Source organism: Lepeophtheirus salmonis, chromosome 1 (assembly GCF_016086655.4).
Source record: "Lepeophtheirus salmonis chromosome 1, UVic_Lsal_1.4, whole genome shotgun sequence".
Lineage (NCBI taxonomy): Eukaryota > Metazoa > Arthropoda > Copepoda > Siphonostomatoida > Caligidae > Lepeophtheirus > Lepeophtheirus salmonis.
Genome location: NC_052131.2, coordinates 32,160,115 through 32,232,203, shown reverse-complemented (window position 1 = coordinate 32,232,203; position 72,089 = coordinate 32,160,115). Strand labels below are relative to the sequence as shown.

The window sequence follows — 72,089 nt, the reverse complement described above, 5'->3', positions numbered from 1 at the left end:
TTTTTGTCTCCATCCTACTTTTTTTGTTGTATGATTTTAATCATTTTTATTCATTTGTTTTCAACCAGATCATTTTACTAATTTTATTGATGATTTTTATGAAATGTGATAAACGACTACGGAGTATTTTAATTATCTTTTGACTCACCGTGCCAATCCTTTGTTGTATTGACTTTAGTTTAAGGATTTAATTATAAACTAAAATGTTTATTTAGAAATGTTTTTACATATGTGACTTCTCTAAACGAATAAAGTCTTTATATGAGAAAAAAAATATATATGTAACAAAATTATGTTCTCCTCTGATTATCCTTGAATTGTATAAATGAATGGGTGGTCCAATAGTAAAGAAATTTCTTCTTTAAGGATATTAAAGAATCTTATTTCATCTAAGGAATTAATCATTTCGATTCTTGAAGATTATTTCTTTGAAGAATCTCTTTTAATAGAAGAAAGGAAAGAATAGTAAAAAAGAAATATAACTTTTTTAATCAATTGCAAAACCAATATGAAAAAAATTTCTGAAGGGACTATTAGAGCCCTCAAAAAACCCTCTTCCTGCATCAATCTTGTCTACCTTTAATCTGTTTCCTAACTCGAGCATTAATCCTACTTTAATTCAATTGCCTACCTCAAACTTTTCTACTTTAAATCCATTTTCTACATCTAGCCCTCTTTCTACTCCAATCTTTAATATACTTCCAGGCCTCAAGTTTTCTTACTGCTCCTAGCTTACCTTCTACTTTATGTATGTTTCCTGCCTTAAGTTCCTTTCTACCATAAATCCATTTCTTACGTAGAACCCTCTTTCAATATTAAGCCCGTTTCTTACCTCAAGCCCTCCTATATTCAAATAGCTTCCTTTAAGTCTTTGCCCTACCTCATCATCGGTAGGAGATAAAGAAAGGTGCTTTGATTCTATTGGGTGTTCTTTATAGAAAATAAATATAAATAAAAAAGAGCAAAAATATAGATGGTGTAAATTTTGCATCAACAAAGATTTAAAAACAGTCAGGTAAATAATTTATATTCAAAAACATTAATAAATAGTTGAATCACTATTATCTCAATCTTGATATTTTTTTTTCAAAAAATGTATTATAAGTTTAAAAATTAAAACCTGTGTATAGCATACTCAGATGAAAGTTATGGACACAAAATAAAAATATATGAATAATATATCCAATTGCACAGGTATATTCAATCACTTTGAACATTTGGCATACATAGGACAATCTGAATGCTCAATAATCATAAACTATATTCCGTATTAATTTTCTTCTTTGATTAAGCAAAGATCGATGACTAATAAGTAATGTAAATTTAATTGAGTTTATAGTAAAGAACGCATTACATCAAAGGGATTTGTGCATCAAATTTGCCCAATGAAATTACTCAAATAAAGGAACTAAACAGTCAATTTCTGAACGTCCCATCTATTTTCTTCCTCTCCGTATCTCAAATCATTATTTCCTTAATGTTTACAGTTATATGTAATTCATATTACACAAGAGTGACAAAGAAATATTCTGTCAAAAATAAAAATCTAATATAATGCATAATCCACATTGAGGGCATCAAGAAAATGAAGGATACCAAAGGAAAAGTTGTCACTACTAAAGATGTCTACTCATATATTATCATGGAACAAAGTTACGATAAACATATTCTCAAATTCCGTCACCTTTTTAATCAGTTCTTGGTGGTCATGTATGTTAAAATTGAAACAGATAAATTGAGGGACCTTATTAGAAACCAAAATCTTTTACGTGTAGATTTATATGAACATGTTTGTAATTCCCTAGACGGAAATGAATCAGATGCAAAAAAATCGGTAGGGTAGTCATCCTACGACCTTCTTCATTGGTGGCTCACGAAACACGCATGAATATGTTCAAGATGCTATGACCTACTTTTGCCTATATGGGTGCCCATGATTTAGTCATTTAAGTTTTCAGACGGAAGGGCATTGTGTTTTAGACCTTATCAACAAAGAAAACATCTTTGGTAGCGTTAGATGCTTTCTCTACTGTGTTGAGTGGCAGAAACAAGGCTACCATATCTACATCTGCATCTATGGGGCAAGGATAAGATTACGCCAACTCAGTCTAATCTCTGCTGAGATTCCTAACATGCATGAAGATCCAGTTCTACACGAAGTTGTTGTTTCGAACATGCTGCAGGTGCTCTGTGGAGTTTTTCATTCAAAAAGTATCTGCATGAAGGACAAAAAGTACAATAATCCGTATCCCCGAAATGAGGCGAATGTAGGACACATGACCATTCTTCATAAGAAACTTAACCCAACTCCAAATTGACAACCGCTGGATCGTACCATATTGTCCTTTTCTTTCGAGAAAGGTAATATCAACTTTGAGTACTGCAACTCTGTCAAGTCTATCAAATACGTCCTGAAGTATATTAACAAAAGAAATGGCCTGGCCATCTTATATGTTCAGGGAAATAATTTGATGAACTCAGGACTTATTAGGAAGGGTGATATATTTGCACCAGTGAAGCTGTCTGGTGTATCTTGGGTTTCCCCATTCATGAGCATCTCCAGCTGTGACTCTCCCCCCTAGATGTTCACTGATTATAATCCCTTGGTACTACACCTGGGATACAAGGAGCAAGTAATTTAATACGAGAAAACAGGGTGTGCCATTGGCAAATGACGCCATGTCAAAGAGAGCCCAGCAATTGGCCCAAGCCAAGACCAATGCTTCTATGTTCGCCTTCTTCTTCACTTTGATGCAGATCCTACTTCGTTCGTGTACTTCAGGTCTTTACCCGAAGGAAATGTTTGTGAGATATTCCGAGAGGCATACCAAAAGAGAGAAATACTAGAAAAGGACTCACACTGGCACCACACTATACAAGAGGCGTCAATATCTGAATCAGTTCCTAAGTTAAGACACCTATAGGAAATGATCATGTCAGGAGACATCCTACAATAAGCATTGAGTCGTGTTCTGCAGCAAAATTTGTCATTCACAAATTAGATGAACTACAAGGTTCAAATTCAGATTGAGGACATGGTTATGTCTATGTGTGGCAAATACATTAATAAGATTGACTGTAAAGACATTAACCCAATTGAGGTATAGAAAATTTCATCTCAAGGGATATATATGACGTGGTTCTTGTCAATTTTTGTGTTGCTCAAAAACAGGTTCTTCTAAATCAAAAGTAACTTTATGCTTATCATCCGATCAATTAATCCATTAAAGATTTGGAAAAAGATACTAGGAACTGGCAACCCCTTCGTTTTTCATCTGATCCTGGCCACGATTAGGTCATATAATAATGCTATTGGTGTAGCCACATGTGGTAAAGATGCTACCCTGCTGCATGGTTTTTGCACTGCCAACTCAACTTTTAAGCTTCAATAAATATTACTGGACAAAATGAGACAGTTCGTAATATTAACAATTTACTTTTGCCAAATCCATTGATACAATCCCGACCAGGCAGTGCACAACCCCGTTGAATTCCTACATGCCAAACAGCCAGCTGGATTTCTCACTGCAATCTAATTCTGAAAGAACAGGCATCAATTATATTGCTTTGGAATTTGGTTGCACTAATTGCACATGATTGGTGATAAAGCGACTTTTGGAATATGTGATTGATGTAACAATTATGACGTGATGTACCTAGCGATAAGATGTATTAATTCTCCAGTTTAAAAGGCTTCAATTCCCAGTCAGATTGGCTTTTTCCATGACATTCCACTAGGTGCAAGGCCAGACTCTAAAAGTTGTCGGGGTTGATGTCACACATAACTGTTTCTCTCATGCTTAGTTTTACGTAGCTTACTCATGAGTAGGTACAATCAAAAATCTTCATCTTTCAGTATCGAACGGGAAATCAAACTAAATAGTTAACCCCTCGCCTCTGAGGTAACAATGGCAATCAACCATCAACGAATAAAGAGGAAAACTTAATACAATAACGTTTTATTAAAAAAAATTCAAAGTTGATAGATGAAGAAGAACTTATAAAAAAATTACAAAACAAATACTTTTTTTAAGTCAAAAATATATAATACAAAATATGTATTTTTTTAAAGTAAACTACTCTAACTATCGGTTAAACATGAAATGATCATGTGAAAAATCTAACAAAACCAATATTAGTAATACAACTAATAATACAAATGATTTTACAATTACAAAATTCCACTGGTATTTCCAAAATAAAGCCAAATGGATAAAAAAGATACAATAATATAATAGTGATGTACTCATAAATAATTAACTTTAATTTTGGAAAATATCATTGATTTTCTATTTTATTATTATTATTATTAGTTCTTCAAATAATCTAACTAAAACCATTATATCTTTATTTTGTTACCTTTTATGAATTGTCTTAATAAAACTTAGTATTAGTTCCAAGATCTTCGCGAAATCAATATTCTAATATGATCACAATTAATTCAGTTGTTTAGAACATGATTTCATATTCAATATATTTGAGGAGTTCCAACCACATTAATATATTCCAATAGAAGTATACAGTGCTCCATGTTATAAAAAAGCATAGCAACGCTCACTAAGTAATAAACATTTTTTTTTTAATTTGGATATTTGTTATAAATTATTCAAAAACTGAGAATAAAGACACTATTAGAAAAATGTATTAGACATAACTTAAATTAGATTAAAAACATTTCTTATATACTTTTTCATTTTGTCATGTTTCTTAGATAAACAAACAATCTTTCTTATGAATTTTTCGTATATTGGTTATTACATTGCCAATCAGTATCCCTTTTTTCCTTTACAAATTGTATCATGAATACAGAGTGCATTTTCCGAGCAATAGTGTTTGCTTCGTTACAAGAAAGAACTATGCAATTGTAACAATTGTCTTCATAAAAATTGTGTACAAATAATATGTGTCTCTCTGTAAGATTCCTAATGGAACAGAGAGTCCACTCATCTCCATATTTGGTAATTCAACATAAGAGTTTTTTTAAGTATTTAAAGGATAGGTCAAACTTTCTCTATTTTTTTTAATGACCTATATCTATTTTTCTCTCCTAGATATTTGATGGGAACTTATGAACATAACATAACTATGTGTTTTTTTCATAATCCAGATTATCTGTTTTTTCATAATCCAGATTATTTGTTTTTTCATAATCCATATTATTTGTTTTTTCATAATCCAGATGACCTGTTTACATACAGAAGGAATACAATTATCTAGTATTATAATATAATCTAAAGTTTAATCTATTGAAGGAGTGAAGCAATACTTAAAAATGATCTATTAACTTATTCTTTCATAGTAACTTCGAGGGAGTAAGCTATAGACGATGTTATGACGACTAATGTATGCTCTGCAGAAAAATATTTTCTCTTGTTCCTATCTTTGGCTTTCTTTTTCTTTTTTTATTTAAGAAAAATAAAAAAATCCATCGCAAGCTTTGCATTCTTTATAATCACTCAACCTATTTCATAAGAAAATAATAATTACACATTTCTTGTTTTGAAAGTCATTCATAATTATATATTAATATTCTTTAATATTTTCACTCTTTCTTAGTATTAGCCACTACGGTGAAAGGCTACCTATTGAACTATAATTATATCTGGATTAATTAATTCTATATTTAAAAATATCTCCTAGGATAATATCATTGACATATTTTGTACCAATAAAAATTGGACTGGACCAAAAAATGGAGAAATTGAGCGATCTTGAATGATGCATCTACTTTACTACAATCATTTTTGTCTACTCGCCTATACAACTTCCAAAAAGAAAAGAAAATTTCCACTAAAAGAAATTTTGAAATTTTAACATCAGAGGCGTCCGCAGGATTACATATTTGGGAGTTGGTTTTTTTTTAATTTGAAATTATTGTTTTAGAAAAAATTTGAAGACCCCATAGCTTTTCAATAAAACATTGCAAAAATTTACTTTTAAATATTAAATTTGTAGGAAACAAAATGATATTCATAAAAAATTTAATTTTTTTGTCAAGTAAAAATTAATTCATTTGGGGGCGGGGGACTACAGCCTGTATATTTTGAGAAATATTAATGATGTGATCTTTGTTTTGTCACTTGTTATATGGATTTGCTTCGAGCCCGCGAAGATGTATTAATGTTCTTCTGAATTAATCAATACGTAGATCCCAGCTCTTTAAAATGGGAAAGAGTCAACTGACAAAAACAGCCGAAGAGAATCCAATATTTTCTTATGTTCTGATCCTTGGCCTTCTTATATGACTTTGAATTTAGTTAGAAATTAAAAGTTAAGTCGTAATTTTTACATTCTTTTAAAACATTCAACCTTTTAATATCATAATTACTTATTAGCAATGATGTACATATGTGCGGTGTATTTTTTACTGATCTGTTAATTTTGTAATTGGTAGTATAAAAAGAAATTTTATTTTTCTTAGTACTTTCTTAGTACTATTATATTTGAAACCTATTTAAATTCGTGTGACCTCATAAAATACCTTAATGATTTGTTGCGGAGTTATAATTAATTGTAAGTTCTTGTAGGAATCCGACTAGAATTTGTGATCGACATCAGTGTAATTCTAGCAAATGTCCTTGTCTATATCCTTTTCTCCTTCCTCTCTTGTCAAAATTGATTGTAACTGATCTAAAGAAACGTCCTGAACATTATTTTTTATCACCTCCAAAACATTCTTCAAATTGTTAGTGTGGCCATGTTTTTTTTCAGTTTTGTTTTTTTTACGTGCCCATTCCACACTGGTTTATCAGCTTTGCTTATTAGGGACTTTTAATCTTGAAAGTCATAAGTTATCTCAAAAAACAAGTTGTGTTACATGACTGAGTAAAAAAATCTTAAACTTTTTCAAAATTTTCTTAGGAGACACCTTCCCAATCTCAAAAAATAGGAAAGAATGCTAAATGTTCACATCTCTATTGCATTTAGACCATTACAAAATTGAATATATTTAATTATTGATATTTAATTTTTTTCTTATTCTCGACATGGCAAGCACAAAGGTTATACTTAGTTATACTTATTGCTTTACTTTATTCTGTGATAATATTTTAATGTTATAATCTCTCAAGTTTTCCATGTATTTTTTTTATTTTAAATTCCCATTGTTTCCAAAATTATCACTTATTTATATTGTTAATATTTCATGTTTGAGGAATAAATCATAATTTTAGAAAAGGATTACTCTAAGCCCTTAATGAAAAAAAAAGAATAAATATAAAAGTTTTTTTAATTTTTTTATATTAAAAATTCTTTGTCGCTATGTTTACAAACTAATATAAGTAAACAAAGCTAATTCCCTATTTTACACAATAGTTCATGTTACTTTAGTTATAATATTTATTTATATGTTTCTACATTGATGAGGAAATTTTGATTAAAAATTAAAGTGACTGTCCCCCATTAGTGTTTAGCTTCAAACACTAATATATTTTAATACTTGAATAATTCCATTTAAAGAACAGCATCAAGGAACAATCTGCTGACTCCTCCGATATCCAAATACAGGAATTTAGGGGGTCCACAAATTTATTTATTTTTCTTAAGGCTTGATTTTTTTAATTTCCTCTCCAAAAAGTTTAAGATTTTTTTTTTTAAAGTCAATAGCTATTCGGAAAGAATTTCAAAAAATTAAATTTTTTAAATAAAATTTCAAAATTTTTCATCAGTGCATTAAATAAATTTTCAAACATTAATTTTTTGATAAAAATTTATTAAATTTTCATTCATTTGGAAAAAAAAACTTGAAATCCACAGCTATAAGCGAAAAGCTTAATTTAAATAAAAAAATAACTTTCAAAAAGTATATTTTTTAGAAAAACCTTTCAAAAAGTATATTTTTTGGAAAAACCTTTCAAGAATTAAATTTTAAATAAAATATTTTGTTAAAAAAATTTCAAATATTACATATATTGGAAAAAATTTCACATAATAAATTTTTTGAAAAAAACTTAAATGTGATACATTTTTTGGATTTTTTTTTCAAAGCCTATAATTATTTACTAAAAATTAAATTTGTAAGAAAAAAATTTCAAAATTAAGACTAAAAATATTGAAATTTTTTCCAAAGAAAATAATTAATCTACAACTATTCACACAAAAATTAATTTTATGAAATAATTTCAACTAGCAAATTTTTTGTAAAAGAATCAAAAATCCAGTACTTAAAAAAATAAATTTTTTGCTCTGCTGCATAATTTGCACGAATTACTATTTTTTAATAAAAAAATTTTACAAAAAAAACAAATTTTACTACTATATTTTTTCGTCATTTTTTCCATCCTGAGCAAAAAAAATCATGAGTTTACAAGCCCTCCAGCCCACCCCTTGTGTAAGCAAATGACTGTATATAGAAAATATCTCCTTTTATATATATATAAATATATTTAACAGATAAATGTACAAGTCAGACAATGAATTCTACTAAAAGGATTGGTGATGGCCAAAAATTCCCAACCCAATTTCATGTGATTAGAGACTGCATTATTTTCAACATTTATTGCGAAGACGTAGTAAGATCTTCAAATAACATAAAAAAGTTTGTTTCAAAGAACATAGAACAAAAAATGAAAAGGTACATCGAAGGAAATATTTTTTACCGAAGGCAAAATAAATGAGGTTTGGCATTCTGAACTCTAAGCCTTACTTTGGCATAAAAAGTCGACTTTATATAAATCAATTGTTTAATCTAGTTACAGTGCGTAACAACGAAATTTTGCACTTTTGCTTTTCAGATATTATTGATTTTAAAGCAAATTTATCTAATATAGCTCTAAAATTTAGATTAGTTTAATATTTTTTAATCAATTTCATCAACTGAGTGATTTTTGTACATAATCCATAAATCTATGGTAATAAGCTTTTCCTCCATAGTTTAACCTAGCAATATTTTCTCATTTTGATCTTTTAGGCATTCATTTTTTGATGCATCTTATCTCAGAAGGTGGGAATTTGTTGTTTGATCTAAATATATTTCCTAGTAAGAATATACGTCCATATTATAGTGAAAGTTGCTATTAACCAAATTATTTAGTTTAATGTTGCTCATATGGGAAATGTTTATGGAGTTAAACATTGTGTCGGTTTTGGAAAAGTTACTCTAACACAAATTTTGTTAGTATTTGTATCAACAAGAATTAATATTATATCGAATACGAAAGTAACCCACCCTGCAATATTGGTAGAAGATGGATCTTTCCATCCAAAAATACATTCGAAAGTTCTATACATATAAATCATATTTTATATACATATATTTATGTAAATATACAAATATACATCTAATTGAATTTCTTTAGACTTAAATAAATTTCACTATCGAACTAATACACAGTAACTGAAGGGAGTATTTTCCCATGACGTCAGCATTGGTAATGTCAGCCATTTTAGGGGATTAAATAACTCAGTTCTATCATTTGTAATTAGAATAATAAATTCAATAATTCAAGTACCACCGTTGATCATTGGTATTAAGTAGTATTCAATGCAGATTTTTAGTGTCGTTGTTTTTAAAGCCATCTGATGGAGTTTCATCAGGATTTATTAGAATTTGTATTTTATAGAAATATCAATTTTGAGTCCCCCAAATGACGTCAAATTATGAAGTCAGTGAAAATCCTTTATAAAAGTTGATATCGAAGATGATTTTTTTTTATTCCAAATGATATTACATTTGATGTAGTGGTACTTAAAAACATTTTTAAATTTACTACCTACGTACTCAGGGTTTGTGGTTTCTGATAAGGCAGAAAAAATTGCTTGATTTTTGTAGTGAGGGTGATGTATCTTGGATATAGCAAACTCCAAGATAGAGACATTAAACTGCAAACTCATCCTATTCACCAAAGCCAAATATGTTACCTTTCTCCTTTTAATTTCCTTGGGCCAATTCAGGAAGTATCATCTAAAGTAGTTTGAATATTCTAGTTACATCAAGTACTATTGCAACCTTCTTCTTAATACTTTTAGTTATGGAAACTCTACTTGGAAAATTTTGAAATGTTGGCTCCTCAGATTGTAATAAAAATAAAGGTTCTTTATCAAATGATGCCTTGTATAAGTTTAGGAACGCTGAAATATTTTGGCTGTAAGATGTTTTGGACGATATAGTTAATGAAAGTAAATACTCCAATAGATATAGTCCAATAAGGGTATCTGCACAAAAAATAATTTCAGGAATTACAAATCGATAAAACATCTTACTATAGAAGCTAGCTGATTAGTCAAATATATGCTAAGGAGCAATAGTACATGTTAAATTGAAACGATTGAATTATTCATCCTTGAGACTGACTAACCTTTTTAATTTTGGTAAAATGTGGATATCAATGCCATGAGACTTATAATCAATTCTATTGTTCATTAAGCACGTCAAATAGTCTAAGGCTTCTTCACTGACACCTGATGTTGTTACATTGAAAAATACAATAAAATAAATAGTTAACCCCTACCAAGTGTTCTACTTCCGACCATTGACTTTTGATAACACGATTGTGTATAAATGTTAAAAGAATATTACAGAAAAGTTGAACAGGGTTGTGTTCAGAATTTAAACAATCGACGACTACCAATTCATCCACATTCAAATTGTGAGCTGTTTGATCTGTAAAGACATATTCAACTTTCCCAAAGAGTAATTTGAATAATCCTATTTAATAACTAAATGTACATAAGTGGTTGCAGGGTTGTTCTCAAGGAGGGCGCTCTAGACCCCCCAAATATAATCCTGGGGACGCGCCTGGGTTGAGAGAGGGAAATATATGAAAAGGAAAGGTTTATCCGAGAAATTAAATGTAATAGAAAGGGTCTTGGGAGAGGCAAAACTTCAGAGGGGATATCTATAAGGACAGAGGGGTGGGGTAGGGGGTAATGTTGACTATTAAAAAAAAAAACATTTTTGAAAATCACAAAACCTCAGTACATATTTTAAGGGGCTCCAGCTGTCTAAGTCTAATTTTATAAAATAATATTTCATAAGCTCTACGTGCTACAAAAACAATATAAAAAATCAGATTTGTAATCAGCGCAAAAAATGCCTTTAGAAAAATGCTATAAAATTTGTGATGCAAAAAAAGATTTTACTTTTGTTGACATGTGTAATGAACAAAATACATATAGTTAAAAAAAAAAGGGAGTAAAAAAACTAATTCAAAATTGTTTTTTCTCAGTAAATATTTTAAGGGGGCTCCAGCTGTCAAAATCAAATTGTGTAAAATAGTTCCCCTCCCCATACTCAAATGATTTATATATAGTTACTGACAGATACATATTAGGTTGGGAAAAACATTTTCGTATTTATTTTCTAGATTTTCATACTTAGATCTATTAACCCTTTGTTTAGTCCCACTTGGCAACAAGAACAGTAAATAATATCTCTCCACATATACGAGTTGATTTCAGAAAAAATAAGGTAACTTTGTATTTTTATGAAAAAAATATTTATTTATATATGGTCTCCCCTTCAAGTAATCCCCCTCAGATACAATAACCTTGTGCCAATGGTTTTTCCTATCCCCAAAGCACTGCTCATAATCACTTTACCAGTGATGTAGAACGTTACTTGCTCGAGAGTGTATTTATTTATGCTCCTTTCATTTAGTTTCATGTGACCTTTTATAGCTGTTTTTATTGGATACACAGTACTTTATATCATCCTCCAGTCTGAATAATAAAAGGGTTAACGTTAATCAATAAAAAAAGAAGACAATAATGAGTGATACAACTTGTTCCCTACAAGCTTTTCCAGCAATGCAGCCTTCATCTCCTCAATTGTTGCAAATCACCGTCCTTCCATAGGTTTCTTCAGTTTTGGCGCCTAGAAAAAGGAACATGGGGTCACATATGACGAATATGGTGGCTAAGCCATAATTGTTCTATTTTATTTTTTTTTGGCCAAAAAATCTCTCACACGGAAGATGAGTGATCAGGGACATTATCGTGATGCAAAAGCCATGCATTGTTTTTCCACTATTCCGGACGTTTTCTTGGAATTGTTTCTCACAAAGGACGCATACCTTCAAGATAATACTCTGTATTGACCGTACGGTAGTCGAAAAAAATAGTGATCAAAATTTTGGTATCTGCCCGAGTATCTTGGAAGAGTTTATACCCCTTGTAAATTTTTATTTTTTTACTCAGAAAAGTTTCACAGTATCCCACTGTCAATATTTTAAAGTATTATGGAGCACTTAATAACATTTTTTACACTAAATTTGATACAAATTCTTTGATTCATGTTTTTCAATAGCAAGAAATTGTCGGACACGCAAAATACTTATAATTGTAATGCCTCTCACAAACAAACCAAACATATAATATAGCATGTAATCATATGTAACATGAGCGGAACTTTGGAAAGTAGTATGACTTTGTTAACACCTTGTATTGTCCAACAATTTAGCCATGATTAGCAATAAAGGAGAGTCCACATCGACTGAGCACAAATTAGGGACCAGGAAGTCTTGTTGCTCATTTACCCATGGTCGAAGTGGATTGAGATACACCGTTGAACAGGTCATCAGCCCTACAAACCCTAGATAATTATTTTTATGATTTTCGCGTTACGGATTCCCTTACTAAGTTAATTCGCACAACAACATAGAATTCGCAAGTGAACTATTAAAAAAAAAAGATGATAGATTGGGGAATCCAAATCTTTTATTTCCACCCTCATCACACCCAGACCAACCAATTGGCAGAAAGAGCTGTTAGAATACCAAAAAAACATTTGTGTCTAGAATCATAAGGCAAGTCTGGATGAATACTTGTTTGCATATAGAGCTTTGTTTTGTATATATTTGCACTATCACTTAAGGGAAGCAAATCTTATTAAGTATGAAGAGAAGAATAGTCAGATTGATCCCATAACCAAATGGTGAGATCATTAAAAAGTATTAAAAAGTGCATTACTACTGATTTAGAATCATGAAATTGTTGTTTTGTTAAGTATATTAATATTTCTGTTAGGGTAGATAGCCGCGCAGGGTGGGTTCGTAAGAAAACATCTTAACTAAATAAGAGTGAATAAGGAAAAAACTAATTTACGATTTAATTATGGGCTATACTTTTTATCATATCAATAGTTTAGGTATCTTCAATATATTAAAAAGGGACTCTGAAATTCATTTCATGTAGAACATTACACGTGTAAACCAATTAACCATTTTCCAATATTTCCCAGGACGTATTAAGCCTTTGTACAATCCTACTTGGCAACAAGCATAGGATATACTATATTTTTGCATGGGTAACTAGCCTATTTTCCAAACAGTTATTATTATTTTTTCATTCATAAAAGGAAAAAATTATCAATATAAAGTAACCATAAGTGTACGTGCTCATAAGAGACGGGCAGTAACTCTGTGGACGTAATGAAAGTTTCAGACGGGGATTTAAACTGGGTGGCTAGAATTTTTTTCCAGTTAAGTAGTTAGCTTTTTGCACCTAAAATGAAGGATACTTTCTAAAGTCCGATCACGTCATTGAAATGTTTGGATTTTTTTATCTTTTTAAATAAGTGCGACACCTGGCAGTTGCTTCATATATGTCAGAGCAACAACACCAAAGGCTATTGATAGCCTCTAGTGGATTTATCTTAAATAAAAATAACAGGAATAGTCGGAATTACCAAAATGACTATCCAAAATGTCTGCGAACGGATAAAAAACCCGGTTAGAGCCGTAGTACGAACCAAGTTTCCACAAAATTGCACAGGTCATAGAAACTTAATACAAATTAAATTGTGTCGAGTTATCCGCGTCTCAACTATTTCCTCTCTCTTCCTAACTACAAAATATAAGTTTTGAATTTATATAAGATCAAAGGTAAAGTTTGTGTGTGTTTATAATATAAGAATACATATTTAATTTTATTAATATCTTTATAAATATTGGATATATCGATAACAAATTCAAAATGATTTATTTTTGCATGTTACAATCAGCTTAAGTTTTGTAATTATGTTGTTTTATAATGGATGGTATTGCACAAACTTGAATTATATTTAATCTAGTTTAATTTAATGCACTTCAGTCGAGTTGATTCACTCGGGCATAATTACATTTGTAATCGAAATTTGAAACTTTAACCCTTCACATTTTTAGAGATATTGTACCAAATGAAATGTTTTGTTGACAATAAGCTTTATATTGTATGCCTGCTCGTAGCAATAGTATATATATAAGTGCTGCATCTCTTCCAAGAGAAATTTTTTGGTTAATATAAGTTGGTGGCATTGTATTGGAAGTAAGAAATGAGATATCAAAAATGTTTGTGATTGATTTCAATGAAATGATCGGGACGGTGGATTTAGGAGCGATACTCACATTGATAGATTCGGAAAAAAAAATTTAATTTGGATATGGAAAATAAATGACAGTGATGGTGTATTTAGAAGAGACAAAAGTATTGATGGATTTAGAAAAAATGATCGAGATGTTGGATTTAGAGGAGGCGACTGTGATGGATGTCGAAGGAGACTTGGAATGAGACTTTTGTATAGAGTCCCTGGAGGTTGCAATGGAGATGACAACTTCAATTGCTGTGGTCCATCTCGTAATGATAAGAAGGACAAATTTATTTGATCTGGCTATCGTTATAAGGCTTATATCATTAAAGTTGGTAGTAATGATTTTAGCCGTGTCTCTGCAGACAACTGCAAATATAAGAATTATAGTCAATATGATGGTGGTACAAGAATGAAGCATTTTATATATTTGTATATATTACTTAGAATGGAAGTAGAACATTGGCTGAAAAGTCCAAGATTATAAATAGATAGCGATCTCATTTCTTTCTTTTTTTAATTTTTATCATTTTTTGTTAGTAGCAACCTTCAAAATTTCATAGCAATCTATTCTTTAGTTTGTAAGTCATTGTGCTAGGTGAGACGCTACTTTTGTTATTTTCAATACAGTGCATCATTTTTTTTGTGTGTGTTTTAACGTTACACTACTTCTTGTTGGGAAAAAATATCGTTCTAGGTAAGCAATTGCATGAAAAGTGTTATGGGGACTTAACTTCATCATTGACAACAATTAAATCTTGCCTAGGTGACTTTAAACGTGGTTCTAGATACACAAATGATTCAGAAAGCAGTGGACGTCGAAATGAGGTGGTAGTTACCGAAAAATAAATCGTTTTGAATGAGCAGAACGGGTAGTTATGTGAGTAAGATGACTTGCTATCAATAGAACGTATTGCTTTTATATTACATAGGCATTTGTCCATGACAGACCTCTGTTGAAAGTGAGTGTTGCGTTTTCTTACTTTTGACATAAAACAAAACGTCTTGATGATTCTGAGCAGTGTTTGGCGATGTGTAAACGTAATAAAATGGATTTTTTGCGTCTTTATGTGAAGTTGAAGGAAACAACTTGCTATTTTTCAAGTTGTTAAGATATACCTACCTTAATTTATACAGAATGTGCCAAACTTCCCAATGAGATGATGTTATTATGGAATAATCGGATTAATACACATTTTCTACCTAATACTGAAAATAAGTGAAGAATACATACAAACAAAAAGGCAAATATGTAAATATATCTTATCTTGATAATTTGGACATCACCACTTATGACTTATGAAGTTTTGAACATTATCTCCATTAACTGTTGGGTTTCATCTCGAGTTTGTTTTTGTTCTTCCATCATGAATGTCATTATTGACATTTTAGATACTTGATTTGTTACTTCAACATTTTTTCTTCACATTTTGAATCTGCTTTATAAGTATTTGATTTTCTATATCCAATTCGCTCTACCCTTCAATATTTAATTTTCTCACTTATTTTCTAGAACATTTTTAATGTAAGGAGGGCCTTGCTTATTGCCACAATATTCCTGACTTGTTAAAGGAATTAGGACTTCTAGTTTATATACCCGATGAATGAAGGTTATTTATAGATAGCTAAAAGAATACCTTGAAATAGCTTCTACACAATGAAAATATTTTTGGTACAATTCCAATAAGACATTCTGTTATTCTTTCTGAAGTGTATGAGGACATTAAGAAAGTTCTTTGAACTAATTCAATATGATAAACACCAGTTTTTTCAATGTTTAAGGGGACAACAGAGCTAGAGACCAGCATTGGATTAAAACTGATTGGTATTTGAGACTAAATTTAACGCCTGGAAATAAAAATATTACTAATGGGCTCTAGTTGAAAGTGATTAAATTATTTGTTCAACTCTCCAATACAGCTAGGATCCATTAAACAATTTATTAAAGCTCTACTTTACGATGGAGAATGCTTCAAATACGTTGTATCAAAATTTCCAAAACTTTCAAATGAGAAAATAAAAGCCGGTGTATTTGATGCACCAAAAATACGAAAACTCATGAGGAATGAGGAGTTTGCTCATAAAATGACGAATAAGGAAAAAAATGTTTCTTGGGTTTCTTTCAAAGATGTGGTGGATAATTGTCTGGCGAACTGCAAAGCCGCAAACTACAAAGAGTTAGTGAAAAGACTGATGAAGGACACCAAAGTCATAAGATGTAAAGTGAGTATAAAAATCTATTTCCTTTACAGTCATCTTGAAAGCTTTCTAGTTCATCACTTGGTGATGCAAGTGATGAACAAGGAGAAAGATTTTATCAAGATTTAATGTTAATGGAAAGACGCTATGGAGGAAGATGGGATGTGCATATTCTAGCAGACTATTACTGGAACATAAAAAGAGATTGGTGTGAGATTGAACAAACAAAAAAATGTAATAAAAGAAAATTTTTAAATTAAATTATGAAATAAAAATATATATCTACCTTTTATAAAATTATATTTCGTATTGTTATTAGTATATCTGAGATATCCTTGTCTTCATTTTATAAATTTTTCTTACCTATATACTCAAAATAAAAAGATTATTTAAAAAGTTTAAAGTTACGTTTATAAGGATGTATGATATGTATGCTGAATTGGTTAATGTCAAGTCATAAATCCTCTTCGAGATACTACAATTATAATTGAATAAAAAAAAAAGGACTTGATATGGACATATGTAATTATAATTTATCAAAATATTAGGTGTTATCCGACCAAGAATATTATACATAAGGTACAATTATCAAATTTAAATATATAGAAAATAACATGCAAGAATATTTGAGTTAATGAGGGACAAATTATCAATATTAAAGCGTTTTTCATTTGCTTAGATTGATTTGCATTAATTAAAAACGAAAATTTCTTTATGAATTATGACAACAAAAGAGACCCAAGATACTTTATCATCAAAAAAGATGGTCCAATTCCAATATTTAGGGGAGTGTAACAGGATGAAAATTTAGCTGAAGAAGAAAACTGAACAAAACTAAGCTTCATATTAAAGTAAAGCCGACTCTTTCCTTTGGTGGGAATCTCTCCTTCCATATCGAACAATGAATACATTTAACGGTTGACACTATGACGCGATCCTTTTATTTTCAGATTCTGATAAAATACTCAAGATGTGAAATATATCATTAATAATTTGTTAATTAGGTATTACAACAATGAGAAGTTATAGCCATAAAACTAAAATATACTCCAATTTGAAAGTAAAATGTAATTTTACTTCGACAATTTTTAAAGCCTAAGATCATTCTGCATTCATGAATACATGAAAAAATGGACTTTTTTGTTCTCCAAGAATTACGACCAGAGGAGGATACTTCTAACTTGATCAACCATCTCAAAAAATTATGCTCTTAGTTTGTTTCAGAACTCCGTATTTTACAAGGGACGACAGGATGAAAATTCATCCGAAAGAACTTCAAGGCTTCATAAGAGAGTAAAGTGGACTCCTTCATTCGGAAAGGAGATTCTGGGACAGAAAAAATGAAGAAATCCATGCATTATGAGTAGATAATTTTAATATTCTAAATTTACCTAAAAGTAATTACAAACAAAAAATTATTTTATTTGAATTCGTGCGAAACGCGGTATTATTTATGTTATGATTTTATTTATTACAGGGTATGACGTCATTAGGAGGACATTGGAATCGTACACAATATAAGATAATGTTGCATATTTGCTTGTAAACCCCCTTAAAAAATGGGATAACTAAAAAATATCATATCAAACTAAAGTCCCTGGATATCTTTTTTTTTTAAGGAATTTTTTTAAACTAAAGATATAATTTTTTTCAATAATATGAGGTATTTTATTCCTTATCACTATGTATGATGAATAAGTTCTAATAGTCTCAGGAAGAGTGTCGTTAGTCATCATTTTTTAGCTTAAAAATGGAAATATGTAGAGTTCAGAAGAGACTACAAAATCAATAAAAACAGTTTTATAATCATAAAAGACATTTTTATATGAATTTTATTCGTTGTACTTCAATTTCGTCATTGTTTTAACAATGAAAAATGTCTCTGACCGATAATATTCTCAAATTACTATAATCTTAAATATTTCTTAAGCCTGACGATCCAGAGAAAAACTGAGATCATGTTTGGATTTTGTGCTCAAAGATAAATTATATTCTTGTCTTAATTTCATTGGTGAACATTTTGTATTCCCCTGTGTTATTAAATTAAAATTCGTCTTTTACCCGACGCCTAATTACTTCTGCAATATTTGGAACTACCGGTTGTAAGAAATAAAAAACTATACACACACCGTTATAAACTTTTTATTTATATGTTGATATTCATACTTGATATCAAGTCCCAGTTGGACACAGAGTAGAATTGAGAAAAAATAAACGTAGTAGTTCTACCTATGTCTTTGATAGAGGGACATTGGTTAATTTTCTTCTTCTTGTAGTTATAGCTTCTTGCAGAAGATCTAGGAAGCGTTAAGATGCCAAAGCTGGTCTTAAACAAAGCACCTTTGCGATTGTTAAAGTAAATATGTTAATTTTCCGGGTTTTTTTTTGGTTTTTTTACATACGAAAAATGCTTTCGATGAAAAGCCTAAAAAGGTGCATTCCTAATTAAGTGTTAGGCAGTGTTCAGAAATGAGATATCAGGAAAGAAGATTGATGCTTGACTTGATTTTTTGGTAAATAAATATTTAACATATTTATTTCTTTACATTGATAGTGTATACATATTATTACATTTGTTTAATTTCTTCACACATTTGACACTTTATGAACATAATTTGATTTTTCATATTATTGTAAAAAGTTTTTTTGAATCATCTTAATACATTTTTGGGTTCACAGATATATTTATAATTCAATTAGACCTTTAGGTATTGGCGTAACTAATGTCGTTATTTTCCTAGGAGAAATAATTAGGAACAGTACCCACGTTATTTTTAGTGGTCTTTGTTTTACCTTAAGTAATTATGCTATAGAAATATCTTATGTACGGAAAATATGAGTTTCCATTTCAATCATACATATTCTGTAAATATATATCTGAAACATCGTTGGAAATGGACACTCGCCGTCTAATAACTCTGTATTAATTAATTAAGTGCTCAAAAAAATGTTCATTGTGTGTTACAGAAATACGTTAATTGATCGTGATATTTTTTTCTCCTAAAAATGAAAGCGTTTTAAATCAGATAACTTCTTTATTTTGATACAAATAATTGTTGAGGTTCAGCTATTATGATAGATATAGGGAACAAAAGCTTTTGCATTTCTAATACAAGTGTATTTGTGTGGCAAATTGAAAGCCAATTTATTTTTTAAAACTCATTATATAACCTTCTTTAAATCTTTGTAATTTATCTTTGTCAAAGTAAATAGGTTTTTATAATTTAAAACGTTCTTTGAATGTAGAAGAGAATACATCATAGTTAATTCAATGTTAGAAGCACGATGGCAATTACCATTGTTACAATTATATATTTCGAGATGGCATTTTGTTAATGTTCCTTTAATTTTCAGATTGAGTTGCACTGATGAAGTATCAGTAAACATTATAGTATAGGGTGTTTTTAAGTGAAAAAAACAACACCATATTTATTTTTTCACATAAAAAAAGAAAATTGTCGAGGTTTGGAGATTTATAGATAAAACTAGATATTTCATATAAATAAGAGAAGCAGTAACAGAGAGACGGAAAAGGTACTCTTATGTATAGGAAACATTTGTTACAAATCTAGTGCCATGTAGGCTTTCTAATATATTATTAAGCTTATTTCAAACTCGAATCACAATACAAATAAGATTTACATTATTCTAAGAAGAAATATGTATATTAAAAATGTTCAACAAGAATCAAATATATACATCATGTAATTTAAAACGTACTGTGATAGCTTTCTATCACAATGTCTTGATATGACTGATATTTAAAATCTGTAAATATATTAAGATACAGGGTAAGGCAGCAAAATGTGGGCTCGAGGGATAGATTTAGAACTACATCAATAATTTTATATTTCCAATAATAGGCTAAAAAATAATGTTAACAAAATTTGTAGAAACGGTTTTTGCAAAACTTTTTTTTATAGGCAGGTTCATTCTATATCACAGGCCCTATACGTCACCTGAAGGCCATGTAGGAGTTGATGACAAACTCTTCTGACAATTTGTCCAATGCAGTCATTGAGTCTACATTGGGGTGTGAAGTCATTTTGCTTTCCATCTCCAAAGTGCTCCATAGAGAAAAGTCCAGTGGGTTCAAATCTGGTGAGGAAGGTAGCAATTTATTTTTGGACCCGAATCAAGCCATGTTATTTGTGCAGAACTTTTGGTACTTGGCAGACGTACTAGAGGGAGCGCCGTCCCGGATACATACATAGTTACACTCCGGGTAGTTGGTGTTCAGCTATATCAAGATGGTGTACTTAAGCACCTTATAGTAGGCTTCCTGGTCGATTTTCTATGCATCCATGAAAAATAACAGAGGCATCTTCTTTCCATCAGAGGCCACAACGCCGAGGACCATTGTTTTACCAGATATTCGGTGCAGTAACCCTTTGGACCTCTTCTTTTTTTCTGTAAGCCAGCGGTCGGTCCAACGGCTGTGACATTGATCAACTATGAAAATCTTCTTGTCCGAGACAATTTTCGCTATTGCCCATTTGCCTTTACCCATGTGAGCATTTTCCTGCACCTATCGAGCTTACTGGCTTTCATGCCCTCTGTCAAAAGGTGGTGTAAGGTAATTGTGAAAGAAACTAATCTCAAGTTGTGCTTTATAACCTCCTGATGTTCCTAAGAGCCACGGAGAATCGTTGACGGTTCGATTCTTGGACTTTGTGGAATCCTCCTTTATATTTTTCTTCGAAGTTAACAAGAACTTCGTGTCCCTCTTTACATTATGTCCTCAATTCCTGACATCCTAGAAAGGTCTTCTCCATTTTTTTCATCTTAGCCAGCTTAAAAACCAGGCTCCTAGAACACTTAACAATTTCCGTAATCTCCGTCAAATCAACTCCAGCATCTAGGAGATCTGAAATGTGCTGCCTTTTTGCTTGTTGCTCGCTCACGATGATGAAATGACTAAATGATTCGAAAACTTTGTTTTTGTAAAAAAACGGCGAAAACAGAATATCCAAAAATAATAACTTCAGCTTATCATAGTAATGAGAAAATAAAGATTAGTTAAAATTCTAAGTTTTGCTGCACTAACCTGCAAATAGACAATTTACATTGTTTCCTCCCTTTTGGCTTGAATAGAATTTGGTGAGTCAAAATTTGAAAAATCAGAAAAAAAAGAAAAATCAGATCTGTGATTTAATTCAGTTTTGAGTTCTGAACTCCTTTTCATGATTTATAAAAATCCAAAATCTTCTTAAATATCAATGGGTTTTGTATTGTGGTTTGTAAATCTTTCCTCTGATGGGCCCATATAATACATCAATTGATAGCTATTGAGTTACGCAACATGTACTTTTCAGAGTTCTTTTGATGACAAGAACCATATTTTTTTACTTTAAATATCTTAAACATTATATGTTCTAATTTTGATGAACTAAAATTCAAAAGAGGATCAAATCCTTATTTAACTTTTTTTTAATTTAAAGTGGTAGGTATATATGCTTGGGAGATAATATAAGTTTAATTAGTTCATATACAGGGTTGGGTATTAAATTGTGGACTTTTAAACAATGTTTGTTTTCTCAAAAATATAGGAGATTTTAGTGATTATTTTTAGAAATTCTGCTTCATCCATCTTTTACGCGAACATTAATAAATATTTTGTCATCTTGTTATTATGAGGGAGCCAAAAGCCAACAAGCAGGGTATCTCAGATCTCCTAGATGCTGATATTGAGGATTATAGAATTTGTGAACTGCTTTAGAAGCCTGTTTTTCAAGATGGCCAAGATGAAGAATGATAGAGAATACCTCTCCAAGAAAGAAAGAAATGGAGAGAAATTTTTTAAAAGGGATCCAGAATTCCTTTCCAGCTTGGAGAAGAAGATCCATGAGGCCTGTACCAATCGCCTCACCAACGACTTCTTTGTGGATGTTAGAACCATCAAGAGGGCCATGAAGGGCGACTAATGACTGTCTTCACACATGAAGGCCCCATTGCACCTTTTGACAGAGATCATGAAAGGAATGCGTTTTCCTGCCCAACCCTGTATATAAAATTATATGACATAATTTCCCATTTAATGATTTTAGAGGTGTGATTCTAATAAAATTAAGCAAATCATATGATCTGAAACCAGTTTGTATGTAATATTCGTTCTTATAAATGGTTATTGTCATAATTTATTTAACAACCAATACCAATGGTTTAACCAAAAAAAAAAAAAAAACTGATTACCATCTTAAAAAATAACAAATTTATGGCAAATAGTTTGAAGATTGGAGGCATTTTATAACCGTTATGAAAGTTTTAATTTGTAAACTTAATTTTTTTTGCTCAAACATTATAGTTTTCTTTTGAAAAAAAGTAATGTTTGTATAATATTGTCAATCTTTAAATTTTACTTTCTGAATTTTTTAGTCATTAAAATGGTATCTTATTTTATTATTTATTTGTGTTGTAATATTAATAGAAGCAATGGTTGCATTGACTTCCTAAAACCATTAAATATTAAATTATATTTTACAATTTTATTTTTAAGCTGTAGTAAAAAGTAATTAAATACAAATTCTTTTTTTTTTCATTAATTTTTTGTCTCTTTAACCATCAAAACTGTAGTTACATCACCATCGGACTCAATCTACATTTTAAAACTTAGTGAAACAGTCGCCGAGCTGTTTAGTCTTTTTTTAGTACGAAATCTTATATTTTGAACACTATTTAGCGTAAATCAATTGCACAAATAAAACGCGAGATACACATTACTGAATCCAAAGCAATGGAAAAAATAATTAATTTCTATTGACTAAATCTTTACTACATATGAACAAATTAAATTTTTCCTATTAACAGTATAGTTTTTTAAAAATAAATTTAACATTTTTGCAGAATTGAATTTTAAATGATTATTAAAATCATGACTATTATAGCATTTTGTGCAGATAATCCATTCACGTTTTCTTGACTCATTAGAATATTCTCAAGTCCGACTATGAATACAATCTAGAATGTTAAAAGTATAAAAACTTTTTCTTGTAACATGAGTATCAAATATTATTTTAGTACATTTTATATGTTCACAACTGTGAGGTACATAAAATCACTGAGTCCTACAAATCCACCTAAATTAACTTAATTCAAAAACAAATAAATCTTATGATGATTTTCAATTTAGTCTATTCAAATAATTAAATCATTTAATGAGGTGACCCATAGAATTCTAATTCTGTACTGAGCATACTCCTGCAACAATCTTTGGTTCCTTCTTTGAAAATATAATAGGATATGTACATATCCATCAATAAAATCAATAGAAATTTTCTACGCATGAAACTTAATTACAATCTGAGACATGAAAATGAGGTATCGTCGAAAGAATATATCTTTAATGAAGAATAACTGAATTTATAAAAAGTGAAAATGGAGCGAAAAACATTTAACAGAATTATGATAAAGAACTACAAATTCTGTAACTAAAATAAACAACTCAGTCCTCCATATCTAGTACTCCCGTAGTAGATTATTCACTTCCAAAGACGTCGTGGTATCATAGACTTGAAAACTCACCTTACTTTTAACTCTGTTGTCGATTTTCTTACTATCCTTAGTTGTGGCTTAAGTTTTTATGAATTAAGCACTGAGGTCAATTGTATAAATTTAAATGATGAATAGTTGTTTATTTATTTTTTTTTTTTTTTAATATATATATTTGCTACAGCAAAATGCCACACTTTATGAATTTACAAAACACTTTATCATACTCCAAAGCAACAACAACTCAATTGTATAATTTTAAATTTTTTTAACTTATTGTTTTTGAGGAGCTTCAGATGAATTGGTATCATCGGGTTTCATAGCAGGGAAGAAGAGAACTTCTTTAATATTGTTAGAATATGTAAAGAACATTGCTAACCGATCGATTCCCATGCCTAACCTGTAGTAAGATGTAATCGCTATTCTAAGGCAGTGCAAAAAATTTCATCCAAAATCATGGTTTCATCATCAGCAGATGACTTATCCTTAGCTTGTTGCTCAAAGCGTTCTCTTTGAACGAAGGGATCGTTCAACTCAGTATAGGCATTGTAGAATTATTTCTTTAAAGAGAACAATTCAAAACGTTCAGTCAATCATTTCTCAGTGCGATGCCATTCAGCCAATAGAGACATGATTACACTGTTGCATGTCACTTCCAAAAAATTTCCAACTAACTTTTATTCAAAAGACGTCCAACCGCCCTTGGAGAGGCACATTCAACATTGTGTACAATACAGAGACTATCCAGTTTCATACACAACCTCATCAGTATGAAGTTGATCTGGAGAGGGTAGTTTAGTATTTATAATTGCTTCCAGACTGGGAGGCATGGGAGCACAGTTAAATAGAGTAGTAAAATCAATTTCCCAAACATTAATTGAATTTTCAGTGCCCTTTTCAGTAATTTCGATTAAATCGTTGTAGTCGGCATACGCCATATAGAATTCACAAGTAGTGAATTCTAGATTATGTGTCATATCGATACTTCCATTCCTAAATTGACGCCGATTTCATAAATACAGTAGTCAATACCACCGACAAGAAGCATTTTCTGATACAACTCTGGAGCAACTTGCATATATGTTTGCAACTCAAATCATTGTGATGAGTTATCAAGGGGTTAGCTGTTGCTCTACCAGGGATCAAATACATCATGGGTGTTTCCATCTCCAAAAATCCCACTGAACTAACGTGAGAAATAATACTTGAACGAGTATGAAAATTTTGTATAACTTCCGAGCTGATGGTAAGATCCAAGTAACGTTGATAGAATCGTATCTCCTTGTTTTTTACACCAAAATGTAAATGACGAAACGTGTGGTGGCATAGATTGAGAAAAATTAATTTTATTGGCATCCCAGAAAGTTCTCCTTTTTTTGGTCTTTCCAGGTTTTCCAATTATTCCAACAAAACGGCGTAATCGTCCAGTATATGGGACAAAAAATTTCTTCTTTTCAATAGTTATTCAAACTAGGTATTACTTAAACCTTTACACCCCCTCCACGGACATCAAAAAATATCAGTTTATCCCCGGATTCTTGAATGACATTAACCCCAGCAGGAACTTCTACCTCATCTAAACATGTTCCCTCAGTTAAATCCGAATATTTCTTGGAATAATCCAACAAAGAAATGGAGACGTCAAACTTATCAGGATAGGATTTTACCCATTGGATTACATCGTTTAAATTTCATTGGAACGGAACTTCAAGTATTCGTTCGGACTAATATTTTCCGATGCTATCCTTAGATAGGTACAAGAGGAAATTAACTAAAGATCTATTAATACAATAACAAAGTCAGAAACGTTTGCAACGTAACTGATGAATAGCTCAACTTGAGTAAAATAAAGTTACCTCTTGTTAATAACTTAGAAAAGAAATAAATAAAATAGGTAATGTGGAGCAGTCATCCGATCATGCACATATACTACCAAATAAATAGTTGGAAAGCAATATAAATATTTAATGGATGGAAGACTTACAATATTTTACAAGTAGCATTCAAATAAAAACATATACTTTGTAGATGTGTTCAAAAAATAGCAAAAACATAAGTTAGTATGTCTGTTATAATTTGATATATCACAGTCTACCCATCTCGGAGTAATAGTACAAATAACAAAAAAATGGTATCACATAAAATCCTACTTGTGATGAAGATTATGAAATAGTTGAATGATATAGTAGTGGTTTTATATTTGACTTTTTTATTGACAACTACTCCTTTAAAAGCAAACTGTGACACACTAAATAATACAAGGGTCCATATTTACATCACTTAAGCAGGTTTTTACTTTTTTTTTTTTTTTCCTTACCTGTCCAATAGGAATATTCTGATATTTTAAATGAGTGTAGTCAGGGAATATGTTTCCAAAATTTGAGACTTATCAGAAGGAACAAATGGCTTTCGATATAAATTGGCTCCACTTGTCCGTTCAGTGACCATATATGATGCATTAAATCGTCTGACAGAACAATTTGCGAGTCCTGGACAATGGGACAAGTGTTAATATAAAGCCCTGTACTGGTAAAAAAAAAAGAAGAAAAATGCATAGTTTCAATACTTTAAAATGAAATTTTAGTATTAATTTATTGATAGTAATTAATATGACTGATGCTGTAATTAATTAAGACTTAGTAGGATGTACAAATTTCAACAAAAATAGTCTTATTATACAAGTTACAACTTGTACAAATCATTTACATATATGCATTAAAAACGATCAGCAAAAATATTGATAGGTCTTTAAAGAAAAAATTTCGGATTAAAAAATATATACATAGATATTAATATTTGTTGGGGTTGAGTCATAGCTTGAGGCTAAACAAATAGGCAATTGGAAGATTGTTCTCTTTTTGTAATTACCAACTGAACATATTTTCTTATTTACCAAAGCTGCCATCATTATTATTTTATTCTTGGAGAGAGAACAATAAAATAATCACTAGTGGATGATAGACGATGAGTAATTCTGAGGATTTGTTGTTGAGTTATAAGTATAAGTCCTGTAGGACTCGGAGTAGAATTGACGATCGGCATCGCTGTAATCCCTACCAATATCAATGTTAGATACGGAGTGAGGTTTGTTTTTATTTCATTTATCTCAGGGCTGCTCGCAGCCATGATATGCCATGACAGCTAAGCTGCCTTCCTACAAAACATTCTTTTGATTGTCAGGGTGATAATGTCTATTTTTTTATTTTTAACTTACTGCGTTTTATGTTATTTGAATTTCTGGTCATAGAGAAAGAAATACATATAGACAATAAGATAGGTGATTGTTTAAGCGAAGACATTTACTGGCACAAATACAGTAATATGACGTCACATTTGTTTGTTTCTCTTATATTAATAGCCTGCAATTCCAATTAGATAAATAATATTCTAATCTGATTTACTCTCACTTGAATATATGAACTTGACCATTAAAATAATTCTGAATCATGGAGCCGAGGTTCATCATTTGTCTGTGAATGTAAAGAAATGGGACCCTAAAAATATCGAAGCAGAGTCCACCTGGAACATCTAGTTTCCCTCTGGATAGTTTGACCTCACTATTTCTATACTACTTGCCCCCAATTTTCAGGCCCTTTGAAAACTAAACTTCCCATCTGATGCCATTATCCCCTGCATCATGGATGCATGAGGATGGATTTTTGTGCTAAAAAATATCTTTCATAGCTGAAGTTCATTGATGCAGATTGATAACTTTAGTAAACCATAGCGTATCTAATCCGTAGAGCAAATCTAAATTATTTTGTTATTTTTATTTACTTATTTTTCTATGGATTGAGTGATTAAAAATAAAACCAAACAAATAACATTAAATGGAGTAATTTTCTTTATAAAATTAAATCAGAATTGATATTGAATAGATGATTGATCTATTCGAAACAAAACAAAACATTTGTGAAAAATTTGGGATCTTTATCAATTGTTTTAGGGGACTTTTTAATACTCTTTTAAAGATGAAAGGTTGCAAGATGAATTAAAGATCACATCGTGGAGAACGTCGACGACGCCATCATCATCTTATTCCTGCTCCTACCTCGAGTAATAAAAGAAGGAAGGAAGGGGGGAGGAGAATTAAAAAAAACAAAAACGCTGAGAGTAAGAAACACATAACTAAAATATAGTTTTTAGTTCTCTTCTGTAACCTAATATCTACGTTCGTGCTTCATTTAAACATTTTTCTCATTAACGATGATGTGCTCCTGTTCATTGTGAATTGACGTGCTATTAGTTGAAAGGCATCCAGGAGGGAAGACTTCATACGTCCTACATATTATATTTACAAACCGACATATATCTTTAACATAAGGTAGCTAGTCCATTTAATATAAATTATGATTCAAATTCCCTCGTATATTAAGATGTAATCAAATGACTCAGTGAGTAGTTATGTTCACTGATTCGTCATCATCCTATGCTATGTAGCTTACTCGCATGTGTTTTTTTCAATATTATGCATCTTACTCGAGAAAAAAGCTATAACTAAGTACATATAAAGTTTTATCCAAGATTTACAGGCTGTAGTAGGGAATTTCCCAGATATTTAATAATTTTAAAAACAGTGTAGAATATATCAATAAAAGTACTTTTTGTTGAATAACTCTTTTAACCTTCAATTAGTAAACCGGGATATTGTATACCCTGAGATTTCCAGAAATGATTCTTATTCCCTTGAATCTACATTTTCGCAAATACTTTTTAGTAGGTTCCTGAAATATTTAATCAAAATATATGCAATTATTTATTTATCTTGATAGTGTATTGTCTATAGTTTTTTGTACATTAAGCTATTTTGTATCGAGTCTTAGATAATTTAAGTAATTGGAGGGCTTCAAAGTTGTTCTTTTGGTTTTCCTATTGATTTTTGGAAACTTATTTTTTTCAATTTATTCGCTCAACCTCATCAAAAACTGATGGGTACAAATTTAAATCCAAATATTTGCATCAATAAATTTTTAAACTTAATGTTTCTACTATAAGAATGACAATTTATATCCTCTGGAAACCCCACAAAAATCATCTTGTTCGGATTATTTTTGAAAAATGACTCTTTTTTATTGATGTCTGATATTCATAGGAGTTAATTAACAATTTTAATTGATATTGGTGAGTGAAAAATGGATGGAATAGATAAACAAATAATAAAAAATTTAATTTACGTAATTATTTTAATAGTTGAACAACCGTTTATCAAAGTTTATCTAAATACATTAGATTTTTGGGCTCATTCTTATCCAGTTCATTGACTTAAATAAAAAGGATGTTCCCTAACGGAGGTTAACATATATTGTTCCTCTATGTAATAAATATCATCACTCATGGAACCCTAGATACATGGAAGACTATAAACTTAATTTTATTTGCCCAATTGAGTCATATATCTTTCTTTATCAGGAGTGGAGTGTATAAGGCAAAACTTTATTTTAATTAATATTGGTTGTTTGTTTTTTTAATTCCAAGAATAACCGATAATTTGGGTGCAAAGATTTTCACCTCTAGTAATTTTGTGTGGTTTACAGTTGTTAGTTTTTCAAGATAGGCAGGTGTGAGAGGTTCTTTCTTTTCTTAAAAGTTTTTGAAGAGCTTGGATGTATGCTGTGGGTCGTTGTCTTGTTGAAAAAAAAGTTTGGAACTTTTTGAAAAGTGCTTGGAATGATAACACAACTGCCTAACTTGAAAAGCTTACAGCAAGAATGCCAAAAAAATTTGTAAAGCAGTTATGGCATCAAAGAGAGGATTTTTTGATGAAGATAAAATTTAAAAAAAAACAACTATGATTTCTTAACAAATAAATGTTTATACAAATATTGGACCTCAATTATTCTATATTTTAATAGCCTAGTTACTGTGCTACCGGAAGATAAAATCATACGTAGTTTGAAATATTAGTAAAATTCCCTTTTTTCCAAACTTTTTCTGGACAGTGTTTCTCTCAGCTACTATAATTGGTTTCTGGTAGATTTTTAGACGTAGAATTATGTACCCAATCGAATTTGGAATGCCTAAAATCGATTATAGTTAATAGTATGGCAAAACTAGTCATTTTATTGCTACTGCATCTATTATTTTACCAAATTCATGAAAAATTAGAATAATACGTTCAATAAGCATAATTTTAAAATAGTACCAGTGTCAGACGACGTCAATTACCTTTTATAAGAGAATAGAGTTCACAAGTTGTTCAGGCTTGGGAAAGAAAAGTGATTCACTGAACTTGGTTTACCAGTTTAAAGTTGTATATGACTATCTTTCATATTCCAATGAGCTCTACGAGAAGACACATCTAACCAATCTTCTTGTCCGTGCATGCAGAATACACCTCGAGAATGATTTCATAATTTAAGACTTTCGCCATTTTCACATTACAAGTGTATAAAGTATACCGGGTTTGGCGAAAAAATCTTTACACTTTCAATCTAGAAATTTATCATGATCTATTTCAGTAACTAGTTGTAATAAGGTATATCAATACAATAAAAATAACTAATAACTTGGATACCCTAGTCATATATTTAGTCCCCCTTGGCAGCAATGATGGCTTCCAGGTGGCAAAAGAAGGTTTTGCACCCATTACAGATGTAGCCCTCAGATATTCCCTTGTAAAGGGTGATTCAAAACGAGCGGTTTTTTCCAGTAGGGATTTTATGACAGGCACGCGAGTTCTGTCTAATTCATAGGTCATTTTTACTCAGTATTGTTTTAGAATTCATCATGGAAAGATATACGCCACAACAACGTCTACAAATTGTTCAATTGTACTATGAAAATCACCGTTCTGTGAAAGAAGTTTTTCGCAAATTACGCCCAACTTATGGTCCACATAATCGACCTTCAGAATCCACAATTCGCAGAATAATCGAAAAATTTGAAAGGGTAGCAACTTGCTGGGATGTCCCGTCGTCTGGTAGGCCAAGTATAGCTCCCAGCGTAGAAAATATTGTGGCCGTAGCCAAGAGTGTAGTCGAAGATCGTGAAGAATGGATTCGCCACCTATAACAGACTTTTAACATACTTTTTAATAGCTCAAATTGAAGCACATGGTCTCCAAGATATTTGGTTCCAACAAAACGGTGCCAATTGCTACACAGCACGTAACAATGGACTTATTGGAGCATCATTTTTTTGAGCAATTAATTTCACGCTTTGGCCCGGTGAATTGGCCACCAAGATCGCATGATATCACACTTTCGGACTTTTTTCTTTGCGGCTACGTAAAAGCAAAAGTCTTTGCGGATAAACCAGTGACGATTGAAGCATTGGAAGCAAATATTGAGCGAGTTATTCGAGAGATTCCGGTTACAATGCTCGAACGCATCATAGAAAATTGGTGCGAAATAATGGACCATTTAAAGGCCAGTTGCGGCCAACATATGAAGGGGATTATTTTCTAGAAATAATTGTAAAGGACTGTTTTTTTGGTTCATAATAAAGTTTTGACCATAATATAATATTTTTTGTGTTTTATTTCTACAATCCAAAAACCGCTCGTTTTGAATCACCCTTTATGAGGACATGTCTGTTTTTTCCCAGTGTTGGCTGACGGTTTCCTTGGGGTGGTTGATATTTGGATGACGGACGGTCCAGGCCTTGGGCTTAACATGCACTCAAAAAGTGAATAACAATGGGTTGTCAACCTGTGAATAGGGGAGGCCACATTTTCTTTGGCCTAAAAGCCAAGTTGTCCACCTTCTACTTCTGGGCCTTTTTGGACATGTGTATGGCACACTATTCTTCTGGAACACCACACTCATGTCTGGGTTCATGTTGGAGATCCGTGATAGATTTCCAATCTCCGTTGGTTTTTGCCAGCGTACAAAAGTGTGCAGACCAAAATTTGTTGGTCACATTCAGATGGCACATTTTTGGCTTCTAAGACACTTAGGAATATCTATTTATTTATTTTTCTTAGTATTTGACTGGAACATTTTACTGCATTCACAAAAACCTTCATTTATGCAGCAAAACTAAAGTGTAAATATTTTTTCGCCGCACCCGATAAATAGGAATCTTATATATTATCTAGACATTTATAGTTTTTAGAGCATAATTTATGTTTAGATACATTTTTGTCACAATAATTTCTTAAGATTAAAATTTGTAATAGAAAAATGTGATGTAGTCCCGTATTTGCTAAAATTTGTCGTTTGACATTTAAAATGTTAATGACAAGATATTAGATCCGTAATTTACTCCGATATGTTAATGTATGTAATATAAGGGAAAGTGGCTTTTCGGAATAGGAAGATTACTGTTTTATTGAAGGTATCTAGAGTTTCACGTATCACTCACTGTGACCATTCATGGAAAGAATCAAAATCTCGGTACAAGAACGATATATTCCTTGGATATCTGGCTCCAGTAGAAATATGGGCCCATCTTGTTGCTTTCAGATGCTAAAACACCCATACATATGATTTCCGTAGCTGGCTGCATTGTGGTAAATGTCAATATAATCTTTTTTGATGGTCTTATAATGAATGAACTTATCATTTTAGAGGCTTAAAATATGATCTGCACTGAAAATCAAAAGAATTCTAACGTCGGCAAAATCATTAACATATCAAAATAAAGTATCCCTAGAACGACTAGTAAAGTGTATATTTGGGTATTGTATATTACCCAGGTGTCCATATTATCTGAGCTACCCCTTGACACTTTATATATAACTCCAAAATCTTTTAAGTTTAATTTAAAGTCAACTTGTCAGCAGTTTTTTTCCTTTTCCTTTCATACTTCATATAATACTATCGAGAGTTGGGAGTCACATTGTCGAAACTCAAAAATGATCAATATTAGTGTTATTGGCTATATGTTATGCTAGAAGTCCAACATGTTAATATTTAGAAACAGCGAAATCCAGACGGTTGAAATCAATTCTTAAGATTCATGTTATTTTAAGAATTGATAATGCAATAATGGAATTTCCGTGCTTAATATTTCAGTTACGATAATTTGACTCTCAACCCACAAAATATAAGAGCTGGAAAAATTTCCTTTCGTACTCAATATTTCATCACAAAGTTTTAAGTAATGTCTGATTTTTATCTGGAATCAATGGTTTTTACCGATGGATATCTTTTTACAATTAATGTTATCTTTAATTAAATTTATTTTAGCTTATTAATAAATTTGGGATATAAATATCGTACACTTAATATTATACTTCTCATTATTACAATGGCTTATAAAAACAGGAGTTTTTTTGTTATGCTTATGTAGTTATGTTCTTTGGTATACCGTGTTTTACAGCGGTACCTGAATACTGATGTATTCAAAACGTGATTATACAACACTTATATGTAAAAAAATACTTACAGCGGAATTAAATAATAAAAAATGTGCCTGTCCATGAGGTTATCACTCAAATTTCGTCCACGAAAAAAATTATATATAAAAAGCACGAACATTAATTTTCTTTCTTAAAAAAAAGTCATCAAATTTTTGAGCTAACACTTTTCCCAAACGCTAAGCCTGCATATGTTCTTTTTAAATTGCTCCTTAACAATATATGTCCAAAAAGTATCAGAATTTGGGACTGGGCCTCAGCTATTATTAGATATCATCCATCATAATCATTTAAACATTGCAGAAGATACTGAATATTTTTTTGAAAGAGCTTGGAGAAACAAGCTAATTGTTTGCCTCAATATAATTTTGCACTTATATTACATATTTATAATTTAATGGCTTTTTTTTTTTTTTTTTTTTTTTTGACTAAAATTGATATGAAAATTATTCTGTGGCCTACTGTTTTACTTTATTTATTTTATTCACTTCATATTTTATGAATATTTTGTTGTTAATATGGTTTGTTTTTACATTGGATTAATGAATATTTATTTTTGAAAAACTTAATTTAGCAAATAAATTTTAAACTATAATGTTTGCTTATATTTCTTCAAATGCATTGTCACCAGAAAATTTTAGATAATTCATAATTCTTATATGTCATTTTCTAGCTTTATAAAGATATTTAAAGTAAAAAATTACCAATACCCATATTTATGGATATTGGTACCAGGCAATCAGATCTAAATGTATTATTATTATTAAACAGTCACAGTGTTGCAAATTTTAAAAAAGTCGACACTACATTAAAATAAAACAGTCGCAAAAAAAATATTTGAAAAAACCACTTAACTTCAAAAACAGAATCAGAAATAGGATTCATCAAATAAGTTGATGTTATATAGACGATGATACAAAGTCAGTCAGGAAAGTATGGAATATAAAAGAATATGATCTAGTTGGATATACAGACAGATCAAGAATAAAGGGTCACACAGGTGCTGGATTGACCTTTACACAACATGACACGGGTATTGGGGAATGTTCATTAAGACTTGATGATAGAAACATAATGTAGCTGAAGTTGAAGCTATAAAAATTCTAGCAAGTAATTTGCTATTATAAAAAAGAAAGGTCAAAATAATATTAATGTTATCTTACAGTTGTCCACTATAGTTTAAATATAGAACCAGGGAGCATGTTAAGAGAAAGAATTTATTGGTCTAAAGATTCCCACAAGAATTCCAAGTACAATATCACATTTGGATGGATCAAGGGTAATAATTATAGTACTGGGTACAAGTTTGCTGATGCTTTGGCTAAGAAGGGTGCAAGAGGGGGTGCACCTATCTCTGTCCCCAATTCCGTTTGTCAGGCTAAGAAAGCTCTCAGAAAATCCAATTTGAATGAGTTGCAAACTATCTGGTAACAGTTCGATAGCTAACGCTAATCCAAGCAGTTTATCATTGAGCTGTGCATTAGAACAAAAGTTTACAAATACAAGAGACATCAAATCTCAAGTATAGTGCTTATGGATTTTGACCGCATACAACTTAATAGATATCTTTTTACAAAGACCTTGAGCCTGATATGTTGACTCTGTAAAGAACATGAGGAAACACCATTTCATCTTATCTATGAGTGTGACTGAGGCCGTACAATGCAAGAAATGCTTTAACTTGCTATGGAGTCTGCGGAAAAGAAAGGATTAATGGCGGAGCAAGTTTTGAGTATTTTAATATGCTGTGTAATTATAATACAGTTATTATCTCATAGATGAACATCTACCTGCTGATACTGGATTGAGTTCCAGTGCGGTGGGATGGACCTATGAACTAAATAAACAAAGACGTTGATGATTTGATTTAACAATGTAAAATGAGTGAAATATTTTTATCTAATTAAAAAATGAAAATAATTTATAAATCACCAAACGCTTGTTCAAAAACTATATTCATGTTGGTATCGTGACATCACTAATATACTGTGTACTAGTTACAGAAAAAAAATTAGATACATAACTTGAACTACTTTTGATGAGTATAATGAAATTTAGTGATGCAGGGCCAAGGAATTCATTGTCCCAATATTTATGTAGCAGTACAGGGTTTATTTTATTCAGTGATTTTCAAGAGTAAAATTTAAACAATAGATTCTGTAGGGACATTTATTTTACAAAATCATCAGAAAATAGTACTCAGCACAACTGTCATTCAATATGTGAGCTCTCAGCTCTTAGAATTGCCTCAATTTGAGGCCTAAATCCTTTAATGACCTTGATTATGTAGTCAGACTTGAGCTTGGTCTACTCCTTCTTGATTGAAGCCTCTATTAAAAAAAAAAAAAAAAAACATCGTTCTTTTTCTATCTGATCCGAATTTTAAACATTTTTTTTTTGTAAAAGGCTAGACAGGGGTCTCTCCCGTTAGGAGTAGCACACCCCTCACCTTCAAACACACTTAGATGAAATAGTCGGAGGGGTTAGTGTCTGGAGATGAGGAACCACATATTGAAGTCCCAAAAGTCCGGAAAGTTGTTCTTTAGTGGCGTGATTCATACGGAGCTTAGTCTTGAGTGAAAATAAAGTTGTTCACTAAGTTTTCACTGGCCCAAGGTAGCACATTCTTATCCAGAAGTTTGACTTATGCATTGGTATTGAGCTGCTCCTTTCTCTCCTCAAAAATGGGAGGACAGACTCTACGACGCCAAAGACCATGGTTCCGGAGGGATTTTTATTTTGAAGCCATGTCTCACTGAAGCTGAGACATTATCTGGATTTTTGGTTGTGATGTCACGGCTGTTTAGCCTATTCACAGTGGCATCAACTGTGAACATTTTGTGATCAGAAAGGAGCAAAACTTTGACCAAGTTTTGTTGCCCTTGAGAAAATTTAGAATCTTCATTGCTCCTTACATCCGTCTCACCTTGCTCTGTTCAGAAATAGGATGTTTTGTTGTTCTTCTCTGTGATTTTGCATTAAGTGTCATTCCGGATTGAAAATAATAAAATGTGTACTACTAGATAAAATCAACGCTCTATTATATATTAGTCCATTTACATAGCTATTTCTAAAAAGTCCCCAATATACAATACACAAACCCCCCTCCTCACTAACAAAACTGTCCGTGACTACATATGTCAAACATAATGAAATATACAGGAAATCTGTAGTACAAAAGATATTTGGACCAGTTCCTTCTGCTTATTCATATTTTGTATTTGCCACATTTAGTTTCATCAAGAAAATACAAGGTTTGTCTTAGCCAGACTGAATATTAAAAAAGTTATTTGGTTTTATTTTTGTATCTTAATCGTGATGCAAAAAGCATTTGTTCATGAATAACTTTTTCTTTGTGAATGCTGACAAAATTATTGAAGTGGTACATGAGCTCCCTCTAGTGGTATGTAAAAGAACGTTACAGTTAAGTTGAACCTCCACTGTTTGATATTCAGTTTGGTCATGTAGATCTGAATACTTTTAAGGGTGTACATACTTTAGAAAGTATAAAATCTATTCGTCTATATACTTTCTATAATAATAATATTATATTTGATAATTTTTATTCATGAAAGTTAGGAAAAGATAAGAATTTTAGACACATAAAAGGTATTTTTTTTCATTCTTTCTTAACCTTTCCCTTTCGTACATGTGAGAAGCTTTATCACTGAAAGGCTGTCAGAAACTATTCTTAATATCAAAATTTAATATAAAGAGGTGAGGAAGAACAATCCTTGCGAAAATGTTTGTATTGACATTTTAGAAATGTTAAAAATAATATATTATTTTCTCTTATTTATTATTGACATAAAAAAAAGATTTATATGGAAAAAGGATTTATCCCGTCTTTCTTCAAAATATGTAGAATTCACTGCAACGAGTATTTTTTGCTATAGCTTCGTGCTTCATATTAAAAACAGAATAAAAAATCAAAGTGGATATCTTGCAGATTAGAGTGTTTGCTATTTTTTAAAGTTGACCAAATTCAAAATTATCATTGATCATGAGATTAGGTTAGGTCTACGTAATGACTTCCTAAATTATTTTTTCTGTGCCATCAAAAACCGTTATCCTCCATCCGGGTAAAGTTCTAGCATTTCGGAAGTACTTCAAAATGAGATCCAATTTAAAAAAAATATTTTGATAATTAAGGCATAAGAAAAGAAAAATTATTTTATATTTTTTTTACTTCATTATTTAGTCGGTTTTGTAAGTAAAAACTCATGAAGTAACTATTGACGGCATACAAATATAACTAAACAATAATAGATTTTCTTTTTATTCAGCTATTTACATAATTAATTTTTTCAAGAACAAGACACAAATGGCAATAAATATACATAGTTGTTAAATCTTTGAATAATCAGTAAATTAATTTATGTAATCAGACTTTTAAAAATCTGTATTCAATTTTGATCTTGAGTGATTTGTACCAATTAAATTTTTTATGTCTTTTCTTTTGATCGTATGTTTTCTAGGATTCCTTCCTTGTTGATGTTATTTATCTTTCAACGATTTAAGAATCACACAGAATATTTGGTAAAGCTAAATCTTCACCTTGAGCACATTTTAACAATTCATTTTTTGTTGTATCAAATATGAGGATGTTATGTTTAATAATTTTTAGGATTTGTATTCAAGTTAATTAAATCTAAATAACTAGTTAGACACCTATTTAGAAATTCTTTTGTACGAAAAAAATTTCATACTTGACCTTTTTGTCTTTTTTCACGATTTTCTAAGATGATGTAAACTGGTTGGAAGATAGGGACATTTTCTGGATATGCAAATCAGAAATGTGTCTTAAATAAAACCAACTTTTGTATTTATTTCTTCACAGTTGAGATGTTGGTTTGCTTGGTTTATTGAAAATAAAAATTGCTTAATCTGTGTTTTATGTAAGGGAATCTTTACATGAAGGAAAATAGGACCATAAAGTTTTAAAATCATTATAAGAAGTCTTTTAAGCTACATTGATGGATTTTTTTGAATGTATAATCTTAAAAGGGTAGAAGCAGTAATACTCAATCTCGTATGTTGCACAGTTCCAGGATGTTTTTCAAAAAAAAAAAAAAATCAGGTACATGATTGGACCCTTATTATACAATCTGACAAATCTGGACAAAGTACTATTGATCTCTGCTCAAATATTAATATAAATATTCATTTAGGTCGAGTACACTTCCTTTGATAGCCACAAATCTTAAAGGGTACGTTTTAAATGAACAGTTTGAAATTTGGGAGCTGTGTAAGATTTGGGCCCTTTTTTTCGGTTCATAGCATTCAAATATTATTTTTAGTCAGTTCATTCATGTAAAGTAAATAAATAAACAATATCAAAAACAAATGAATCCTAGAAAACATATATTTAAGATAAAAGTCAAAAAAAATTAATTGTTACCAATCACTCAAGATCAAATTTGAATAAAAACTTTCAAAAGTCTGATTCCATTAATTAATTTACTGATTATTCACAGATTTAAAACTATATATTCTTATGAACATTTGTATTGTTTTCATGGGAAAAATTAATAATATAAATAACTGAATAAATAAAAAATCCATACTTGTTTATTTATATTTGTATGCCGTCAATAGTTACTTTATGAGTTTTTACTAACAAAACCGACTACATAATAAAGTCAAAATAGTTACAAACAAGTTCACAAAAAATTATACAATATTATTTTCTTTTTTTATAACTTCATTATAATAAGATTTTTTTTAATTGGATCTCATTTTGAAGTACTTCCAGAACAATGGAACTTGGACCAGATAGAGGGTTACAGTTTTTGATGGCATAAAAAAGTAAAAAAATTAGGAGGTCATTACCAACACCTTTAAAAAATTTCATGATTCAAGATAAATTTTAATTGTAGTCAACTTTAAAAATAGCAAAAACTCTATTGTACATCAATATGAAAACAATCTTGAAAAAAAATCATGGCAAGGAGAAAATACAACTAATTTTTTTACTTATATAATAATTCATGGTCCTGCTTTGTATAATTGTAGGCTTCCTATTCAAATTTTTGGGATGAGTTGAGAGTATTAGGAAAACTGCTTCTGGAAGATTGCCATGTAGAAAATTGGTACGGAGGAAAATTGCCAGTTAGGACAATTGTCCAGGAGATAATTGTTTTTATTTTGTCCAAACTTAATGATGAATAATAAAACATTATAAATTTGCTAAATATTATTTATGCAAAATATATCTAAACATATTTGTTTATTCCTTTCCAAAGGGAATATCTTCAAGTGCGAGTAATATTCTGGCAATATAGGAGGAGGAGGGGGAATAAATATCTTAGGGCCTCAAAAAATTAGGTTTAATACCCTCCGCTTTCGGATTGGCCTGGAGGTAGTATGAAATCTCAAAAAACTACCGCAAATAAATCTTATATATCCAAGGAAACCCTCTAATACTAAAAAATAGTTGTTAGCCCCAAGCGGGCAGGACATTTAGGGGTACCCCCGGATCCTTAAAAACCACCACTAATACATCCAAAGAAACAGTGTTAATCAAAAGAAAAAAAAATTAAAAACTGCATTTTTTCGGTGTTTTTACGTCATTTAACTCATTTTTCTAATGGGTACTACATTTCATTTAAATAAGATTATTTTATTTCAATAAGAATATCAATAATTTGTTTTTAACTTTGCAATTGGTACACCTTTCCTTTTGGAAAGGTTGGAGTATCTAACTGATTTCTCGTGGAAATAATTTATCTAATCCTTTGAGTAAATGACATTTAAAAAAATTATAATGGTTCTATTTTAACAAATACCTATAATTTAGAAAATTCCTGTACAAAATAATACCATAAATTTATTTGGTGATGTTTTTTTAACTATCCCCCCCCCTTACTCAGGCCAACCAGAGGACTTTGAACTAGTTTGTGGTGTTAGAGGGGCGCCTTGTATTAACTAACGGTGATTTTACCAGTCCCACACTATCGATGCACAGCCCAATCCGTATTCTACCATATTTATGACGGCCCTTAGCTATTCCCCCTCCTCCTCGTATATTGCAATAATATTACTCACACTTGAAGGTACTCCCTTTGGGAATGAAACAAACAAATACGTTTAGATTTTTGTCATAAATAATATTAAGGAAACTTATAATATATTATTATTTATCTTGAAGTCTGAACAAAATACGGGCAATTTTCCTCCATTACAATTTTCTACAGGGTAATCTTCTCTGGGCAATTTTCTCCAGGGCAGTTTTCCGTACATGGGAGTTGAGATACCCAAAAATTTCTGCTATAGCTTAGAATTTTATTTTGATTTAAGAAACTTTCATTGTTCCCGATCTGGCCTTTTAAATAAAATATATCTATTTATAATTATTTTATGGTGACGATCAATTTTAACTACTTTAAGCAATTTTGAAACCTCCAAATGGGTTAATAATAATGTTTTTAAGAGTCTTTATTCATATTCTTAATACATTTTTACATAGATCTAAATCAATATGAAAAGAATTACGTTACTAAAAACAAAAGTAAACACATTTATGTTAAAACTGAACCATCCAACCACAAGATCTCACAAAAGTAAAAGTACTATAAAAAATAATTCGTTTAAACACCTAAAGGATAAAATAATATAACTCTGGTGTAAAACTTTTCCAACTGTTGTACTATGTCAAATATATGTTTAATGAAAAGAATTCTTGAAGTATAACCTGAAAATGCCACTGAACGAATTTTGAACACTATAAAGAGCTTCCTACAGTCTTTCATAAGAGTATTGAAAAAAAAAAAAAATTGAAATCTAGAATTGTGAAGTGAATGTATTTTCTCCCACTACTCTACGCAAAGATCCCCTTATTTTTATGAGCTGAGCCTCCGGTAGCTTTAAAGTTATTACTAATCTTTTGTACACCTAGGATGCCTTCACACTATATAAAATAGAAACTATTTTTTTCAAATGCCAAGGAATGAAATCTTTATATCATAGTAAATTGTTGATAGAAATTCACGATAATTTGTCAAAGAATACAAATGAAACCTAACCTCAACTTTGAGAAAACTCCTGTCTTGACAGGCCTCATGTAATAAAAAATGAATATTGCTTAAGTGGAGGCGTATAACAAACGTGTGTAGCTTGGGATGAAGGTAGAGGTACTGATGGGATGTTTCTATAGAAAAATCAAAATTTAGATATTAGAAAAGGAAAAACGGGTTGTTCGTGTACTCTGTTTTTATTTTTTGTTCATTCTTAAATAGATCATTGAGGTGTAAACAGCGACAAGTATCTGTAAGGGAAGTATTCCCGTTTATTTTTTGTGCATCCTTAATAAATAAATAATACATTTATATTTAATATATACATAGATATCATTATATGTGTGTGAGTGTGTTTGTCCTTCAATCACGACCAAACTAATAGATACATTTTGCTGAATTTTTTATTTAGTTTCTTATTGCCCCAGAAACGGTTCAGATAACCATTTTTTTGGCCTTCAAGGCCATGGCGACTTACCTGTACAACCTCTGGGCTTGGCTGCATTTTGGATACTATAAAGATTCTTTGATGCTTACCAAAGCAGAAGTGGAAAAATTGAACCTTTCTCAGGAACCAGTAGCTCATATACACAAACCGTGGGTGGGGGTGTATTCTAGCAAATTTTAAGGATTACTTGGTGCCTAAAAACAGGGCGGCGGTAGAGTTTAAACTATATTTTTGCCCAGCACTTCACCTGTACACCCTTAGAGTATTTTGGGATATTATAAGGGTTCCTTGATGCTCAGGAAGGGGTTACCAGTTTGGCCTCTGACCCAAAATTAAAGCAACTACTTCTTCATTGCATGAAAAAAGAGTGCCAATATATAATGTCTATATATTAGTATACGCATACTCATAAAACCAACATGAGAATAATTCTTAACACTTTACAGTCTTTATTTTTAATTTTATATTAAGCAGCTGTTCTTTCTTAATTTTAATTTCTTAATGTCGCAGAAAATACCAAATCAACCTACTCCACTATATATTTAGATATAAAAATAATGTTTTCCAAGCAATATACTGTTTAAATTTAATTTTTTTTATCGCATAAGTTGCTTTTTCCTTTCACTCTCCAAAATCTCATTCCTAGGTATAACTAAAACTCATCATGTCATACGACAAAAGAAAAGAAAGCATTAGATTATAGATGTAGGGTTGTAAATCCTAAGCATTGTTTGGCAATGTATTTCCTTATTGGTGTTCAGAACAACGTTGATTGATTAAACTCGAATTAGCTCTTTTTAAGCTTTGAACAACTTCGAACTCCAATTATTAAGTAATTGTCTAACTACCAACTGATTTCGAGCCTTTTTTTTTTCTTCTTTGAAGAAAGTTTGTAATATACAATAAAGATCACGGCGTTCTATATTTGCTGCAATTATAACATTAAATGAAGGGGGTATAGCTTTCTTTCTAGGCCGCCTCTTGTAGAGTTGAGTAATTTTGAAAAAATAGAATGTCCTTATTATCTTCAACAAACATATAGAGGGTGTAATTTTTGACATTGTAATGAAAATTACTAATTAATAAAAGAACATTTTGTTGTGGGATCTACAGTTGTATTATTAAAAATAAAAAGCATCCATTAATAGTTGATGATTATAATGGCTGATGTAATAATTAAATATTATTTAATGTGATGAACAAAGTCTCAATTTGTACACGATAAATATGATCGGTAAAGAAAATCACTTAATGTGAAGATAACCCTGTTGATATCTATGACGTAGTCAGAATGAATATTTACGAAAAGTAAAGGATGTTTTATTAAACATTTGTTCTTAGACTCGTCTGCCGTAGAATATTTTTATATTTAACAATATTATTTATATATGAGTATATAATATTTAGAAAACAATGTATTAGGTACAGTAATTGGAGCAGGAAATCTGAGAGAGGGAGTACAATTGCCATCAAAACGTCTTTTGAATATAAAATTATCCCAAAAACATGTATGCAACAAAAATGTCCTTAACCTTCCATTAGTGAATATTCTGAAGAACATTAATTTGTGTTTTAAACAAGATATAATTTATTATTTTTATAGTAAAATACTTAAATTTTAATTTTTGATGAATATGTCATTATTTTATGCAAATTTGGGGAATTAAATAATTACACATCAGTTTTTGATGAGGTTTCGTATATAATATAATATAATAACTACAATATTATACGCCTCAATTGGCATATTAAGAAAAAAAAAGATGCCTAGTAATCAAAAGGAAAAACCAAATGAACGACTTTTTAGCAAACCATTTAATTCAATTCACTAAACCTTGATTTAAAAGTCCTAAATATACTAATGAATTTTTCACAAGACACTATCAAGATATATATATAATTGTATTTTATTACATATAATGTTCCGAGACCATACTTAAAAGTATTGGCGATAAAATTTAGATTCAAAGGAATCAAACTCCAGTTCTTTAACAGAGGTTTAAAAATAAAGGTATCAAAAAAAAGTCATATGTCTTCTATAAAAAAATGTCACCAATAATATGTTTTTTGCAATCAGTCCTGTACAATATGGAACAGCAGATTTCCGATCAAAAAGGATTTTTATCGCCACAACAGATTCTATGATTAGAGCTAGTGCTCTTCCAGTCGGTATTAGAAATTATTGTCTTTTTTATATTAATAAATGTAAAATGAAAACAATGAAATAATATGCAATTTTTTCTTAAACATGAGGCAATAACAGTTTGATATTAATTGCTTATTATTTTATAAATGTTTTGATTATCCTACTGTAAAATACGGTAATCTATACGGTAAATTAATCTATGTTAATTGGTACTCCTTAATTCAATAGCAGGCCCTATGACAACAGTCATTTTATATCTGAGTTTAACGAAATTAAATACTCTTGTTATTATTCCTCACATTGAAAAAGCGCCTGCTATTGAATTATGATATATATTAAAGATGTACAACTAGGTTGTACATCTGATTTTATTTTTTTGTTTTATTTAATTATTATAAATTTGTAAGTTAATACATGGATTTTTTTTTTTATTGTAATATTTGATTAATTTCTTTTCAACCTATTGTGCTCAATAAGAGGATTTAAATAACGTATGAATTGCGTCAAAGGAAATTTTGGAGGTTAATAAGGGGACTATTTATTTTACACATATATTACAACTGAACAGTAGATCTATTTTAGGATTTAAATTTTAAAAGATACAAATTTATTTACTTACGACATCGCGACTGTTACTAAAACTTCTCTTATGTAATTAAAGTATATAACCTGAAATAGAAAATCGTGTTGTATAAGGATTGGGAATATTTTGAAGTGTATAAATTATGCCTTGGAATGCAGCCGCTTTGTAGATTGTTTACATCTCAAAAGGTTTTTTTTTATTTTCGGACCCTGATATCATTATGATTTATTTCTTCAATAAGCTAAGTATCCTTTTGAATATTTTTTTTTTTTTTTCAATGTCAAGACTAAAGCGTACAAGAATAACTCCATGAATATAATATTGTAGATATTATTTTATATAGAAAACACAGTCTTATCAACGCTGTCGGGTACATATTTAATTACCCAAATTTGAATAACGTGAAGAATATGTGATAAAAATTATCACAAACAAGTAAATCTTTCATTAATTACTCTCAGAGATAGAAAAGAAAAAGAAATAAAGACAACTCCATGAATGGATACAATTTGTCAACAATGTGACTGAAAAAAAATATTATGTGGCTAGAGAAGGAGTCCATTAATAATTAAGGTGGACACACAGCTTTGGAATCCGAGTGGAATACTTCCATTCTTATGCTTTGCCGTGTAGTGTACTTCCTGGACTTTAGAAACAATGCTCTTTATTTTCAGACACTCCTCATATTAACGAGACGTGACGACAAGCCAATCCAGCTGGGCGAATCTCACTCTGTAGTGGCCCTATACAATGTCCTCCACCACTTTTAACCATTTAACCCCCTGGTCGACCGTTTGGCAGAGCACAATTTGAGACACCATATCTTCGATATATGCATGGAAATATTTTTTTATATTAGTTCAATGCAGAAAAAATCATGCACGTTCTCTAGATTTACTACCATGAATCAACATCTGAACTGTTTGGTAGAGGCCTATAAAAAAACCTGTGAGGGCTGTTAAAAAACAACATTGATTGATTTTATTATTTTTTTGTGTGTGTTTGAGGACGTTAAAGGGTCAGGAGTAAAATCATTTGGCACAAGCAAAAAATATGAAATGATGTATCTGTCTTGATAGAAATTATTATCAAAACTAAAGAAAATTACTATAAGAATAACAAATTATATTTCATTCAAAATCCAAAATGGATGTTATTAAGATTATATTTAAAGATAGATTTGTTTTTTCTCGGTGATTTGTATGAACTATTAGTATTTGTCGCGTTTTTATTGATATTCTCGAATTCAAAATTGATGGAATAGTTAAAAATTGATAGAAAATTTGAATTTCATAGTTATTATAACTGTTCAACTATTGATCATGTAAATGAGTACATTTGATTCTTTATTATGCAGTTCACTAATCACGGTATAAAAATGATGTTAACCATAAAACAGGGTCTGCCCATCAGCAGGGTAGTAGCATGACTTTGACGTTAGAGACCTGCGTAAATTTTACGCCACTTGAGCTCAAGTTTATTTAAATAACAAAGATCATCTTACTTCAGGAAAATTTTGGATTTATGCACCACTGCTGAATATCCCATGGACACCCTTTTAAGGACCCGTAGCCCTCCGTTTGAAAATTGGGACCTTTTACACCCCGAAATTTATAAAAATACTACTTCTTCCTTTGAATCTACATTTTTCGCCAATAGTTTTTAGTATGTTCTTAAAATGATACATCTGATTACATGGAATAATTATATACCGGTAACCAGAAAGTAAAAATTAATTTTGAGTATAATAATATTTACTTATATTATTAAAATTGGACGCCACTGCCTCTCATTATTTTATTTCAATAACGTATTTTTAAACAATATAATCTACATATAATTTTTTAAAGTAATTATGCGTTAATCCATTTCAAAACATCGAGAATAATATTGCTTTGAGACGAATGAAAGCTGCTTGTGAATTATTTGCGTCTACTTAAGATAACAAATAATACTTTTTTAATAGCTATTAGTGTAAGGAGAAAATTGTATTGGGTATAATTAAGAAAAGTTTAAACAGAATAAAGATGTAGCAGCACAACATGTACAAAAAATTAACCTATTTATATCCCTGAGGAACTTTGTAGCTTAATAGGTGCTCTATTTTCTATGGACTCTCTTTTAAGGTCAAATAGATGTAATAGCTATATATAGGTATGTTGTAAAAATCTTTCTTGGGATCCAATTTTCTCTTAATTTTACCCCAATGGAAAATCTTACATGTAATGGTTGTATTATATAAGTTTCATTTGATTATACAGAGTGGTGCAGCAAAGAGCAATAAAATAGTATTCATTTTTTTTGTTTGTTTCATAATGATAGTAAACATTTAAAGTTTTGTTTTACACAGTTTTGAGAAGGATTTTAGATAGTTGACGTCCCTCATTAACCATACACTGAACTTCAGACTAATAATACTCCGTGATTTTTTACAATTTTATGTTTCTCGTCAAACAACTTTTATATTGAGAGATTTTAGAGAGATAAATATTGTAAACTATTGAAAATAAGTTGATTCAATAATTAATTGTTGGCGATTTTATAAAAAATGTTGGTTTTTCCAGTATATATCAAGTTCCAATTAGCCAATTTGGACATTTTAGAATCCTTGCATACCAGTAGAGATCTTGAATATAATGATTTGCAGATTGATTCTCTTTAAAGAAAGTGAAGCAAATTTCAAATTATGAAAATGAATTAAAAAATTGTTTTTGGAAATTACAAACAGATTTTCATAAAAAAGAACAACAACTTTGGACTTAAATTGCAAATAGTTTAATTAAATAAAAGAATATGTCAAATCGTTTATCGGCAATATATATTTTCGATGGTAGTGTTACATTACTACTTCTCCAACTTATGATAGCAACTGACTCTATTGCCAAGGAAACTTGTAATTTTCGCCTCTAAAATTAAATCACGCCCAACCTTTTACTACTTTCATAATCTGATTATCACGTATAATGAAAACGAAGTTATATTTTCACACCCTGTACAAAGTATGCAAGGTATGGCACGCTCTCTTGGGCAAACACGGGCACTTAAGCAGTTGATATTCTTTTTTTAAATAGTTTGTTTAAACCTAAACTAGTTGGGAAAAAGGAATTAATTGACGAATTCGTTGTCCCAAATATTTGGAAAAGGCACGGAGGAGGGCTCCTCGGAATCCGTGCCGGGAGCAACAAAATAAGAATGCTTTAAAATCTGGGACTCAGAGAGAAAATCTCTGGTTTTTCTAGACGAGAATAATGTTTGCCACGCCAGAAGGTCTACAACCAAAATACCATCGTCATGCAAACGAAGATACAAGCTCTCATCTCGGTGTTTGGGGAGGTTATCTCCGAAGGCCACGTCAGGCCTCCTCATGTTTTCCCCATGGGCTCAGGGTCAACACTGATGCCTATTTGGACGTGCTATAGATCAATATCGATGCCAATGGGAGGCCTTAAATATAGCAGTAAGACCCCACTTTTCATACTTTGTAAAAATTCTTTAAGGCTCCAACACCATTTGGACAGCTTCATCTTGCCGGACTTTTGCTCTCCAAACGAGTTTTATTTTTTGTGTGTGAGCGAATGGCACACCAACTAAATACCTTGCATCACCAAAGACGAACTTGTCAGTCGTATGAAAAACAAATTCTAGTTTTTGCCAAAGAACCAAGAGGCAAGGCCTGCTCGAGATTTTGTCCTCGTATATAGATTTCAATTGAGGCTAGAGACGATTTTAACAAATTAAGTGACTTAAAATTCATCAAACATGAAGAATCTGTTTGTTTTTTTAATCTGAAAACTGGTTGGAGATAAAATTATCTAAAATAAAAAAATCGTGCCACGGATATCTTGTGTACACTGTGCATAGTTCATAAAAAGTTTTCCATATTTACACTTTTTATTCCCAATATTTGGGAAATAATATGTGTTTTTTAACAAAATGAGATTTAAAGATTTAGATGTCCTATATTTGTTATACAAATATCTACATGTATTGTAGTGATGTGTGCAAATTGAGTTTTAGACCATTATTTGAATTCCCTAACTCATAAATTTACAATGTACCTAACTTTATCTAAAATTACCTCTTATATAATTTATGATTTCATTTTTTTTTTGTTGTTGTTTGATTGCGTTACGGAATGTAAAAAAAGCAGGACTCACAAGGTCTAAAAATACCAGCCCTTGCACAATTAGTGATAATGATAAATTGAGAATATATGTGTAAAACTGACATTACATTTATTATTTCTTCTAAAAATATTAAAAGAAATACATAAATTTTACAAAATTTCATTTTACGGGATCCTAATATTTACTTGAATCCTGAATCTTATTTTTTTTTTTTTTCAAGAATTGTGTTGAACTAACATGAATAATCATTTTGGTTTAAAATTAGACTTCCTAGCCAGGACCTAGATCTAAAAATTATTAATCATTTCAAGAGCATAAAATAATGTAAAACAATCATGAACTAAATATTTCAAAATAAAGTAATAAATTTCTTGCTTTTACTCGATGAAAGCGTTCATACCTCCGAACAAGTATTTTTAAACTGATCAGTATTTATGTATCCAGCCGAATTTGAAAGTTTGTATTTAACTATTTCAATCTCATAATCCATAAATGAGCCACAATCCTTGGTATTTAAAAAAAAAATCAACATATCCTGCAGCAGAGGAGAAAACTATTAGTGCTAAGTTTTTTTCTATGACATTTCTACATTTCAAGTTATTGGGAATGTGACCTTTGGCGCTCAAGAAGGCGTATTGTTTTTCATGATTTATAGAAGATTTTCGCCCTTTTATTGTCGCCAAGCTAAACAAAATGGTTGCATTTAAGATGTTAACATTTACTCCTACCACATTAAGAGAAATAAAGTCAAGTAAAAACGAAGCGAAAGGACCCTCGACCAAATTAATGCTAAAAACTATTTAAAAACTTTCCACAATACTTACAGGGATTGTAAAAAAATACATTCTTTAGAAATCTGGAATGTAGCTATAAATTTTCTTGTTTTTCCGACTCCAAACTAATAATTTGTTATCGTATTATCCCAAGTCTCCGGCAACTCCAACTTCTTGACGAGTTTTTGACATTTAACGTTCTATACATCAGGACATCAAGGAGAAATCAACATTTTTAAATGCTAAAGTCACATATGTAAATGATACCCGTGACATATAACTCTTTGGTGAGATTCCCAAATATGAGAGATTGATTGAAAAAAAAGTTTGATAGGTCAGATCTGAGTATAATTATAAAAAGTCGATCTTGGTTCAAGATCTGGTCTATTAGACATATTAATTAAATTATTTATTTATATTTGTGTTTAAACTCTGCTCAAGTGTACCAACCCTCCCCATGGTGTTTTTGATGTCCATTAGGAGCCAGAGTAACAGTCTTGCAAAAGAGAAACAAAAGTCATTTGCTTTCCAGTTGATGATAAAATCTGGCTATGCCGGTAGAGCTGATCATGCCTTTTATAGGCCTAAAGGAATGATAAATATGTTATTGAAGTCAATAAGCCTTTGTAAATTCAAACCTCCTCTAAAATAGATTTTTGATACATCCTATGTGCAGCACAATCGGAATCAGATTTCTCCTTGACTTTTTACTTAATACATGCCCAATAAACGAGTTTTTCATTGGATAGTTCAACACGCGAGCTTTGATCCTTTAACTGGACTCCATTCACCTAATGGAAAATACTAGTTTGAATAAATTAATATCTCAACCAGACTTATTTAAATGTTTTGAAAAATGACAAAATAGCCTCAATCCTTCTCATGAATTGACGAGTTGGCTTTTATATACAACATCATATCGTCAGTATAAGGATAAATTATATGTGTTTTGTCATCATATAAAATACCACAACCCGTATACTTGTGCTTTATTTTCATGGCTAATTATTCAATGGCCATAAAAAAAAGAGAGGCCCTTGGACATCCTTTAAGACACCTACTATATGGTTACTTTCGTTTTTGTTTAGCTGTATTAATTGTTGAGGTCTCGGTAAAAAGTAAAAATTGAATAGTATTCCTTCTGAAGAAATAAGAAACGCATGGTTCATGCAATATTTTACTTCTCTTGTCTGACTATTTGATATTACTTCATTGATCAAATTCACGTGAATTTCTTTGCATTATTTAAGCAATTATTTTTATGAGAAATGAAAAACTGTAGTATATATATAGGGTATTATAAACTATTAATATGATTCATTTATTGTATTACCAACTTTTTGAAGATGTTTGTATTTTCATACATAACTCTCCCATGTGTTGTAAATACTCCTATTTTTGACTTAACTATTAGACACAATAAAGCGCACAATTCATGGCGGCTTTACATAAAAAAGATGTGTAATTACATTTTTAGAGTTATCTACAACATGTCATTTTATTCTTATTTTCATATATTATCTTGACACTTTTTTGAATACTAGGTCTATGTATTTGTCTTTTACAAATATGTATCACATATCTTTATCTGTCTATATATAAAATACAATTTGTGTAAGTATAAGTGCCCACGCTGTTGGGCCAAGGAGGTTAAAACTTTGCATGGGTGCATCTTTTGAACCTGGTCAAGCTATGACAGGGAGGAAATTAATGGAAGGTGGTTATAAAAGGGGGCTTATTCTATACCCAAAACACAAAAATTGTACTTTGGAGCTCAAAATGACTAAATTGATTTCCAATGGAATATTGAACTCGTAGATAAGATCAAATTTGTCATGGGCTTTGTTTGCATATCAATTTTACGCATAAAAATTGATGTTTTATTGAAATATCTCTCATTTTCTGAACAATTTTTCTGTATTTTTTTCCTCAAACGTAAATTTTCAATTTGAAAGAAGAAATGCAACAAGACGATTTATTTTGGGCATACAATATTTAACTCATTCTTTACTTTAGAGTATTTTCAACTTTCGTAACATTTATTATATTATTTACATTTTTTGCACAAATGAACCAGTTTTTGAGGGTTATTTTTTCAATGACATTATTCTCCATAACTTTCTTTGTTCTTGCAAGTACAAATAAATCTTGGATAGTTTTTATAATTCCAATCAATATTATTTTCTACTTTTTTTACTCTTACATCAAAAATCTTCAGTATTTCTATTAAGAAAAATAGAATATCATTGTTTTTTCTTTATATAAAAACTTGAAAGTCAATATTATTGTCCTTGATTTCTGTTGTCTCTAATATGTTTTAAAGTCAATATTATTAACTTTTGATGAATAAATAGAATTCCTCTCATAAACGTTTGCTTTTAGAGGATTGTATACAAAGGTTATTGAAACAGTTGTTGAACAGGTAAACTCCGGTATTTCCGATGCTGAAATGCATGAATATTTACTCAATAATTCTTGCTGGTCATCTTTTTTTCTTTTTTTTTTTGATATTTTTTGATAATAGGGACTAATTTCTGAAGTGTTGCTCCTAAGCAACGTTATGAGGGAAAGGAAAGTATTTTATAAGAAATATGTACTTAGGTATACAACACATCCCTTAATAAGTCCCCATCTGACAAATATATGACAACATTATTGACAGCCCCACGTAAGTTCCGGTTGGTATTAAAAACCTTCAAAGTGTATGTTTCAAAATTCCATGGAATTCAGATTGTTAGTGTAGAGATTAGAGTAGCTTTAGTGAGCTCAGTTTTGTAAACAACTTTCACCGGATGATGTTCAAAGGATACCAGTCACCAGAAATCATTTTTATTTCGCTTTTTCTACACTCTATTTCTATTAATGTTTTTCTTATAAATAAATAGTTTATCAGTTTTGGCTGTAGTCTCTGGGAGGATTGATTCATGAATGATAAAACCTCCTCTGTTTTCTGATTGAATTCTTAACTGTTTCCCTTATTGTATCCATCCTCCTATTAATCTTCAAGTTATTTGGAATCTGTAACATTAATATATCCTTCTGGTATTTTGTTTCTGCATCAAATAGTTATAATCGTACTTCTCGGTGCTTCGAATAAATTGGCCTTCTTATTAGATTTCATCCATGAATGTTCTTTCCAAAATGAGTTATTCTTATAGCTCAGGTCTTAAAATATTTAGATCTGCTTTTAAAGCTTGGCCAACTGCGCCGTGTAATTTTATTCGTAATATACAGCAGTATGGATGCAATTTTTTAATATACCCCCTTCTCCAATGATTGCCTTTGGTACATTCAAAGAGCTTGTGTTTTCAGTTTCAAATACACTTCTCCCAGCTTACCTGCGTGCATACTTTGAAGATACCCCAAAGGACTGTTCTTTCTTTGTTTAAAAAGACTTTTATAAAAATAAAGACAATCCTTTTTCTTTTTTCTATTTCGCTTCGTCGTATAAATATTTATAAATTAATAAATTATATCAAGAAAGTCTCGGACAAGTGTGCCCCCCCCCCACTATAACCGAACTTGTTTTTATGTATATATCTGATAAGATGAACTCTTAACACGATTATAGTCCTGGAATGTATATACGAATAATTATACCCTCAAATATCCACTTTTAATTTATATTATAATAAACTCAAATGACTTAGTTTAAAATACGATGCAAAATAAAGGTGGGTTGAATGAAGTTCTTACGAACTCATTCAGTACATAAAAAATCTTTGCCTTTTTCATCCTTATTATTGTACTTCACTTCATTGTTTCTTTTTGGAAAATTGAGGATAATAATAAAAAGGAAGAAGAAATTATTGCTAAATTGTGCATAAGCACTTCAGTGAAAGCCTGGTAACTTTGCCCTAGACCCTTTTGAATTAGGAGATTTTACCTTAAAGCAATTTTGGCTCAAGGATATTTCGCCTTCATACATAACTAAATGATTTATACATCATTATTGTATAATTTTAGTTAAGATCAAAATATGCAGTATTAATTACATTCGAATGAATTATATATTTGTTTTTTGTTGGACTAATGATGGAATAATGCACTTTCCACATATTATATTTGCTCGTTATTTCATGTTTTTTTTTCTAGTATGAAGAATCAATCATTTCTAATGATAATTACAGACAGAGAAGGGATTAGCAAATAATATATTCGAATCGTTGCCGTGTTTATACGTTTTTGTTTTCATTATTATTCTAACTTTAATATCAATTTTGTCTCTGGTTGGAATTAATTACATAGTTAGACTATGTCGGTGTATGGATTGAAATTGGGGAACAAGACAACTACTACCCATGGACAACTGAAATCTTCTCATATAATATCAATAACATATTCCTAATGAAAAGTTTTGAAATACTGACATGGATGTATATCTTTCATATGGCATATTTGATGAGATATATTAAAACTTCCTATTACCAGTATTAGAACAGACATATGACCAAGAAAATCTGTCATATGGTACAACCCCCCTTGATTACAACCTTTGAAGGTCCAAAGTACAATTTGAGAGAGAAATATATTATCACTAGAGTGGTGGATAAGCTTCAAGATTTGCAACTTTACTTGACTTTATATTTTGAAGTTTTGCGAATCGGCTTTGACTTTAACGTTAACTTATACTGAACTCATAAAAACATTAATACTTTGCACCCTATTATATAATGATGGAGTTGGAATGTCTTAAATTAGCTAGAAAGAAATCTGAGGACTTTTTTAAAGGATTCAAGAACTTGAATTTTTGAGTATAGACTTGCGACTAGATTTGGATTTGCAGAAAAATTACTTGTTCCTAATATTGATTATCACTGCATGCAATATATAACCTAGTAAGTATCTTATTTTGGTATCTATGACTATATTTCGTTGCTTTTATGGTGTTCATTAAACAATCAATACTTTAGACCATTGGTTCTTAACCTTATTGGAGGTACTGGATCCATGCATTCACCGAATCCCCATACGATTTTTTCAGAGCTTAATTATATATTTTCTTAGTGTACAAAATGAACAATGCATCAGTGGCAACCAAAAACCATTGTGTTCAAGGTACAAAACCAACAAAACATTCATTTCACAAAAACATAACAAAATAAATATTTGCTACAAATCCATATCTCTTATGCTGTTGCTTTTTATACACAAGTTCACAAATCCATGGCTTAAACTTTGGCAAGTTCCACTCTAATATCTTTTTTGTAACATAGTGTGTTCATTTGCTCCGTATTTATGCCGACAATCCTTGAAAATTATTTTTTCACAAAAATATGTTACTACAAATGGTATACGTATCCCCAAAGTTTTTTTGTTTTTTTTTGCAATAAAGGTTTAATGTATGATTTGCTAACATCTTACAATCTTACTATTACAGTCGTCCAACAAAGGAAATTTTGCAAAGTTATCATTCTCTGTTCATTGTTTAAGTAAAAGCAGCCTTCTTTTATATTCCTTCCGGTTTTCTTCGGCTTCAATGATGTTGGCTCTACTGCACTACATCTTTCAATTGAGAGCATCGAAAATATCTACCAAATATGTACTTATGCTAAATTGAGAATAAACTCAGAATATTGAAGTAATCCGTGTGACAATGTCCGTACTCTTGCAAAATCAGGGGTAATTCCACACGCAGGGCAACAACACGATTAAGCACTTTTCCCTTGGATAATGGACGAACTTTAGAATTGTATAGAAGTACCTTGAATTCCGAGCCCGTTTTTTACACAGTTCTTTAAAAGATGTGGTACTTCATAGCACATCGCAATATGGCCTGATCACCTGCAGTCAATTATGGATAAGTTGAACTTAACGTTACAAATAACACGAATGAGCTGCATTTATTTTGTATAATGCATTTTTACCAAGTAACTAAATATTTGTAATATAAAACAGAGAAGAACATTTTTCGAATCTCACGGCGGGTCCACCCTGGTTTTTTTTTGTTGGTATCCCACTTGCTCCACTTTGATGCAACAATGTTGCAATACACTCATACTGAAACCAGGTCGCTCCGGTCGACAGTCGCATCAGTGTATGCAGGGGGGCTTGCCGAACGCATGAGAGTGTATCAGTGAACCTTTCGGGTTCCTTCGAACACAGGTTAAGGACACCTGCTTTAGACCTTCACAGGGTCACAAAATTAGGTATGGCTCTACTTGATATTCAATGTCGAAATAATACAAATATTAGGAATTAGTTATAATTAACCTTATTTAATTGTATTTTTTTATATTCATGACTTTATTTCATCATATTTAAGGAGTTTAATTAATTGTATTTAAATATTCAAATTTTAATAATTTGATCAAGATACACATTTTGCTGCATGCCTAATAAATATAGGAAGAGCAAAGATGTATTGAAGTTACTGGAATCCCCCAAGTAATTCCAGTAAATTTGCATCCTTGTGTCTTCAAAGAAGTATGATAAAGGTTTTGGGCTGACCTTTGTTCAATCCAGACCTCAGTCCTATTGAAGATATTTGGTGTGAGTTAAAAAAACGGGTTCATGCCAGAGAACCCAAAAATATCGAAGACAGTCGTGTAAATCTGTATAGGAGAGAGGCAAAATATTCCCTCTACAACTTGCTTGAACTTAACTGTTAATAATAAAAGATTAGTTGAAGTTATCAGAAATAAAGGTTACACAAATGGTTATTAATTAAAGCGGTGCCAATACCTTTGCCTAGTATTTTTTTAATTATCGCCTCTAAAATATAAGAAAGAAATTTGTTTTTGTTTATAATTGTAGAAAAAATGTAGATATTTAATTATTAATGAACATTTCTTATTATTATCATTTTAACCTATCTTGCTATATTTTGGTTATAATGAAAGGTATCTAAGTAAAAATACTTAGATACATTACTGTAAAGTTCCTAATGTGCAATTAAAACATGGATTACCATATTTATAAATTCATATTGCCATAGTGTTGACCAGGGATTTTTTTTTTAATGGGGTAGGGGCTTAACTCTAAAATTTATCAACAAATGGATGCAAATTTTTTTATAGATATTTCTTCCAAACGAACTGGATATAGCTGTGACCAAAAAGCTTGATTTTTGTTTCATCTGATCACAATAATACTGTCCACAGAAAGGTGATATCCTTCTCCATGCGTCCCTTGGCAAACTCCTGATCTTCTTGTTTGAGTAAAATAATTTTAAAAGTGATTTTCTAGACTCAAATGAAAAAATACAACAAATATAAAGAACTTACCATGAAAATAGCTCAAAATATTTATGCACATACTTGAATTTAAATAAGCTAGTAAATATTCAAAAAAAGCTATTTAAAGAACATCATTCAGTATTTTTTTAAAAGCATTTATAATAAACAGTAATTATTTAAGCTCAATATATAAATTGGAATGTTAAAATATCATAGGAGAAACAAAAAAATATATGGAGTGCCAATACATATGCACATGACTGTATATATAAAGTTTGTCTGTTGGTCAACAAGGCATATGAGTGCGTTTTTGGATATGAATGTGCTCCGTTTAGGTTCAGTGGTTTCAGCCAATTTTCATGAAGGGGCCCAAAAACTAAGATCGCTTGTTACAATTGATTACAATGTGGGGGCCGCGAGGGGATGCAAGGGGGGAGGAGATGGAGGATTGAGGATTGTTTACAGTCTAAACATACACATGTTTCGTGTAAAGGGGGCCTCAGCTATAAATGCATTAGTGTAGGGGGGTCTTTTCAAAGTAAAGTTCTGGAAACTCTGGGTAAATAAATATTGTAGTTATCATATTATTGGGCCCAACAAGCTTAATAGCGCACCTAGATCCATAATCTAGAACCGATACCAATAAGTAATTTATTGAGGTCTCGGTTCAACTTTTTCGGTTATGGTTCTTGCAGCTCAAGAACATGGACTGCTTGAACCGTTGGACCGATAGGGACAACCTTGGTTTTTAAATTTGATAAAATTATAACTGATAGCAAAAGAATCAATAATTCAGATAACATTTTTAAGTTAAAGAAAAAATGATTAAAAACTCGCTGCATAATTACAAAACAAAAAAACACCTTCGTTTACCCCTAAAACAGTTTTTATCACGAAGAAAAGTAAACAAAAACTATTTATTTTTTCCTCCATAATTAATCAACATTATGTTATACAATTGTTATACTAATCTCACATTAAATGATTATTTATTGTGTACATAACATACCTAATTTATACATATACGTATTTCTTTGCAGAAATAAGATGAATGGGATAATTTCCATTTCACCTCACACGGAGGCAGTGGAGCTTAATCAAATCGGACAAGAGTCTATTTCACCTAGCTCAAGGCCCACCAATCCTCTACATAAGGGAGGATTCCTTCTCTGTGCTTGTTCCTGTTTTAAAGCACGAGAGGACACAAAATGCTCATCAGGAAATATTCCTCTAAGAAACTCTAACTCCGATCGTGTGAGTCCCATTACATTTCAGGAGTCTCGTCGAAAGCGAACGGCCTATAATAATTTTTTCATCACGCAAAAATCCTGGCTCTTCTTTCTTCAAGCAGTTGTAGTGTGGATGGTGGTTTGTTTACCAGGAAATATTTTTACATTCATTCTCTACAGGGATGTGGCAAATAAAGGGGTAAGTAACGACTCAAGTACTCATCATTATTTTGCATTGAAAACCTCTTTTTTAATTCCAGGATCGGACATTTATCTCTAATATAAACAGCAGTAGTGTTGGGTCCATGAACGAAAACTCATATTCTGCACTACGAATAAACTGTGGGAACAATACGAATCCCAGAGAATGGGTCTTGTGTACTCTTCATCTTCTCCAAAATATGAGTATTCCATACCCTAGTCCTATATGCTACTCTGGTACTTTTAATGGATCTGCTTGCTATGAAGAACTCATTAATATGAGGGAAATTGTACTGGGAGAAGATAATTATCATTATATTGTGTCTCTAGAGGCCCCAGAGGCACAAGATAAAGAATATTTGTGTCATGAAACCCACGAAGTTTCCTCTTTTTACTTGAAGTTCTCGACTTTTTGGCTCGAAGGGGTTTGCATACTCATCGTGGGAGGATTTGGTCTCATTGGAAATATCATGACACTCGTTGTGTTAGGACGGATTGACTCAAATACAACTTATAATAAGTTGCTTATGACTTTAGGTAAATGTGTTCATATATATATTTAAAATATATTAAAGATAGAGATGTGAAAAATAGGGAGATCCCTGCGAGCATAAATTTAAAAAATGTGAATGTTAGTAACCTTGAAGATATAAGTGATTATATTAATTACACAATGCAACAGCATTTTTTGCCTGCAGGCTGAAACCCACCCTTCTAAAAAAAATCAGGTTTTTAGGGCATAACCAGAATTCAGTACCCTATTTCGACATGAAAAAACGATACATATAAAAATCAAGTAAAATAATAAATTGATAAAAACATTCAAGTATTTAAAAAGTGTATAGAACCACCAAAAATCGAGTGAAATGAAGGACCTTACTTAGATGCTAATATCTTTTTTTTTTTCTTCAAATGCTTTATATCACAGCTAAACTTATATTTCAATTTTTAAAAAATTGCCTGTAAAAAGGGTCGATTTTCATTGGTTTATGGTCAGTTAAGTTTATAATACTTAAAAAGATTTAAATATAATAAACTGGTTAGGTTGCATTAATATAGATTACAATAATATTCCGAGGAAAAAAGTAATACCATATGAGTATATTTAATTACATAATTTATATGTAAGCGTCTGTTAACGTGTTTTCATTCCCTTAAAACTTGATTTTTTAAAAAGGTTTCATTGATTGACATTTTTTATGGTCATATTCGTGTTCTAAGACTTAAATAAGATTAATGAATGTAGGTTTCAGTCTGCGGTCGTTTCAAGACCTTCATTTTGTTGGATAGTGTTATTTGTCCCTATACATGCAGTTTATATACATCTATGTCAGCAGATGTATCATTCGTCAATGCTATCATATTTTTTTATAACATAGTCTTAGGCTTAGTTTTTAGGGTCGCTGGGATTTAGATACGTTTCACATTTCTAGTTATAAGTCTGGTCCTTTAGTAGAAATAAAATGAGTACTTTTTATATTAGCCATAGTGGATTTCCTTCTCATATTTTATTATTTTTTGGACTATGGAGTTATTGGTACCTTTATTCGCTCTCAAAAGAAACCAGAACCACTGTGGTATCGTTTGGCCTATCCTTACTTTTTACACCCTTTTAGACAAACGGTTGTATCGGCTTCAATTTTCATGATTGTAGCTATCTCCGCCGAACGTTACAGAGCTATTTGCTATCCTCTTACTCATCGCCCTGCCTTTTGGCCTTATTTCCTTCTCGTATTATCCATTTCAGGTGAGATTCTTGGGAGAACAATGCTGTGTGTATTAATTTATATTTCTTTTTATATTTTCTCATTTTCAACTGGATAGGATTTCAAAACATCCCGAAACTATTTGAATTTGAGTTGGACTTTAACATCACAACTAACATATCAGACTACAACACCACCCCACTCAATGAGGATCAACGCTATATTACATTTAGCTCTTGGTGGGATGAACTCATAATCACGGGCATCATTCCCTTCTCTGCTCTTGTTGTCTTCAATTCACGTATTTATCTCAAACTCAAAGCATCTGATCGGTTAGAATATCGCTTCGTTGGTAGAAAAGTTCGCAGCGATGGAGTTCGAATGCAATCTTTACGGAAGAAATATGTTCATCAAAATGGAGAAAACTCTGTGGTGGCAATGAGTTCGGATGAGGTAGAAGAGGAGGAAGAGAACACACTTTTACGAGCACAGAAGTGCAATTCCTCATCCACACACTTTCGAAAACGAAGAGAGAAATCAGCTATGATCCTTATGAGTATTGTCCTTACGTTTCTCTTCTGCCATACATTCAGACTCGTCAAGCAGGCTTATGAAGTCACACATCCAAGTCATTCTACGCCGGAGCATCATGCCTACTGTGAAAATGAGGGACGGTAAATGATTTTAATAATTGTAATTTATGTGACTCTCTATATTTGTGTATTTTTCCATCCTTAAGGATTCATGTTCCTGTTGCATTTTACGTCATGTTGAGTGCATCCAATCTCCTACTCGTTGTTAATTCATCAATGAACTTTATCATTTACTGCTGTGTTGGAAGGACATTTCGTGAGGAGTTGAAGAACATTGTCAGTGGGATTTTTCGAAAAAGATCTATGTACAACAAATAATTCATTATAAATAAATTGGTTATTATATATTGAAAGTGTTTAATATATTATGTATGTGAATAAAAGAAGCATGAGCTTTATTTGAATTTATGAAACTAGTCTACAATAATATATGCTCTACTTGGAATTTTATACCACATGCAGCATTTTAATATTATAGTTTTATCATGGTACAAAGTTCATTTTAGTGAACCCACTGGGATTTCCCATTGAACACTATATTTTTCTACATAACAAGTTGCGTGATTGGAGGTAGTATAAGAGCTCATAGATATTATTAAAAATTTGGAAAAATAAAACCAGCATATTAAATTATTAGCGGTTTTGGCAAAATACATAAGCATAGTTAAGTTAACAGTTGAAGGCCATGGGACAGTCATTCACATACATTGTCACCTAAATATATTTGTATCCTATAATACTGGCATATTTCTACAATATAATGGTGATGGCAGTGTGTTTTTACTACGCATACGGTTAATTTACGCAGAGAATAGGAGCAGCTTTTTCTAGTTGGCAATCAGAACAAAGTTTCTTATTTTTCAAAGCAGCTGTCATTAATATTTCATTTTTGAAGACGGAATATCAAAGTATAAAGTAATAACTATTGCGTGAAAGACGAAGTGTAACAATGACTGTTCGCTTGGGAAGTTAGAAGACCTTGTTGGAGTCGGCGTAGAACTGATGATCGACATTAGAGCCTGTATGTTCTTACTATATTCGGAGTGGGGTTTGTGTTTATTTCCTTAATCCACGGTTAGTTGTCACTGATCTTATGAAACTTCATCACGGGAAGGTGGCTCTCCTCACAAATATTCTTCAAATTGTCAAAATTATCACGTTTATTTTTTTCTGCCAGAATCTATTTTATACATCATTGAATTCAACACCAAGATATAGATATTGGTGGTGGGTGCCCAAGAAAAAATTGGTCTCATTTAATATTTGATCTAGCCCACCTAGTTATATTTATTTCATCTTGCAGGCTTTCATCCAAAAATAAACAGAAGAAAAAGGCTCACAATCAGTGTGTAGTGAGGGGTGAAAGATATCATATGTGATTCTCAATTGTGAACATCAGTACAATGATATCATATAAGTTTAAATAGGGTTTACAGTATATCATAGGCAGGAAAGCAAGATTTCCTGAGATGTGTAAGCACACTTGCAATCGCTATGTGGTTCCTATGTCTCATTATTTCAGATTCTTATCATTGACACTAATGAATAAGCAATATTATATAATTTAAAGTACAAACTGAAGCGAATTTGAAAATCAAGTTCCCCCTAGGGAAAGTAAAAGACTGAATTCTATAGGTGGAGAAAAATAAAATATCGTCACAAGATTATCCAACATGTTGTCTATTCAATTGTGTACGGAAAGTTAACTTAGGTTTTAAAAATCCAGGAAAGTTACTACTGATTTCCACATTCAAGGACTTTTCTTCTTCGATATTGTATAGCTGAGTAGAGGTAATGTCGAATAACAATGACGCATTCGACATATTTGATTTCCTTATTTTTATATTTTTTTTTCAAATTCAACTGTAAAACTTTTGTTAACCTCGATCAAAAATTGTGAAATATCCAAATAAGTTATAATAAGGTACTTACAAGATAAATAAAGAATGTCATATAATCATATTTATTGTTCCAGAAACATAATGAAAAGTATTGGCGATAAAATATAGATTCAAAGGAATAATAAGCATTTTTATAAATATTCGGGTGTATAATATCCTAGTTGGAGGGTTAAAGTAGAAATATAATGTACTCTCCGTCAAACTTCTTCCTCTTTCATATCTTTTTTAGCTACTCAGGGAATGGGAGACGCTACAAAAATTATTTGCAAAACAAGTTTGGTATTATGTAGATAGATTCTTTTCTGAAAGTTAAATTGACGAAATTTTGGAGGGAAGGGCCCTTCCAATTTCCAAACAATCCAACCATCCCCAAAATTGGCAAACTGTTACTTACTTTATAATTTAAATGATGTTTTTAAGCTATCCATCTTCAAAACGACACTATTTGATGAGATCTTATGACTAACGTCTTCTGTTCTTAACACACAGGCTAAAAAGTCCTGAGCTTTAGAAAGGACACATGTTTTTTTATCGTTCAAAATTTGCATTTTTTAAATATTTTATTTTTTGAACTATTTTTTTATTTGCTTTATAGAGCAGAGTCCCCATAAATCTTTTTATATAATTCCTGAGCTTGAAAGGCATTTGTTCCCATTAAGAAGCATTGTATTAAAAAAAATGTTTTTGATCTATTGTTTTTAGAAATAAGCACAATAACTCGCAAACTAATGAACAAATTGTCATGAAATTTTGACATTTGTCTTTGTAAGGTTGTTACTAACTGAAAATGAGGTGAATTAAAAAAATACCTTTATCTCTGTGTGAAGCCAAGTACTTTTCAGCTCATGTGTTACATACTCATGAAGAGAATGAATGTTTGTTCTTCTTGTATAGACAATAGGATTTTCTTCCAGATTTTTTCCTTGGCCCTTTAGACCTGTAATATAGACTTTCAACCCAGTGAAGCAATTATCAGCTTTCCAGATAATAAATTCATCTTTAACATGCCCTAACCTAAATCCTATGTCAAATTTCTTCTTCAGTTCTATAACTAAAATATTTTTATATCCAGAGCAAATAAAATCTCTATATATAACACTCTAATCTAACTTTAGTTTGTCAAGAAAAGGGATTTCTACGTCATTAGCCGTAGATCTGCTAGGAAATTTATCAATTATTAATAAAATTATTGTTATTTGTCAATGCAACTAAGTACTTTTTAAATGTTTGAAGATAATTTGAGAAAAATGAATCTATATCTCATAACCCATTCATGTGAGCAGGTTATTTCTTGCAACATTTTTGCAAAATAATGCCATAAGTTACAGAAAAGTTTTCCTTCCTCTTTTCACTCCATGGAAAGTTCATCCAAGATAAGTTCATCCCAAAGCAAATTTATCCCAAGGAAAACTCATCCCAAGACGATTACATAGTGAAGCAAGTTCACCGCTAGGGAAGTTTCATGCCAAAACAGTTTCACCCCAAAGAGCATTCATCCCAAGACAAGTTTATCTCGAGGAATTAACATGCTAGGCATATAATTATTGGAAAAGGTAAAATGAGTACGTTATAGGGACTGTTTGAAGCACAAGAATTGGCATGAGTGTGACGTTCTTATTACAACTAACCATCTTTTTAATTTTCAAGAAATTCTAAACAAGAAAAAAACTTTAAATAATGATAAAGACATTGAAATTTTAAAAGATATATCTTGTCAGCTTAAAGAACTTGAACTTGAAATGCAAGAATAAAATTATTTGATATATAATTTGGGATTAGGAAAAAAAAGTATCTGCTCCTAGCTTCACACTTGAATCAGGAAAGATTGCTTAAGTCGAAGTTGATGTCGTATACATTTGAAAAGTTGAAATTAATCTCCTGGAATGGGGTGTTTTTGATGTGGTGAGCATATGAAGATTAGATCAATAAAATGACAAATCTGGAAAGAAATGCTAGGGGTTTTTTTTCAAATATTTGGATAACTTACTGGGGAATTACAAAGCAACTAACTATAAATAGTTAGTGCATATACAGATGAAGGACTAGAGAGCAATGGAATGTTAAATGAGTATCAAACTTTATTTTCTTCATAGCCATCTTGCAAGCTTTCCTTATAATCTTGCTGATGGAAGTGATGAATAGGAAGAAAGATTTAATAGTAATATAATTTTTTTTTTGGAGGAGGATTGAATATACATATGATGATAGACTATTGCTGGAAAATAAAATAAATTTCGTGAAGTTGAATTTCAATAAAATGTAATAAAAGACTATTTTTAACATAAACTATTAGATAAAATATATATACACATTAAAAAATAATTACTATTTTAATAATTATATTTTGTGTTGATATTAGTGAATCTGATATAGCCTTGTGTTTATTTGATATATTTTTCTAACCTATTAACTTCAGTTATAATTTCTTTACAAGATTTACAGAGTTAAAAATGGAAGAAATTAAAAAAGAATACCCGTGTTTATTTTCTATTTCACGAGTGATGTAAATATACATAATATGTATAATTTTATATCTACAAAGCGAAGTGAATGTTATGATTATGAATAAATGATAAAATAGATTTGTTGAATTGGTCAATGTTGTACTTTTCTTCAACACCCTACGATTAATTAATATTGTAAAATATTACGTATAAATTATTAATAATAACATACATAAACATTTGAGGAAATGGAGAAACAAATTTTAAGTTTAAAAGTTTTTTTTAATTTGCTTAGATCGATCTTCATTAATTAAAGACGAGAAGAGGTCTATGTTTTCTAAGAATTAGGATAAAAGATGAGATCTGAGATACTTTATCTTCAACAAGACATGCTGTAATGCTGATATCCACAGGGAGGATGATAGAATGAAAATTATCCGAAGAAACACCAAACCAAGCTAAGCCTCATACGAGAATAGAGTCGCCACTTTCCTTATTTAGAAATATATCAATCCATATATGACAAAGAATATATTCAAGAGTTGAAGCCCTGACGTGTTCAATTTACATTTAGATAATATTTTCTGGAAGTAAAACATAAAATAAAAATATTCTATTAAGATAATGCCATAATATGAAGTTATAAGCATATATCCAAAATATACAGCAATTTGAAATTTAAATGTACTGTTAATTTGAGAATTCTTACGGCCTAAGATCATTTTTCATTCATTAATACGGAAGAAGAAGACTTTTATGTTCTCCAAGGCGTACACACAGAGGTAGGTAGAGGGAATCATAGGAAGATAATTCCAACTTGATCATCCATCTCAAAAGATTCTCTTAATCAGAACTCTGTATAGCAAGACCAACAATGGGAGAAAAATTCATCCAACTACCATACTTTATTCCGTGTTTCTGGACATGAAAAACCCATATTTCCGATAATAAAGTGAAGGGCATTCGTCTACTGGGTTAGATTCTCATCTACAATAAGATCTTAATTTGTCATTTTTCAAATGAGCATTTCATATTTAGTGCATAATATCCACATATTCTTAATGTACATATTATTGATTTCTTCACTATGTCTATTTGAAATTGTATGTTCTGGACTATTTTTTAAAAAAAATTTAAACAACTTTTAATACATTTATTTTTAGATTAATTTTAGTACCGTAATAGTTGGAGGGTAAAACTTAACACAAATGGAATTATCTCATAAGAAAAAAAATTACTTTTAAATTATGTATAAATACAATTTTCTCCTCAATTGACTCTAGTATGACGTCATCAAAATAGCCAGTACAATTGTAAACAAAAGCAAAGAAATTTTTTATCGACACACCTTATATCTTGTCTCATTGCATTGAAAAAATAGTAACCATAATTAAATAATGTTTACTATTTGTTAGTACATCCCATAGAGAAAGAAATATATTCTTTCTTCATGGTACACCCTATAAAAAATAGTATCACTTATAAAAATAAAATCGAACCAAATCCTTGTACATGCATATTTTTTGAATAGGTCTTTTTTAAATTAATACATAGTATATTTTTCTATAATGTAACTATGAAATTCCTTATTATTATGAATGATGAGTGATGAATATGTTATTAGGGTCTAATAAACAGTATCGTTTTTCATCATTTTTCATCCTAAAATGTAAATATGTCGAGTTCAAAACAAGATACAGAATCAATTAAAACGTTTTTAAAATCATAAGAAAACATTTTACATCATTTTTATTCATCGTACTTCCATTTAGTGCTTGTTTTAATTATGAAAATGACTCTGAACGATAACAGTCCCGAATTACTCAAATCTCAAATATATTTGAAACCTGACGTGCCAAATAAAAACTTAGATCAATTTTGGATTCTGTGTACAAAGATAAGTTATATTTTTGGCTTCATTAAATTGGTAGATGTTTTTGCCTATAATTGTTAACTCGTTTAATTTGCAACATGTACAACACTTATAATATTTTTACCAATTTTTTGGACCTATGAGTTCTCCAGGTATTTCAATATTTCAAAAAAAAAAAAAAAATCTTAAAATAGCTTTCTTCCAGATTCTGAGAAGCTATTTATTCATTTGGAATGCTTATAATTAAGTCTTACAAAACATTTCAAACACAAATAACAACGTTAAAGGATGATATAGGGGTTTTAAGAACAAATGGCATCCTTTTATTCAAATATTTGGAATTTTTTAGAATTTATTTAGAGGGAACAAATATTGGCTGAAGAAAAAATCGGACAATACGTTGGTGGGCATGAACTTAATAAAGAAAGAAAAACATACATCATTAGTTGAGAGAGGCTAAGAAAGCTTGTTATAAATTATAATAATGATTATATAATAGATTATTTAAGAGGAATAACTCATAATCTAAGTTATAGAATGACTAGTAAAAAAATTGATCCCTTTTGAGCATTTTTCTTCTTTTTTTTTTTTGTTAGAAAATATTGAATTTATTTTTATATTATTTAGTAAAAATCATAGGTAATTTTTTTATGTATCGATAAAATTTATGAAATAAGTAAATGATATTATCTGTTTTACATGTGTATAACTTATTACTGAATAGATAAAATATATTAAAATAGCTCTGAAATAGTTGATGTTTAATCCTTCTTTTCACTTTGACAAAATCATAAGCAACTAAAGAACTTCAAGAGACTGTTAAAAGTATAATCATTAAAGATAAATGTTAAGCAAGATTTTCATTTGACGTGAAGCAGCTACAAAGTTATACACATACAAATAAAACTGTAGATTCATCCTTGTTATTCTTTTAAATGCATATTTTGTTCAATTTATGCATATTCGACGTAATTATGTTTCTAAGATAAAATATAACATAGCCTAGTTAATATTTTAAAAGTGAATGGAATATTGTTAATCATTCCTTCCCTAAAAAGATTTGACAAACAATAATAAAACATGAAAAACCAACCCTTAATTGTCTGAATTATTTGAATGCTATGAGAAATAATTGAACTTGCAAGCAATATAAATAATTCAAAAATCTATTCTAAAAATATGATATAGAAGTCTAAATAATTTGAGGCAATTATCACTCTAAACTACTAATATATTTATACCGGTAGTTGCATAAATACGCGGACTAATTTTTAAACGCTTATATATCGAGGTTCCGTGACCGGGAATCAAAAAAATCAGCACAAGTAACTCGGTAAATATTTTGGCTTTGTTTTTGTTTTTCTTACTTGCATCAAACAAAGTCGTTTGCGATGAATGACGAGGCCAAACGTCATATGTTTGCCACTCTCCTCCACGCCGGTAGGTCTGTCAAGGAGATAATGAAGGACATTGGACTATCCCGGAATACTGTGTCCAAGGTCCAGAAGCTTGTCAAGATCTGAAGGAGGGTGTTCGGACCGGCAGACCATGGAAAATCAATGTGGATGAGGTGAAGGACGCCTTTACAAAAACATTTGGCCACCTCAATCACCTGATTTGAATCCCCTTTATTACAATGTGTGGTGGCAAATTGAGAAGAAGGCCTGTGCTAACCTCCACCCGTTAATGAGCAATGGGCAGCCATGGAAGACCATTACATCATCAATGTGTACAAGGCCTTCTGCGGGCGCTTGGAGGGTATTATAGAAGCTGATGGCGGTTATATTCAGTAATTATATTAAATTTTATGCCAGAATAAATTCTCTATTATATAAGTCTCAAAAAAAATACGTCATACGAATTTTATTACACATTTAATTATTTGCCACAAATAGTCCGCGTTTTTATGCAATTACCGGTATACTTCAATTAGCAAAATAAAAATAACAAAAACATGCAGGAAATTTGTTGAGATCGGGGGTTAGGGTTAAATAAAGTTAATCGTTAACCTTAATAAATTTAAGTTATTGCTTCAATTAGTAACTTCATTACGTAGATAATTATTATATTACTGAATTATTAAATATATTCTGAATATTGTATTATTGGGGATGAATTTTCCTCGGGATGAAATTGTCTTCGTATAAACTTTCCTCCCGGTGAACTTACTTCGTGATAAACTTGTCTTGGGATGAACTTTCCTCCCGAGGAACTTGCTTCGGGATAAACTTGCCTATGGGTAAAAAGAGCTTGGTGAACATTCTGGGGGTGACAAGAGTGGGATGAACTTTCCGTACACGAGGACCATAGGACACACTTTTCATGGAGCAACCATTAAAATTGACTCGCAAAAACATTCTTCGCTGAAGTAGAAGTAATCCAACTCAAAACTCATTGGTGTCAGAACCAATATGAATTAATTTAAGCAAACTGGTCAACAGATCGCGCTCAAACTTCGCTTCATAATAAAAGACAGTGCTGCCAACCTAGAAAAAAAATGATTTTAAATCCCCCTGACATGGACAATTACAATCAATAATGCCCGGTACTTTTTGACAGAATGTATAATGTCCATCGATTATAAATGTATAACTACGCTTTTCTTATTATATTACCTAGTAAATGGCAAGCGTAGCTTTGCATATTTATAATCGCACATGAATATTAAATGTCCTAAAAAACAGAAGCTGCTTTTTGTAATTGGCAATCCATACGATATTAGAAACTAGTTTAGAAGCTTTCTTCATTATTTTTGTCATTCATGGGGAGAAAAGATATCATAATTCATAATCATTAATCATGTAAAAATAAGTGCCTTCCCAAAAACGCTACATATTGTTAACATTTTGAGATAAGCCTCGACCATATTTCAAGTATAAAACTCAGTTTTGAATTGATTTCATAAGAAAGTCCATATATACTAATCTATGCCCATTGGGAAGTGATAAAAGCAAAGAGAGATAAGGAAAGAGAGGGAAAGAATGAAAAAGTAAGCACTATAGCCTTGAATGGAAATCCCTCTTGAGATTAGGATCTTCAATTCTGGTTCGGTTTTCGTCAATGGAGAAGAGTTTAGTTGTGAGGGTGATTTCCTGGCAACGAAATCCTTGCCGAACTTCTCCTAACCAGTAGCAATGGATTATGTTAGGATTAGCTCCGAGGACTCCCTTGAATGTCTGATGTTTGGAATCCCTCACTCACTAGGGGTCTGCAAGGAATAATCAGGTTTTCCGTTGAGCTTAAAATAAGCATAAATTAAATCAAGTCATAATGTATGGATATCTAGATAAGGGATGCTCATAGTACCGAATAAAAAGTTAATTATTCATTGAAATATTACGTAATTATTTTGCTTTATAGACTTTATTTATCTTGATACATCATTAGAGTCTCAAATATTGATGAATCAAAAAATATATTTTCAGTCAGTGACGGAAATTGTAATGATGGAATGTTTCATTCCATTAAATTAAAAAATATTTTTAGTAATGTTCATTGAAATCAAGACATAATGAATGAATGTCATATGATGAATGATCTTAGTCCTGAAGGAAAGTTAATTTTTGTTTTGAATCTTCATTCTATGATTTACGTAAATGACTTTGATTGTCTGGAAGATCACTACTCACCATGTTTCAGATATTGATGAATATATACTTACCTATGTCAAATATGATAATTGTGGTATGTTCAACCCCTTGAATTTGAAATATGTTTAGTATAATGTGTGTACTCTGACATCTTGATCGTTGGGTTGACCTTTAAGGCCTCCATGATATATTCAGGCTTTACTTTGGTAGGTCTTGCACTCTTGGGGTTGTCTTTAAGGTTGTCGCCATCAGCCAAACGATTTCTGACCCGACAGACAGTGGCCTTGCTGACGTTTAAGGCCTTCATGATGTCCGGGGTTGTCCTTTCGGCATGGATTAGATTTTATTAAACTAACCATATACTGTTTTATGATTTACAATTAATGATGGTTGAGAGATTGAAATTAATTTATATGTCAATATATTAAAACATAAATAATTAGCTACAAAACAAAACAAGCCTGAGCTCTCTAGTTTATGATACGTTGAGAATATGACACTTGATCATAATATACGAATTTCCATTCCCGCACTCCAAGAAGCTAGAAATCTCCAGGACCACCATATATGCTGTCAGTAAGTCTGAAACGTTGGAGAGGAAGTAGGGCCCTGTAAAAAAGGCAAAACTGGACGTGAGTTAAAGAAAACGGCAAGGCTAATCTGTTCAATGTCCCATAAATTTATCTTGATGATTCACACCCAACTGTCCAGAGAGCTTTAAAAAAAGTGTGTGGAAAAACCCCATTGAGAGTGGAGAGGTTCTTTTGACACCAGCAATGAAAGAAACAATGAATGCGTATTTTGGTTTAATTTTGCACTCTTTTAGTAATTCCCCCTTCCCCTAGAGCCCTGATGCCAACCCCTAAACATGTCAAGGGGAAGCCCTGTAGTGTCTGTCATCCAAACCCCGAGTCGCTCAAAGGCACTGTCAGCCAACACTTGGAAACTATGACTATGACCAGATAGTTTGGGACATTTTACATTGTCCAACTTGGTCCAGCGCAGCCGTCCCCTCATCTTGGCTGGGTGATGTGACGTATTTACAATTCTGCCATCCCTGAAGAAAAAATATAACAGAGCATGCTGAGGACAATCTACAACATTGTACAAAATCATGCCCCGATGGAAGCTTTTTCCATCAGAAGAGCTGTTAAGAACTTACTGGCGAAGAATTGGCGCATATTTAACAATGGAAGACAATCCAGAGGTGAAGTTATCCCTATCAAGGAAAATCAAGAACGACTTCAAGTCAAAAAGAATAAATGACGTCCTTAAGGTCTGGAGATTTGGCCGGCATACAGGTCACTAAAGGACATCTTCAGACCAGTGGATAATATTATTCCTTTATCAAAGGTATTTAATTTATCCAACTAAAAATTGAAAGAAAAAATCAGAAGAGGTCTCCTGTTGTCTGTTTTCACACACACCATTAATGCAAATGTTCGTAAAAAAACAAATAACTAGATGAATAGGATGGTGTTTGACCCGCTGCTGAGGTCAAAACAGGCATACTTAAAATACAGATTCACACCAGGGTTAATAGAAATACACGGGTAGGCGATCATGTAATCGGGCTTGCTAGAACTTTCAATCTGATGTATTGTACCAATTACTGTGCACGACAGGCAGATTTTGAGAAAACATAGTTTATCATTTTTTCATTTTTCATAGCTTATCGTGTCACTATTGCTAAAATTTTCAATTTAATGTATCGTACCGTCTGCTGGACAAGAAAAACAGATTTTGACAAAACACGCACTCACTCATCTACTATGGCGTTAATATTAAAAGCGTGGTGGAAGTCAGACATCAGTAGTACACGCGTTATGATAAATCCTTGTATTTCTGTTAACCTTCAGTCACACTACGTCTACTATACTGGCAATAACAAATCGTGCGAACTTTTGGAATGAAAAAAATAGCTCAATTCTTCAGAGACTCTCCTCCCTTAAAGAAAAACTTTATTAAATCAGTGGCTTTGTTTTATGTGTTTCATATAAAAAAAGTAAAAAT

General features: G+C 31.0%; 1 protein-coding gene, 1 long non-coding RNA gene and 1 pseudogene across 3 annotated transcripts; 1 reads left to right on the top strand and 2 right to left on the bottom strand.

Annotated features, from left to right (window-relative positions):
- Window positions 1–24,708: 24,708 nt before the first annotated feature.
- Window positions 24,709–25,653, bottom strand: LOC121115360 (lysine--tRNA ligase pseudogene; annotated as a pseudogene).
- A 2,459-nt stretch (window positions 25,654–28,112) lies between these two features.
- LOC121127692 (G-protein coupled receptor daf-37) lies at window positions 28,113–60,676 on the top strand. 2 transcript variants are annotated; one of them, XM_040723132.2, is made up of 6 exons: window positions 28,113–28,292; window positions 57,580–57,967; window positions 58,029–58,506; window positions 59,501–59,716; window positions 59,794–60,349; window positions 60,415–60,676. In XM_040723132.2, exons 2-6 carry the CDS (start codon window positions 57,587–57,589, stop codon window positions 60,584–60,586), a joined length of 1,803 nt encoding a protein of 600 aa, XP_040579066.1. In that variant the 5' UTR covers window positions 28,113–28,292; window positions 57,580–57,586; the 3' UTR covers window positions 60,587–60,676. The 2 variants fall into 2 exon arrangements, with proteins under 2 accessions (XP_040579066.1, XP_040579060.1); XM_040723126.2 differs by having other exon boundaries at window positions 59,453–59,716.
- A 3,871-nt stretch (window positions 60,677–64,547) lies between these two features.
- Window positions 64,548–65,896, bottom strand: LOC139907623 (uncharacterized). The gene is made up of 3 exons (XR_011784343.1): window positions 65,323–65,896; window positions 64,846–65,197; window positions 64,548–64,790 (listed from the first exon to the last, which is right to left on the bottom strand). It is a non-coding gene; the product is annotated as an uncharacterized lncRNA (long non-coding RNA).
- Window positions 65,897–72,089: the final 6,193 nt, after the last annotated feature.

Coding starts and splice junctions, on each gene's coding strand:
- LOC121127692 (XM_040723126.2), top strand. CDS start 57,587: ATGAATGGGATAATTTCCATTTCACCTCACACGGAGGCAGTGGAGCTT. Junction 58,507..59,452: donor TAAGTTGCTTATGACTTTAG/GTAAATGTGTTC, acceptor TTTTTATATTAG/CCATAGTGGATTTCCTTCTC. Junction 60,350..60,414: donor TACTGTGAAAATGAGGGACG/GTAAATGATTTT, acceptor TCCATCCTTAAG/GATTCATGTTCCTGTTGCAT.